Raw genomic sequence first — 72089 nt, 5'->3', positions numbered from 1 at the left:
CTCCTTCATTTCATATAATAGCAAAGTGAACGCTACCCAGAGGCTCACTCAGATTCATCTATCATCTCCTATGGAGAAATTTTAATATTACTTACAGAGTCATAGAACACTATGAACACATAACTTACTCAAAGCTTCATGTGAAACCAGTAACTACTTCTAGAGCCAAACGATAATGGTTACCTTACCTTCCCTGTGCTACAGAATGTCCTAGCATGAGTGCTATAATCCCCCTAGGGAGGCCCAGGGAAAGGTATGTGCCCGAAGATAAATTGGTCTTTTCCTGCAGAGAAGGAGCTGGGAAACCCACAGGCGTTTTCCTCATCCGTGAACCTGAAAATGAGGCTATCAACACTGTCAAACAGTTTCATGTCTGTCTGGGTACAGTTTGGGGTTTGTAGACACAGAGGTGAAAGTCTTATGATGATACAATTAGTGCTATTATATGAGAGCAAAAATGTAAAAAAAAAAAAAGATCAGAAACGTGAAGGTCACTGTTTAGTGAGTGTATCACTCAGCTGTTAATAACTATCTCAAAGTCAACCAGAATGGGTCTATTTTAAACTCACTGGTCAGGAAGGTATCAAAAAGGAAAAATGCGATCTGGGTCAGGGGAGGCAAACTGATTAAAATAACTGTGGGGTATCTAACTCAGAGCTAGAAATGTTTTACACATTATATTCTTAAATAATTTTCCCAGACATTTTCTACTGCTACATGGAAAATAAATAAACTGTTTGTTTACCAGAGGTAACTGGTACAGATAACTGAAACTGCCAGAAGGTCATCTATCTCCAACTCACTGCATTAACCCTAGAGTTTAGACGGACGATGCTGGTGGTGGCAAAGAAAGGTGGTATTTTTGCCATTTTTGTGCAAAGAGAATGTCTATCACCAAAGCAGTGGATTTTTAAAAATTAGTTAGAAGAAGGTTTTGTAAACTATATTTTAAAGAGATAAATATTTGCTATTAGTTTAATAAAAGCTGCTTATACCTTCTGTAAGTTTGTCATGGTTTTGTACATATAATTTCTAAACTCAGTATGATTATTTCAGCAAAAATTACACACAAGCATAATATAGTTTGATGTAGTTTCCTGTGGTCTTTGTCTTTTTCTATTTATTCGTAGAACTGGCCAATACCAAGCTTCTATTGGTACTGTCACTAAATCCTTTCTCAATTCAAAATGAATTCGTCCCCAGTAAGACTTCCTTTTTACACCTACAGAAATTACTTCCGTTAAAAGGTTTCAAGTTTTTTTTTAAGAGGCTTGGTACTTGAATGATTCTTAATATAAGTAGTTCTCAACCTTGGTTCTGCTAGAATTATCTGGGGAACTCTTAAGAAATATTTATTCTGGGCCCCATTTTAGCATAACTGAATAAAAACCTCTGAAGCTAGGGCCTGGGAATCAGTCATCAAACCTCCCCAAATGATTTCAACCCGCATCTGAAAACTTGGCCCCAGGCTCATTTGTGACGTGACATGGCACATCTCAGGAACAGAGTTCTTTAATGTTTCATCTTACATCCCAGACCGTATTACAGAGAAACAGACTACTAAATGCTGATGGGCAGACACTGACTTATTATGAATAGTTAGAAATCAAACCTTATATTTGTATATTGGGGACAAAGGGGGTCCAAGGGACCCCCGAACAGATAATGCTCTATTAAAAAAATAGAGATTACACAAGCATATTTTCTCATGTAAAAGTTATTCTCCCTTGCACATTAAATTAAAACTATCTTCAGAAACATTTTTACTGAACTATTTTGAACTTTTATTTAGAAATTCAATTTTGTTTGTAAATAGATTTTGTAGTTAAAAGAAACACAAATTAGTTTTACCTACTCTACCTTAATCTTTTCTTAACTGCAGACTATTCCATAGCTTTGTGAAATACATTTTCTTACTCTCTGCCATTAACAACCTCAAGAGAAAAAAAACCTTCCCCAAATAACCTCCCAAGAACATTAAATCATCAAATGAGTAATGTTTGTGTAGGCCACATGGAAAGTGACAGTATTAGTTTTAGTCAACCTAAGAATTCGTAAAACATCGAAAGCATGTATCAAGACTGAAAGTCTACTAAGATTAACATACTAATGTTTCCATATAGTAAGATTTGCCCAAAAAGAAGGGAATCCTTTATAAAGTGCTTCACTCTAAATTTCAAAAATAAAAGTCCATAATCAATATATTTAAACTTCCATTAGGATTATTTCAAGCAGTTGATTTTATGTTAGCTGATGAAAACTATTACTCCAGGATGAGACGCCACGGAGGAAATATGTTGTTGTTGTTTTTCTGACCCGTTAAGAGTAGCAAAATAAAGTTCAGTACAGAAATAACACATTTTAAAGAACATGGGGAGCATCTTTCCCTCAGAAATTACGATGCTGAGTCAAGTTTTGTGAACTTTCTCGCATATCAACTTCAGTAACATAGAGGTGTTTACACAAAATCATATACATGGGACAAAAATAGAGAAATCCTACCCTCTTCCCAACAACCCCTCCTCCTTGCTGAAGAAACCTCATATGTAACCAAATCGTCTGATAATCCATTTAATGAAAGTCATTAGAATTGGTATCAAGGAGGGTCATGGAGTTGTATAGTCAAGTTTGAGCTGTTGGCTCCGTAAGAGGCGGCTACTTACTACATTTACATAATTTGCAACTAAATTTTAGCAGTAAACAGGTATAAAGGAAAGAAAATTGGATTTCCCTGGTGGCACAGTGGTTAAGAATCCTCCTGTCAACGCAGGGGACACGGTTTCGATCCCTGGTCCCGGAAGATCCCACATGCCACGGAGCAACTAAGCCCGTGCACTACAACTACTGAGCCCGCGCTCTAGAGCCCGCGAGCCACAACTACTGAGCCCGCGTGCCACAGCTACTGAGCCCGCGCGCCTAGAGCCCGTGCTCCGCAACAAGAGAAGCCACCACAATGAGAAGCCCAAGCACCACAATGAAGAGTAGCCCCCGCTCACCTCGACTTGAGAAAGCACATACGCAGCAACCAAGACCCAACACAGCCAAAAATAAATAATTAATTTTTAAAAAAAGAAAAGAAAATTATGCACGAAGGTTATTCAAAAGGGCTGGTAACCAGCAAGCCCAGAGCACACTGTCCTGGGATTTGGGTGCTGCAGTAACACTGACAGCAGCAATATTCAGAGACTGGCCACCATTTCAAGAGATATTTTAAAAAGAGACCAACTATGCCTAGGTTTGTGTTTCCTACTTATTTTAAGAAAAGCAAAAGAAAATTGAGACCAAATTCCTGCCTCTGCAAATTGCTCTGAGCCTTTGGACATTTAGAACTGTTTTTTTTTAACAGTGGAATCCTGCTTAGATGAATATTAAGTAATAGAAAATAATGTAATATTTTAGTACCTAAAAGAATAACGGAGCACATGTGAGGGGACAGGTCATTAAATGCGGATATTCAAGAAGTGATATAAGAGCAATTCATAGAACAGAGAATATGAAAGTGAGAAGGATACCTAAATTTAAGATACTATCATGACACCATTCACCAAACGAAATGAAGCAAGTAGGCGAGAAATGGAAAAATAGTATCCACTGAGAAGCATCAAGGCACAGCAGGATTTATTTCCTGTGATAATTTAGATGCAGGTCACAGGGGGCAGTGGAATGGGGTTATCCTAGACCTCAGCTATAAGGCATGCCCATAGGGGAACACTCTAAAGAATCCTGTACATGACTCGGAAGAGTGTCTTCTAGCTAGATGGTATAGCAACGTGAGAGTTTCAAAAATAAGAGAACTTTGGCCAAGAAAAATATTCAAAGGAAAGAGTTGTAATTACTCACTTAGCACAAGAAACATTCACACACAGTGACAGAGGGATGGGTCTTTGATAAACGGCGCCCCTCCCGTACCCCAGAGGAGCTGTGGAGCTGGCCATGGAAGGATCTCTCCTCCCTTCAATCAGGGAACTGACAGCCACGAGAAAACGAGGAAATGCAGCAGTGTCAGGAAAGGGGTAAATTTTCATGAAGGCAAAGAGTCGGAAGAAGATTTGAAACAAGGGCTTCAGTATAGAGAGGAGTTCGCCCACAGGGAGAAGGATACACAGAAATATGATCACAGAACAGAGATCTGAGGCAAAGCAAAGAGCTGCTGAAGAACTGAGCGAGCTCTGGCTGGGGAAGCAGAGGCAGGAGGCTTTGTGCCTGGAGCGACAGGTAAAAAGAATCCAGCTGAGAGAGATAATGAGTGCGGAGAAAGACACACATATGCTGTAAATAAATATCATTTGGGAACTTTAATTGTCAGGCAACAGAGAAATGGAGAGGGAATTTAAGAAGGGAGAGACAGTATTCGGGTTGAACATTAGGAAGATTAACCTGGCAACCCAGGACAGAATGAATTGATGGGGGAAAGCACCAAGGAGAGACGTCCACTTAAATGCAGTCTTTTGGGCAAGAGAAAACTAGATGGCAATGGGAAAGAAAAGAAAGGGCAGTGCTAAATTAGAATATGCAGATTTCTAAAGATATAATTTGTATAAGAAGCACAGGCGTGTTTTCAAGTACTGCCTAGCCAGTAGGAACTCTGTTCTGGGTGACAGCGCGTAAAGAGAGTCACCAACTAGAGAGATGCATTCCTTGTTACTCTGCCCACACCCTCACATTAACAATCCCTCCACCCACACATGCGAACATGCAATTTCACAGGCTGATGCAGATGCAGGAAAAAAATATTATTAGGAAGGTCAACTCTGGATCTAACACATAACACGGGACATGCACTCTCACTGAACACTAAATGATTAAATATCAAGACTTCACTATAGTCTTTCCCAAAAGATCCTCTAGCACAGGTATTCTGCAGAGTAGATAAAGTACAGCTCAACCTCTATAAAGAAAAGGTAGCATTTCTTCATACACAGTACTTTCGGCCCTCTACACTTGCGGCTTCCGCAGCTGCATATTCAACCAACCGCGGATACAGAACCCCCAGCTACAAAGGGCCGCAGCACGATGCCATTTTATAGTATAAAGGACTTGGGCATCTGCAGATATTGGTCTCCATGGCGGTCCTGGAACCAATCCCCCGCGGACACTGAGGGAGGACTGTAGTATGTTTGAGTCTTTAACTGCTGTATTGAAAAGATAATGTTCCATTTCCATTATAACAGTACCCAGAATCCTGCATTTTTCTTGATTCTACAAGGCAGAGTGTATAGTCTGTCTTCTGTTTCTGTTTTGACTCCAATTTGCTGCAGCTAATGGGAAGCTGAGGATCTTTTGCCTATGGGAGAGCCCACTACACCTACCACCTGGGCTTGTCTCTATGGCAATGTCTTTCAGAAGCAAAGCATGGTCATTTCAGGAGTGTTTAATATCGGAGCATTTATATATATATGTGTGTGGAGGTAGCTGGAATAAAGGTGAGAAGGAAGAGTCACCACCATCCTTTGAGGTTTACTGTGGCAGGAGACCTGGTTATTTACTGGCCATGGAGGACTGATTCCTCCATATTTTACATTTGGGAACCATGTTCATTAATCACCAGTGTGACCTACAATGAAAATAAAATGCTGACAAATATTCTCTTCACTGCAAAGGGTCATTCGGCTTGGGAGCAATTTGCCACCCACATAAAATTTATATTATGTTTATGTTCTCTGAATAGTTTACAAGTTCATCATTAAATCTCACAAACAGCTGGCCCTCATTCCCAACACCATCTCTCCCCACGGTAAATACGAACACACCAAGTTGTCAGTGGAAGGACAATTGAGTGAAGTCCCAAATATTCCTCTTGAGTTTATTTACCTTCCTCTTGCAGAAATAATGCCGTAAGTCTGTAAGCGTGAGTTGCTATTTACAAAATGACTGAGCACACAGGCGTTGAATCCACACAGCATCATTAGAATTCAGGAGATACTCGTCTTCCGCATCATTAGAATTCAGGAGATACTCATCTTCCTCAGCGTATCTCGGCAGGGTGTGAGGGATTCTGCTAGGCTCTGCAGAGTCTCCCAGGCTCATAGCAGGGAGCCCAGGATAGAGCAGAAATTGGATTTCTTCAAGGCTGTAAATCCTGTATCTTTCTTAGGGCAGATAATCACTCACTACTGGTACTAATAACTGGACCCTATCATATTGCACAAAACTTAACATTTACTGAGTTCCCTGTGCTATACAGTAGGTCCGTGTTGGTTATTTATTTTATATATAGCAGTGTGCGTATGTTAATCCCAAGCTCCTAATTTATCCCTCTCCCTCCCCAGGTTTCCCCTTTGGTAACCATAAGTTTGTTATCGAAATCTGTGAGTCTGTTTCTGTTTTATAAATAAATTCATTTGTATCATATTACAATATTCTGTAACAACCTATATGAGTAAAGAATCTGAAAAATGAATATATGTATATGTATAACTGAACCACTTTGCTGTAATCACAACACTGTAAATCAACTGTACTCCAATAAAATAAAAATTAATAGTAACAAAAAAAACCTTAAAATTTAGTGGATTTTTTTCAAAGACATTTGATTCTCCAGGTAATATACAGCCTTGAACCCATGAAACTCCATCCCCTAATTCAGACACCCACTGAAATGACCATCAACTGGATTTTTTAAAAATAAAGAATAATCTGCTTATATTTTTCACACCAAAAACTTCAAGGACTTCATAGCCATAATGCAGATGGATCCAAATTAAGGAAAGCACGACCTGATGAAGACATCTTAAATGTGAAGGAAGGAATATACCTGGGAAGGTTGTAGAAATGATCCCGGAAAATTAATTTTGCTAATGCCCATTAGGTAACAGTGGCAGGGCGGATAATGAGTGTGGGTGTGGTATGAGGCACAAGTGACTTTCCCAGTGTACCTGGGGGACACAAGGAGCTGCAGGGCTCTCTGAGATCAGAAGTCACTGCTACACTAAACCTGGCTTTCACGGGGCATGAAGAATGGAGTACAGTCCTGGCTGGCCGCTAAGTGGAAGAACTAGACCAGGCCAAGGAAGAAGGCAGTAGTCCAACGAATTCCTGCAGACCACTCCAAATACAGAAACCGGCAAATAGGTCAAGCTGCCTGGGGTACTTCCTTTGGTTTGGGTCATCCCAGCCTCTGATGCTGAATATCTGAAAACTTCCCTTCTTCTTTCATTAGAGACTGAGAAATTGAAAAGTATTCAATACCATCTCTAAAAGAACACATTGCAATTGCCCAATCTTTGAAAAGAATAGATGTTTCCACTTGTACATAAGCAAAATTTTGAAGAAACAAAGTGTCTGTCTTCCTCAGAAACATTTACAAAAAGACATGGGAGAACTTCTTTTAAATGTATTCTCTTAGTAGAACTCAAAAGGACACCACATTGCTGAAATGAGAGGAGAGGGTCATGAAAAGAAGCAGTCAAGAACAGGGGAAAAATAGAAAGCCCAGCCTACATAATTAGAGACAACAATAAAGGCAGTGAGTAGCAGTCAGGATTGTGGAAAAAATCAAATCAGTTAAGTAAAAGCTCAAGGAAAGTCTCTCAAGACTCAAGGGGAAGGGTAAAGAGATGAAGATCAAAAAAGAAAAGCTAAATGACAAAGAAAACAGGTACAGGACGGCCAATATGCGTTACAGTAATACCAGACAGAGACCACAGCAGACACAGAAAAAGAATTAACAAAGCAGAAAGTAATTGAAAACTCTTCTTCACTGAGAAAAATCTCTGAAAATACACAGTCCGTTTACCAGTCTTTAAAATACTGTCCTAAGGATATATTCCTGCCGATGGACAAACCAATAGCTCCAGTGCTTATGTATTAATTAATAATGATAGATAACTGTCCCAAGCACTACCTCATGCAAAATTCACCTGGCATCTCCTTGCATACAGATCGACATGGGAAATTATATCAGAACTCAGAAAATTACTTAGTGAGTATGGGATCAAAACAAGTGGGAAAAGCTGGATAAATCAAAACTTTAATGGCATCTGCTTAAAGTGGCTGGATATGGCCATCTCAAAATATGCATAGCTACACTAATGGCTCAAAAATGTTTGAATCCACTGGCCAAAGCTCACCCTAGCTTGGAGAGTGATTGCACTGCCAGGGATCACGTGGGTCTTCTTGACCTCACTTGTCTATGCATTGGAGTCTGACTGACACTCTGATGTGTTATTTATTAGCTGTGCTAATTTAATCAATCAGCTTCCAGTCAAATCTTGCTGGCCCAGAAGCAATTCCGAACTACCGCCCCCCAACCTCGAAACAACCTTCCGCATACCTAACCTTTGATCTACTATATATCAATATTTAGAGATAGCCTCATCCACCAGAGGGTAGACAGCAGAAGCAAGAAGAACTACAATACTGCAGCCTATGGAACAAAAACCACATTCACAGAAAGACAGACAACATGAAAAGGCAGAGGGCTATGTACCAGATGAAGGAACAAGATAAAACCCCAGAAAAACAACTAAATGAAGTGGAGATAGGCAACCTTCCAGAAAAAGAATTCAGAATAATGATAGTGAAGATGATCCAGGAACTTGGAAAAAGAATGGAGACAAAGATTGAGAAGATGTAAGAAATGTTTAACAAAGACCTAGAAGAATTAAAGAACAAACAAAAAGAGATGAACAATACAATAACTGAAATGAAAACTACACTAGAAGGAATCAATGGCAGAATAACTGAGGCAGAAGAACGGATAAGTGACCTGGAAGACAGAATGGTGGAATTCACTGCTGCGGAACAGACTAAAGAAAAAAGAATGAAAAGAAATGAAGACAGACTAAGAGACCTCTGGGACAACATTAAACGAAACAACATTCACATTATAGGGATCCCAGAAGGAGAAGAGAGAGAGAAAGGACCAGAGAAAATATCTGAAGAGATTATAGTCGAAAACTTCCCTAACATGGGAAAGGAAATAGCCACCCAAGTCCAGGAAGCACAGTGAATCCCATACAGGATAAACCTAAGGAGAAACACGCCGAGACACATAGTAATCAAATTCACAAAAATTAAAGACAAAGAAAAATTATTGAAAGCAGCAAGGGAAAAACGACAAATAACATACAAGGGAACTCCCATAAGGTTAACAGCTGATTTCTCAGCAGAAACTCTACAAGCCAGAAGGGAGTGGCATGATATACTTAAAGTGATGAAAGGGAAGAACCTACAACCAAGATTACTCTACCCAGCAAGGATCTCATTCAGATTCGATGGAGAAATCAAAAGCTCTGAAGACAAGCAAAAGCTAAGAGAATTCAGCACCACCAAACCAGCTCTACAACAAATGCTAAAGGAACTTCTCTAAGTGGGAAACACAAGAGAAGAAAAGGACCTACAAAAACAAACCCAAAACAATTAAGAAAATGGTCAAAGGAACATACATATCACTAATTACCTTAAACGTGAATGGATTAAATGCTCCAACCAAAAGACACAGGCTTGCTGAATGGATACAAAAACAAGACCCATATATATGCTGTCTACAAGAGACCCACTTCAGACCTAGGGACACATACAGACTGAAAGTGAGGGGATGGAAAAAGATATTCCATGCAAATGGAAATAAAAAGAAAGCTGGAGTAGCTATACTCATATCAGATAAAATAGACTTTAAAATAAAGAATGTTACAAGAGACAAGGAAGGACACTACATAATGGTCAAGGGATCAATCCAAGAAGAAAATATAACAATTAGAAATATATATGCACCCAACATAGGAGCACCTCAATACATAAGGCAACTAGTAACAGCTATAAAAGAGGAAATTGACAGTAACACGATAATAGTGGGGGACTTTAACACCTCACTTACACCAATGGACAGATCATCCAAAATGAAAATAAATAAGGAAACAGAAGCTTTAAATAACACAATAGACCAGATAGATTTAATTGATATTTATAGGACATTCCATCCAAAAACAGCAGATTACACTTTCTTCTCAAGTGTGCACGGAACATTCTCCAGGATAGATCACATCTTGGGTCACAAATCAAGCCTCAGTAAATTTAAGAAAATTGAAATCATATCAAGCATCTTTTCTGACCACAACGCTATGAGATCAGAAATGAATTACAGGGAAAAAAACGTAAAAAAGACATGGAGGCTAAACAATACGTTACTAAATAACCAAGAGATCACTGAAGAAATCAAAGAGGAAATCAAAAAATACCTAGAGACAAATGACAATGAAAACACGCCGACCCAAAACCTATGGGATGCAGCAAAAGAGTTTTAAGAGGGAAGTTTATAGCAATACAAGCCTACCTCAAGAAACAAGAAAAATCTCAAATAAACAATCTAACCTTAACACTTAAAGGAACTAGAGAAGGAAGAACAAACAAAACCAAAAGTTAGCAGAAGGAAAGAAATCATAACGATCAGAGCAGAAATAAATGAAATAGAAACAAAGAAAACAATAGCAAAGATCAATAAAACTAAAAGCTGGTTCTTAGAAGATAAACAAAATTGGTAAGCCGTTAGCCAGACTCATCAAGAAAAAGAGGGAGAGGACTCAAATCAATAAAATCAGAAATGAAAAAGGAGAAGTTACAAAAGACACCGCAGAAATACAAAGCATCCTAAGAGACTACTACAAGCAACTCTATGCCAACAAAATGGACAACCTGGAAGAAATGGACAAATTCTTAGAAAGGTATAACCTTCCAAGACTGAACAAAGAAGAAATAGAAAATATGAACAGACCAATCACAAGTAATGAAATTGAAACTGTGATTAAAAATCTTCCAACAAACAAAAGTCCAGGACCACATGGCTTCACAGGTGAATTCTATCAAACATTTAGAGAAGAGCTAACACCCATGCTTCTCAAACTCTTCCAAAGAATTGCAGAGGAAGGAACACTCCCAAACTCATTCCATGAGGCCACCATCACCTTGATACCAAAACCAGACAAAGATACGACAAAAAAAGAAAATTACAGACCAATATCACTGATGAATATAGATGGAAAAATCCTCAACAAAATACTAGCAAACAGAATCCAACAACACATTAAAAGGATCATACACCATGATCAAGTGGGATTTATCCCAGGGATGCAAGGATTCTTCAATATACGCAAATCAATTAATGTGATACACCACATTAACAAATTGAAGAATAAAAACCAAATGATCATCTCCATAGATGCAGAAAAAGTTTTTGACAAAATTCAACACCCATTTATGATAAAAACTCTCCAGAAAGTGGGCATAGAGGGAACCTACCTCAACATAATAAAGGCCATATACGACAAATCCACAGCAAACGTCATTCTCAATGGTGAAAAACTGACAGCATTTCCTCTAAGATCAGGAACAAGACAAGGATGTCCACTCTCACCACTATTATTCAACATAGTTTTGGAAGTCCTAGTCATGGCAATCAGAGAAGAAAAAGAAATAAAAGGAATCCAAATTGGAAAAGAAGAAGTAAAACTGTCACTGTTTGCAGATGACATGATACTATATATAGAGAATCCTAAAAATGCCACCAGAAAACTACTAGAGCTAGTCAATGAATTTGGTAAAGTTGCAGGATACAAAATTAATGCACAGAAATCTCTTGCATTCCTATACACTAATGATGAAAAATCTGAAAGAGAAATTAAGGAAACACTCCCATTTACCACTGCAACAAAAAGAATAAAATACCTAGGAATAAAACTACCTAGGGAGACAAAAGACCTGTATGCAGAAAACTATAAGACACTGATGAAAGAAATTAAAGATGATACCAACAGATGGAGAGATATACCATGTTCTTGGCTTGGAAGAATCAATATTGTGAAAATGACTATACTACCCAAAGCACTATACAGATTCAATGCAATCCCTATCAAATTACCAATGGCATTTTTATGGAACTGGAACAAAAAAATCTTAAAATTTGTATGGAGACACAAAAGACCCCGAATAGCCAAAGCAGTCTTGAGGGAAAAAAACGGAGCTGGAGGAATCAGACTCCCTGACTTCAGACTATACTACAAAGCTACAGTAATCAAGACAATATGGTACTGGCACAAAAAGAGAAACATAGATCAGTGGAACAAGATAGAAAGCCCAGAGATAAACCCACGCACCTATGGTCAACTAATCTATGACAGAGGAGGCAAGGATATACAATGGAGAAAAGACAGTCTCTTCAGTAAGTGGTGCTGGGACAACTGGACAGCTACATGTAAAAGAATGAGATTAGAACACTCCCTAACACCATACACAAAAATAAACTCAAAATGGATTCAAGACCTAAATGTAAGACCGGACACTATAAAACTCTCAGAGGAAAACATAGGAAGAACACTCTTTGACATAAATCACAGCAAGATCTTTTTTGATCCACCTCCTAGAGTAATGGAAATAAAAACAAAAATAAACAAATGGGACCTAATGAAACTTCAAAGCTTTTGCACAGCAAAGGAAACCATAAACAAGACGAAAAGACAACCCTCAGAATGGGAGAAAATATTTGCCAACGAATCAATGGACAAAGGATTAATCTCCAAAATATATAAACAGCTCATGCAGCTCAATATTAAAGAAACAAACAACCCAATCCAAAAATGGGCAGAAGACCTAAATAGACATTTCTCCAAAGAAGACACAGATGGCCAAGAAGCTCATGAAAAGCTGCTCAACATCACTAATTATTAGAGAAATGCAAATCAAAACTACAATGAGGTATCACCTCACACCAGTTAGAATGGGCATCATCAGAAAATCTACAAACAACAAATGCTGGAGAGGATGTGGAGAAAAGGGAACCCTCTTGCACTGTTGGTGGGAATGTAAATTGATACAGCCACTATGGAGAACAGTATGGAGGTTCCTTAAAAAACTAAAAACAGAACTACCATATGATCCAGCAGTCCCACTACTGGGCATATACCCAGAGAAAACCATAATTCAAAAAGACGCATGCACCCCAATGTTCATTGCAGCACTATTTACAATAGCCAGGTCATGGAAGCAACCTAAATGCCCATCAACAGACGGATGGATAAAGAAGATGTGGCACATATATATACAATGGAATATTACTCAGCTGTAAAAAGGAACGAAATTGAGTCATTTGTTGAGACGTGGATGGATCTAGAGACTGTCATACAGAGCGAAGTAAGTCAGAAAGAGAAAAACAAATACTGTATATTAACGCATGTATGTGGAACCTAGATAAATGGTGCAGATGAACTGGTTTGCAGGGCAGAAGTTGAGACACAGATGTAGAGAACAAACATATGGACACCAAGGGGGAGAAGCCGTGGGGGGGTGGGGATGGTGGTGTGCTGAATTGGGCGATTGGGATTAACATGTATACACTGATGTGTATAAAATTGATGACTAATAAGGACCTGCTGTATAAAAAAATAAAATTAAATTCAAATACTCAAAAAAACAAACAAAAAAAAGTTACCCATCAGCCATAACTCTCATGCAAATTGCAGATTTCGTTTGCTTGAGTGATATTTGATTATTGTCTACCTCTCCCTCCAGATTTACAGTTTCATGAGGGCAGGGGCTGCATGTATCCCCGGAGGAAAAAAATAAAAAAAAATTTAATGTTCAGGGAGCAAGCTCACTGCCATTATAACCATGATGTCAGGGGGCAAATCAGTATAACCCCTTGTTCTGACAACTTATCCAGAGAACTTGAAAAATTTATTAAGAGGTGTGATTCGATGGATATACACGGAAACCTTCATAAATTGCCAATAACAAATACGCACAGTATTTTTTATTTCCATGAAACCATCAACAAAGAATTGATCATCTATTAAACCACAAAGGAAATCTTATTATATCTCTATCTATCCCATCTTCCAAAAATACAATCAGACCTTGAACACATCCCATTTCTCTGGCCATACTGCCCCTAATCCCTTAGAAATTCTGCACTGTTTGGCTTACAAAAGGGCTGGGTACTGTGACAAAAATCTTAAACTACAAATGAAAACTATTTGGAATATAGATTGATTGATAGATACAGATGTGTGAAAGGTAGGACATGCAAACAAAACTGCAGTTAGAGGCAAATCAATGGTACTTTATATACTACCTCAAGCCCTAGGAAATAAGTATCATGATACTCATTTTACAGATGAGAAAACCATGGCACAGTGATTTCCTCCAAGTCACACAGTGAGTAAATGTTGAAGATGAGATTAGATCTCAAAAGCTCACACTTCTTGTCACCTCTGACTCCAAACATAAAGAAAACAAGTGAACTAAGCATAATTTCATGGAGCTGAAGTACGAACAAAGAAAATTAAAATATACTAAGAGAAGGAATACCAATTTTCAATTATATTGCCCCAGAGATAAGATATGCAGATCACATTCTTCCGTATGAAAGACATGTTTTGCCACATTGATTTGTCACAATAATATTGATTTGTATTTATGAAACTATTTTTCCAAAACACTTTGCCTGAAATTAGGACACACTAATTTACTTTTAACAGATGAGGACATATGTTATGAACTTTCAATCCAAAATATTAGATTTCTTCTACCCTAGGTCTTTGGGAAGAGTCATGGCATGAAAAACAGAAACCAGAGGATGAGAATAAAGAGAAATTTGGTAAAAATTTGAAAGGCAAAATGAGAGAAAAGTGAAAGAGGAGGCATGCAGATTTATTTTCCTATTTCATTATAATCAAAAAGAGGTTTTTAGAATTGATAAATATAAATTACTTTTAACACGATATTAAGTTGTTTTTCCTACTAAAATGTCCTCTGGCGGTGGTTACCTATGGTTCATATACATATTCAATGTTTCAGACACAAACAAACTCTGAAGTGGCAAAGCTGATGCTCGGCCCACCTGTTTTAGGGGACATATAATGAATTTAAGTTGATATCAAACTCTGCCACCAAAGGACAAAATGGGGGTGTCTCACAAAGCAATGAGATTTGGAGGTTCTCTTCTAGGCTGATCAAAACACTTGTCATGCATCCACCTTTCACTGTCATCTAAGCTGGACATGTGCACCCCTGTACACACATGCACACACACACGCTGTACCACAGAGGTGCTGGACCTCTTCCAATATTTGCTGGGTAAACAGGTTACAAATTCAATTTGGCTAGAGAATCATTTTCTCTCCCTTGTGAGACAATTTAGTTTCTTAGGACATGATTGCTGCTATGCTCAACTTAGGCAATGGATTCTTAGGACAAATCCTGCTCTAGAGATCTGCTAAATCATCTGAAGAAACCATTTTGCTCTTAGCTTTTCACTCTGGTAGTCCTTTTGCATCATGGTGTCTTTATTTTCTTTTTATTTTTTACAGTGTCTTTAAAAAATTCACATTCACACCGTCATCGGAGGAAACCTATATATTATGATGACTAAGAAAAGATTTTATTCTTTAAATGCCACCTGGGAATGAGCAAGGTCTTTTGAACTTTAAGAGACAAAGATTTGGGGTTCTCAATGGTAAAAATGAGCTCCATTCAAACCATAATTACGCACAGTCAACTGAAGTAGACAAATGCATACTCCTTCATGAGTATGTTAAAAAAAACGACAGTAAGTTGATTAAAAGTCCATAATAGGCATAAAAATGGTACTAGGAAACCTATGAAAACATGAAATGCTGTGGGTTGTTAAGGCCTGTGTTTTTCCCAGAGTTATAAATAAAATTTATGTGGAAGATGTTAAATTTACATTTAACAAACTTTTTCAGGCTCTGTGGTCACTTGGTAAGAGTTTTCTGACCCGAGATTACAATGGAAAATCAACTGGATTTACATAAACCAATAAGTAGCCAACAGTCACGTGGAAAATTCTCAAATATTACCCACCTGGAGGGGTTATGATGTGGAAGTAAAACATCAAACTTAAGTTGGTGTATGTTTTTGCTGAGTCTTCACTGTTTTTTTTTTTTTTCCTCTAACTTCCCTGGGGAAAAATATTTCTGAAATCAACATTTTGGGGAACTTTCCAACATAGAGGAAACTCTTTTTAACACAGCAGAATTCAGATAGACCTCAATCAAGGGAAGTTGGATTCCTTAAGCCCAAAAGAAGCCTGGCTATAAGCTTTTTCATCCTAACAAGATCCAACGCACAAAGCTGCAGCCAGGAACTTCAGCACTTAATCACACCTCCTGATTCCATCTTGAAACGCCTACATGTTTCCTCATTGTTAAGTGTGTGTTAACATGATAGACAGCAACCAAAGGATCACAGAATACACGAATCTCCACACTTTCATGATTGTTTTAAATGGCTCCAGTAGATTAATTTAAGAAGTGGTGTTCTGTTTGATGTGGTGTCTACAGACTTTTAAGACTTGTATCTGGCAGGAAGGTTACTCAATATTTATTCCCTGTAATGAATGCTACGGGTTGCATCCAGATCCCAACTTAAGGACAAAACACTTTTTCTCCCAGCTGGCAGCCCTAGTGGCTGACGGCTTTCAGCTGAGCCCTTGTCGCCCAACAAGTGCTCTAGGCCCAAGTCCCGCAAGCACGATTACTTCTGAGAGCCCTTCATGGCAGTCAGATTAAAGAGAAACCCGACCTTCCGTTTATAACTAGGTCAAACAACTTACTAAGTATTCAAGTCCACTTAGCACCCATTGGGCACTACAATTTCAAGCCCTGGACGATTAGACACCACCACCCTCCTTTTCTATTTTGCACTTATTTTTACATGGTACTTGCTTTTTCTCCTACTGATTCCTGAAAACCTGGACTTGAAAGGAAAATAGCAATGCAGTGTGGACACTGTGAATTATCTTGAGCTTGTAGTTCAGGCAGAGTCCCTGTGAATCCACCGGGGAGCCAAGGGCACTTAGGTGTACGGTTTGGAAACCAGCCCTGAGCTGACTTCTCACTCAAGTCTTACTCATTCAAAGTAACCCCCCCCCATCCCCATAGGCAGGCCAGATCTGGTGACTGTCGGGGGCGGAAGAGGGACAGAAGGGTATATTTAAAGTGGCAGGCACTGGTCTCAATTTGGGACAATTCTGAGGGCCCATTCCAGTCTCAGAGCTCCGTGGAATCTGTGAGGTCTCTGTCACAGCTACATTGCCCTTCAATTTCTCCCTCCACCACTCCCGCTCCCCTCACCCACCCCACAGCTGGTCTCCAACAGCTTCATCCCAGGGCATCCAACCTATGATGGTCACTTAAAAGGAAAAATGTTTAAATGGAAGAAAAGATCACATTCCCCAGCTAGACAATTGAAATTACACTTTAAGTAACATTTATTTTTTTAAACATCATTTTCAGTTTTGTTTGGGGCTGCACAAATACTCAGCAATTCAACCTCACTTCTTTCCTAAAAATCCAACGATTCCAAAAACAGCAGAGCACTAACTCCTTTCCACAGCTGCTGTGTGTTCTGGACTTTTATTTCAGTGGTAGGTAGACTGACCATACGACACACCTAACCACGGCTACGTTGCACACGCAGCTAGAAAGAACTTCCATTCTTATTGTGTTCACTACAATATTCTTATCTACAGCAATGACACGAAAGCGTGTAAAAAGCAATCCGTACAGTTATAACTCGTTTTAAACATATCCATGCAAAGGGAAACCCCATGAGGGGAGAAACCTGTCCAGCTTACCCCAGTGCCTACAGCAGCACCTAGCAAATTACAGGCACTCAATACATATCTTTGTTGAATGAGAGAAGCCGAAATTCAGCTTCACACTCTCTTTAAGAACAGTGACTTTCCTACAATATAAGTACAGGACAGAAGTCATTCATCTCTCTTAAAAGCTCAGTGGTGTTTCTTCTATACATCAAATAGATAATCAACAAGGACCTACTGTATAGCACAGGGAACTCTACTCAATACTCTGTAATAACCTATACGGGAAAAGAATCTGAAGAAGAATATATATATGTATAACTGAATCACTTTGCTGTACACCTGAAACTAACACAACATTGTAAATCAACTATACTCCAATATAAAATAAAATAAAAATTTTAAAAAAAGATCAGTGGTGTTTATTGTGACATTTGTATATTTCAAAAACAAAGCTCGCCCAAACAGATGTGCTCTGATGAGAAATGGCGAGAGGCCATCCCCAGTAGTACAGTAGTAGCTCCATAATGTACCTTAGGAGTATGTTTTGATGTTAAAAGTTAAGGAAATAGTGATTTTTTTATTGCAGTCACAAGTACAGTACCAAAAGTTGGCAACTGCAAGAAATGACTGCCTATAAATTTACTGTATGTTACGAGCCACTGTTTTAAATGGCCATGAAGCAGGTGTCTGCTGGAGACTTGTACAAAGCTAAGAGGTTCATAAAAATATAAATGAACAGTGCAGCTCTTAGATCTTATCATTTAAGATCTGACAAGACACAAGGTTTTACTTTTAATTTGAAGAATATACTAAACCACACCAACCACTCCTCTAAAGGCAATTACATACAGTCTATCCACGTGTCATAATAACTAATTAAGTACGACAGCCTGTTATTATTATTGTTGTTATTATTAAGGCTATTTATAAAAAAAAAGGCAAAAAGGAACTCAATACAGCCAGAACCAAAATCAGCAAATTCATAAAGTTCGTCTCTTGAGAAAAGGAGGAAAGAATGAGTCCCTTTAAAGATGGATGGCCACTGGCTGAATTAAATCAGTGTTTTGGATGGAGCAGGTACGGTGGCATCCAGCACCAAATTCTACAAACCGCTACAACCACAGGCGATCTTGTATCTGAAGCCTGAGAAATGGACTGTCGATCACATAATGAGTTTACCTGGCCACACTCAAGCATCCAGTAGGCGACTGATTAAAATGAGAGATGAAAATCACAGGAGGAAAATAAGGAGAATTTCTTACCAAAGGACACTGAGCTAAATCCCAGGGCTGGTGGAAAGAAAAGTATCGTATCTTGGATTGCCTCTGTTTCATTTCTTGCTCCCCACCCTTAAGTTTCTTATTTTATCCAGAAGAGAAAACATTCAATGTCAAATGGGAGAATAGAGTATCTCTTTCCGTCCAACTCCCAAGTCTTAATAAGAGTCCTCTTCTGCACCTCTAAAGAGTTCTCAAACTTTGGTGGTTGGAAGGTGCTATGAAAGCTGACCTGCACAGGGAATTTTATCTAGCACAGGGGATGCGAACCTGCACGTCAGTCACTGACCCATGTTTGAATCTCCCCACCTACCTGTCTGGGTGACTCCGTCTCCCACGAGATCCGCCTCACTGGATTGTTGTTCAAATTAAATGAAATAATCTACTCAAGAGCTTAACACAGTGCCCGATGCATAAACTGGCAGCGGGCGTCAAGGCAGCAGCACAGCAGCGGTAAAAACAGTAATAGAACGTGCCTGGTATTGTGCCAACCAGTGAGGATTAGAAAGATGAATTAGACATGGTTCTTGGCCTTTATAAGCTCACACTCTTAAAAATTTAAAAACTGAATAATACAGGAATACACTGACACTACATAAAAGAAGTGGGAACAGTCAACAGTAAGAGCTGTGAATTTTGCAGAGGTAGTCAAGAAGGACATCCTGGAGAAGGGGCATTTGAGCTGGATCTCAAGGGATGAGTGAGCACAAGTAAGACTGGAAAGGCCAGTATAGGAAAGGAGAGAGTACCTCCCCGATAAGGAGGCATGAAAGAAGATGGGTATTCAGGGCCACTTAGGGCTTGACTAGACCAGAGGATAGTGTCACTGTAGACTGGAACCAGGCTGCAGAGGCCCAAGGTTGTACATCACCCTCTAGGTCAGTGGTAGCCAAACTTTATCTCTGCATAACTATTCTCAACAACAATTTTTAATGCAGCCCTAATCAATATACATTTATTTATTTATGAAATATTTACAGTGATACGTCATAGCTTAGCTGTGGGACCTTGCATAAGATACTTCTCTATGGGGGCTTCCCTGGTGGCGCAGTGGTTGAGAATCTGCCTGCTAATGCAGGGGACACGGGTTCGAGCCCTGGTCTGGGAAGATCCCACGTGCCGCGGAGCAAACTAGGCCCGTGAGCCACAACTGCTGAGCCTGCACGTCTGGAGCCTGTGCTCCGCAACAGGAGAGGCCACGATAGTGAGAGGCCCGCGCACCGTGATGAAGAGTGGCCCCCGCTTGCCGCAGCTAGAGAAAGCCCTAGCACAGAAATGAAGACCCAACATAGCAATCAATCAATCAATCTTTAAAAAAATAAAGATACTTCTCTATGCCTATTCTCCTCTTCCATAAAATAAGAGATAACAGCATCTTTTTCAAGCAGGTGTTATGAGGATTAAATGTGTTCATATAAGCAGTATATTTAAAACAGTGCCCAGACCCTAGGAAATTCTAAATAGAAGTTAGCTATTAGGATTATATTATAAAATACATCCCAAAACAGAAAATTTTAAATAATTAGAAAACAGGAAGTAAATATTTAAAGACATAGGTGATTTTATTAAGAGCACAAAAATGTTTGAGCTCACAAAATATTAATTACTAATAATTTTAGAGAAATGTGACTGAATATGCTTTTAATAATTTGGTTACCTCGGTTTACTTGGTGATGAAGGAATTCATGGCTCTGGGTTTAAATTCTGTTTATCCCTATGCTAGATGATGGCCACTGGAGTTCCAACAGATCTCCCAGGAAAACAGGAGACCAAAAAGAAGAGTTACATTTCTGCATACACTTACCAGGTTGTTTAATCACTGTTCAGTCCTATTCATATTTTTCAGTCATTTCTTTGTTAGTTTCATCCAGTAAATTTTCATTTTCACTGACGTCATTCAACTGTTCTTAAAATGAATTGAAAGACACTAAAATCTTATACTTTTAACAGAAGTTTGAAATCCACTGAACATGTTACCATTTGGAAAACTTTAAAGCAGGTTTATAAAATTCTGCTTTTAAGTTTTTTAAATGAATATATATAGGAATTTACAGGAAACACAAACTGTATTTGACAACAAAATCATAAATTAATACAGTCACTTCCAAAATCTTATTTTTCAATGTTCTGTGTGTTGTAGAAGTTTATTTTAAAAATCATCTCTGCCTGAAAAAGAATGTGTGTGCTTGTATAACTGAATCACTCTGCTATACACCTGAAGCTAACACAACATTGTAAATCAACTATATGTCAATATAAAAAAGTTTTAATAAAAAAATCACCTCTGTTTTCACTCATTTTTATAATGATGTAAAACAACAAATGTAATTTTTCAAAAACTTGGCTGGAAATCTGGTGACACTCATTTGTCACCACAGAAAAGGTCAGCAAACTTGGAACAATCTTCTTTTTGGAAAAAATATGTGGTATTTATCTTCAAGTTTGACAACTCTTTAGATTACTTTGCTTAAATAACCAGAGAATCTCTATATGGTTCAAAAAATACACCATCATTTCCCAACTCAGCACAAAATACTGTCAAGATTCTACAATTTAACAGTCTTGCTCTTTTGCCAATAAGCCGTATCAAGGCAAGATGCCACTCTTAGTGGCTGTCTAGTTTAAAGTTCTTCATTTGTAGAGAGCTCAGTCATGAATGATGGGGAAATACACTTCACGTTGAGGTGCTTTCTCATTAACCTTACCCTAAAGAAGTTTTTAGCCCCATCAAAGTGGTTACTCCACCACCAGTGATTATACTCACATAGGTTTATTTATTTTTTACAGTTGCTAATTTATCTTTCTCCTACAACTTTCCCTTAATGGGCCATCAAAAGAAAAATTCAGTCCTTGTGGCAGTTTTATACATGGCCCCTAATACCCTGACACTCTTCCCATCTAGAGGTGAGGTCTATGCCCCCTCCTTTTTAATCTAGGTGGGATTTCGATGGCTTCCATCCACACAGTCTGGCAGAAGTGACTTCTGAGGTTAGGTCATGACTTCTGTCTCTTCTCTTGGAACACTCACTCCCCAGAAGCCCCATTTGGGATGTTGTCTCTCCGAACCTAGCTGCCATGCTGCGAGAAGCTCAACTACTCAGAGGCTATGTGTAGGTGCTGCATGTGAATGAAGAAACCTCCGGATGATTCCAGCCCCACCCATTCTCCTCACTTCCAGGCATCCAAGCCTTCCCTGTTGAAGCCCCAGTCATCACGGAGCAGAGGACAAGCCACCCCCATTACTTCTACTGAATTCCCGACCCACAGAATCCAAGAGCATAATAAAACGGTGGTTGTCCTATGCCACTAAATTTGGGGAGGTTCATTATACAACAACAGTAATTGGCATAGATCTCTATATATTTCACTACTGGAATACAGTCTAACAAACGTTAGCTCTGAGATGTTGAAACTTCTGTACTTTTATCTAACACTGGCCAACTTCCCATGTGGTCTACTTTCTTCTAATACTTGTTCCTTCAAGTCTTCATCAGTATTTACGATCTGTTTTACAACAGTATTTGCCAACAAAGGAATGCATTTTAATTGAATGCCATAATGTTTCGGGCACATAATTTTGGCCATTTTTACCAAGGAAAAGAGAAATAAACTTTCCTTCCAATGGTATACAGCAAACTATCTTTTGTCTCAAAAACCCTCAAATAAGCTTCTAAGCATTTATCATCAAAAACAGTGAAATTTTATAAGCTACTACACTGAAGCCTGATTTTAAACATTCCGAGAAAAAAAAAGAGAGGTCTATCATAATGTTCTGGGGGTTTATTTTATTATGGAAAATTTAAACACATACAGTCAGAAATATACAGTTAACCCTCATACATCCATCACCCAACTCCCACAATTATCAACACGTGGCCCATCTTTCCTCATCCATACCTCTATACATTTTCCCCACACTTCCGGGGTGCTTAAATGCTAATCCCAGACATCATATCATTTCCAGAAGCATTTCTATATGTATCTTTAACACAAGGGTCAGCAAACTACACTCTGCAGCTCAAATCCAGCCTGCTGTGGCCTAAAGCTTATGGCAAAGCCTAAAATTTTTTTACTATCTGGCCCTTTTCAGAAAATGTATGCCACTCCTGCTCTAAAAGATAACACCATCTTTAAAAAAAAAAAGAAAAGAAAAAGAAAGAAAAAGACGTAACATAACATGTCTTGCTAGTCGTTATGGCTCCATACATAGATTGGGTGATATGATTAGGTAACAGCTTCATACTATGATGAGGTAGTAGTCTTACTACAAACTAGGGGTGGAATTTATTATGAATTGGAGTCAAAATAAGGTCACTGTAAAATGATTTGGCTGACTTTTTGTCAAACCTGACACGACTGTTATTGTTTTTCCTCCCAATACGGATGACGGGGAGGTATGCACTCAGACCTGGAGAAGCACATCTCTGCCATTTTCTTCGAGTTTCCTCTGTGGTTGCCTTATTAGGACTGTTTCCAATGTACTATTTGTGCACGGGAACATTTACAAACCATCTTCCCATTTTGTGCAGATCAGTTAAGACCGGAACATCACTTAGCCATCCAGGGCAAGCCCTTTGGACCTTGTCACCCCACTTCTCCCAGGCTATCTCCTGACCCCAGGATGGTCCTGCCTATAGGCTGAGTGGGCAAAAGGGTCAATTTATGCTTTATAAATTTTTAAAAAACTTAATTTTTAAAATTAATTTCTAGATGTAAAGGTAGATATTTGATGAAGCTTGGAACAGACATATATGGATTAGTATTCTCTATGTCATTCTGTATACTTGCAACAGTTCACAGAAAAAGATATTTTGCTCCTGCAGCCCAAGAGATCACATTGCAAAACCCACTTCAAAGGCTTGTGGAGGAATTTTATCACTCTATTTATTTGCACTTACAACATCTGCAGTGCTGAGCAAATACGTCAATGAATTGATAAGCTACAGCGTGTGCTGTAAATCTGGTCTGTATATTCTGTGGCTGGATATGAACGAGCCCATGCTTTCACTCTCCAAAATGCCACCAGATCTTAGAGATCACATAACCTAGTTTGATTATGTTTGTTCCTGGACCAAATTAAAGGATGACCCAGGTAAGCTTAGTCTCAAAAAATAAAACGTGGCTTTCTTCTGGGAAATGTATTAAAATGAATACTGGTATTAATTATAGCCAAAAAAACCCACATGTGAACATCATTCAGTTAAATTTCTGTCAATTTTCTATCATTGGAATTTGCATCCGGTACAGTAGGAAAGGATAATATTATTTACTCTCATTTGTCAAATGAGAGTTACAGGCTAGGAAATTTGCTGACAGCCACAAGGCGAGTGGGCAAAGGACGATCATCCAGAAGAATGTGAAGAACTGAAAAAATAAACCACCTAATTCTCACTCCTAACGTCACTTCACTTGCTCGGTTTGTATTCTTAAATTTACTCTCCCGTGATCAAGGCTTAATACTCAAATGCTCTTTTAAAGCCTAAAGGCGTAATGTTCAGATACAAAGCTACGGACATGAAGTTTCATCACCACTAGGTTGAATGAAAAAGTCCATTATTCAACACAAAGAAAAATAACAATTTATTAAATATCTATGATGTGCCACCCACAGATGAATAAAACTCAATCCCTTGAAGTTTAGAAAAAACTTACAGAAACAGGCAATCTATTCAGTGCCACTGAATACCATCAATGCCCTAGTTTAAGGACTGGCTTCAGAGAGGAATGATGCATTCCACGCAGTGGAATTATTAGAATCGCCAGGGGTGCTCACCTTTGAAATGGGTTTAAAGACTAAGTAGGAGTTCATCAACCTGATAGAGAGGTCAGGCAAACGTGTCCTGGAAAAAATCATATGCAAAGGTGCAGAGCTGTGGCAAGTTCATGATGTGTTTTTGAGGCTGGAATGCCAAGTACCCTGTGCACAGCGGTGGGCAATGAAGCTGGAAGAGGAGATTGAGGCCAAACTACCACATCAAGGAGCTTGTACTTCATCATAAAGGCAACAGAACTGCTGTCGATTTAGGGGGGATAATAAAAATGAGGGTTTTAGAAACAGATTTCTGGTACTGAAGATTAATTAGACTATGGGACATGGGAGGGTAGCCAAATCTTGCTCCAGTACCTAATATTCAGGATTCCATCTTCAATTTATGAAATGATGGTTCTGCTATGTCTACAAATCACTTTGGCGAACAAGCGTTATTTTAAACATTGTGCTGAGAAATGAAATTTCCAGAAGAAGAAACCTCAGTGTGAGGGGGACATTTGGGTGCGGGGCTGGGACGCAAAGCAACCGTCATTCCCAATCCCAGAAACTAGCTCACACTGGCTTTCCAATGAAGTCCTTCTTAAATTCTTTCAACACAGTCTTAGCTGCTCTGATTTGGGTGAAAATCTGTTTCCTGCTGAATACAATGCTTTGCATTTAACTGTGCTTGGAAAGGCTTTTTGTTTTGTTTTAAGCTGGTATGGCTCTATTCAATAGTTGAGTAAGCTTTTAAATCATTTCAAATTGAACCTAATATGAAAGGCCAAATATTTAAGAAGGTAGCGCTGTCTGTTGGGCAAATACTTACACAATCTTTAAAACATTCAATATTTATTCAGCCGACTATAATCGTCATTTCTGAGACATGAGTCAACGTAAATACATGCTACCTGGAAACAGGAAGGAGAAATGACTCCAGAAGAGAAGAAGCTCTTCTTGTGGCTACTGGTCTGGTTTTTGGTTCCCTGAAGTTTAATAGACTACAACTGAAGAATTTATTAATTTAAAAAAGTTTAATTATAATCTCGTTTGTTGCATCAAAACCAAAGAACCCTTCTGATGCCTCTTAAAATTCGGTGTCCAGCAATGCAACTTTAATACCGTCCACTGGCTATAAACATCCCCTTACATCATGAAAGAATTCTGGAGTTTTCAATGCTGTACCTTGGAGGGATTATTCGTACAGGTCAATAAAAAGAGATCAAGAAACCCAGGCAGCTACAATAAACCCACCTTTATGTTTGCTAGCACTGGCTTTATTTAGTCACATCAGATATACTCTTGCTAGGGATATATTGGGCTTCAAACAGTGAAATAAAAGCAGCTGAATAGCTTCATTAAAAACAACCTCCTTTCCAAACCTACCAGCACATGAACTTCTAAATGAAACTTCTACACATTCCCTATTATCAGCCTCTAGAAAACAACAGAACACTTAAGATTTTCCTCATCAGTTAAGAAAATATGTCTGAAAACCATTTTTCCCTCCACGGTGAGAGCAACGGTCCAGATTCTGAACCAGTAATGAGCCTCCGTTACACACACACACACACACACACACGCGCGCGCGCGCGCGCGCACGCATCACTGTTAAGCCAGGTTGTATCTCCCTTAAAAGGAAGAGCGTGAAGACGAGTGGCGGGTCCTCCACTGAGGAACAGCTCTGGCTGGCTCTAGCATAATAAACTGCTGTTTACCTTTTGGATTCTATTTATGCCACACGCACATTGTTCATCATTATTAAATGATCCTTTTTTATCTTTCTGTGACAGTTACATATTTTAACAGGTGACAGTTTGCCTTTGTAAGCAGCAAAACACTGGTCTGTTAGTATTCTTGTGTGGCATAAAATAGAGTTCATTTTTTATTGAAATAACTGGAGGAAAGAAACATCAATTGTGCAGAGTTCTGAAGAGCTCAATGGGTAGAGAAGGTCCTGGCCGTAAATTTAGGTAGGGTTGCTTTATTTATGAGTCTTAGGTATTCCTTCACAGTTGTTACTGTGCATGAATTTTAAGTGGCACTTTGATGGGCAAGTCTATCTGAGGCAGTATCATGAACTCTCACATAGTTTCACAATTAATCGCTTCTCTGCAGTAAAGCCAAGGAAGGGTGGGACTCTACCACTCAGAAGAGTCTCCCTGTCTCCGGACCGCAGCAGTGCAGGCTGACTTAGAAAAAGAAAAAGAAGGCTTCCCTGGTGGCGCAGTGGTTGAGAATCTGCCTGCCGATGCAGGGGACACGGGTTCGAGCCCTGGTCTGGGAAGATCCCACATGCCGTGGAGCGGCTGGGCCCATGGGCCACAACTACTGAGCCCGCGCGTCTGGAGCCCGTACTCCGCAACAAGAGAGGCCGCGACAGTGAGAGGCCCGCGCACCGCGATGAAGAGTGGCCCCCGCTCGCCGCAACTAGAGAAAGCCCTCGCACAGAAACGAAGACCCAACACAGCCATAAATAAATACATAAATAAAAACATCTGATTGTCTAAAAAAAAAGAAAAAAAAGAAAAAGAGCAGCATCACGATGCCCCTGAGTCACTGAAACGGCAAAGCATATTCTTTATTGGCTTTAAACTCCAGAAAACCCCCAACCCAACTCATCCTGGAAACAGCCAGCAGTGTCCTGAGTGTCTTCTTAGAACAAGAGTCCAGGGCAATTCCTCAGCCTGCTGGTTAATGCTGTAACCCCCGGGGTCCCCAGCAGAAGACACCATCTCTGGCAAATGGCACTTGAGAACCACAACCGCCACGAACGCCATAGGCCATTGTTCGTGTTTATATTTAATAATAAAACATAAATAAGTAAAATCCTGCCTGCAGATTAACACTTTGTTTATCTGTGCTTTGGGGAGGCAAAGAGGCCCATCTAGCACAGAATGCCATCATCCAGGACTGCCAATGAAGCCTGAGTTAGTAGATCATTTCTATGGCTGCTCATAGTAAGCACCTCATTGGATAAAATGTGGCCCTTTTGAACGCTGGACCTCTCCAGAGGTGTCTGCTGTGCGCAGGTGTGGTGCAGGGCTAAGACAATGGGCCTGGCTGGTAGCGTGGTTGGTTGTTTCTTACCTGACAGGTGAACTGTTCTCTCTGCATCTTCGAGGTGACATAACTATACCTGTCACTCCGAAGGCAAAACTCACTCAGGAATAACACAGCCAAGTTCCTGTTGGTTATGAGTTCATCCTCAGGGGTCAGAGATTTGGCAGATCAATGTCAAAGAAGGAAGCCATCGTTTTCTCAATTAAAATATTGAGGCGTATCTTAGCACGCACTTGGGGGAAAAATGATAAGGATTGTTCCTTCTCCAGTAAGTTAAAAAGGAAAAGAATAAAATCCCAGCAACAGAGAAAGCCGTATCACTTTCCAAATATGCATCCTTCTCTGCCTTCTCCCCCTCCTTACCTTAGCCACCTTTTAAACCAGTGTCCATACGTACAGGCCCGGAGGATATGTCTTATACGTGTTTTCATTATAGCACTTAAAAAAAAAAAAAAGATCAGTCAGCTTTCTGCACTCTTCTCTCTCGCTGAAGTTGCTTCTGCCCTTTGGAAATATGAAAGCCCTTGAGTGATTTTATATTTTCAAAGGGTAAAAGTACTAAAGAGCACTTCTCTATTTCAGAGAGGACAAAGAAAAGTAAATCAGTCTGCCTGAAGTGTTCACTTGGAAAAGGTAAAAATGAACTACCCATGTGACGGGGAGTAGTTACAGCATCTGGAGCTACATATATAGCACCCTGGAGTCCGTGGCTGGAAAACAAAACACGAGGCATCGGCTGCCGCTCAAATCTTCATATGTCTGTTTCCAAAGGAACCAACTCTTTCCCAAACTATGATGAGGATGATGAACATCTAGCCTGCGTTAATTTCCACCCTGGACAATAAACCAAGGTCCACTCCCGACCCCTCCCATCCTGACCGCCAGCCGGCCGCCACCAAACACCAGCTCCCCCTTCCCTGATGGCTCATCCTTGGTGTGAGCCTTCTCCTTCCTTTCAGAAGTCTTGCCTTCAATGCACGGCTGCTTCTTCTCTCTGCCCTCCCCACCCTACTATTAGAAACTACTTTATAGTAAGGATTGGATTTCAAAACTTAACACCTCAGAACAAGCCAACAGAACCCTCTTCCAAGGACATTTGTATGTTTCCTTTCTCCATGGAATACACAAGGTTTTATCTTCTGTTAGATGCCTAGCCAGCCACGGGGAAGGGCATTTCTTAGTGGAAGGGGTCTTGCCCTGATTTGTGCTGCCTTGATTGAATGCCCTCTGTCTCCCAACCCTTCCTACTCAAAATTCATCACTCAGCTAGCCTGGTTATCGCTTCCTCTGGGTAAACTCCCCCTTCCAAGATCTGGGGGCTCTTGGCTGTGCTGCCAGAGCCGCCCGTGATGTTTCACTCCCTGCATTTCCCACAATGCCTTGTAGAGTTTATTCCGGCATCTCCCTCACTTGACTGTAAGGTCCCTGCTGGCAATCCCAAGAGCTTTTATTTCTAGATCCCAGTTTCTTGCACAGTGACTCAAGACGGAAGTAGTAGTAATAAATATAGATAAAATATTACATATCAGAATTATTATAAGTACTTTGCATATATGGATTTACCCCTATTTACTCACAATACCCCTAGATAATAGGTACTATTACTGATCCCCATTTTACAGACGAGGAGACGGCACACAGAAAGGTTAAGCAATTTTCTTATGGTCACACAGTGCTGATTAGTGCTAAAAACTGAATTCTAACTCAGACAGTCTGATTCTAGAGACTGTGCTTTACCACTATATTCTTCATTGCCTCTTTCAAAAATAGTATGTGTACACCTTAAGTATACTCAATAAATGTTTTTTTGGAAGAAGTTTTTTTTAAATATTCAGATGCATCACTTAGAATCTGTAATGACCCAAGAAAAGCTAGTTAATGCCTTCCAACTTTATTTTCTTCTCTATAACCTCACCTTGTTCCCTTTGAGGACTAAATTTAAAAGGTCCTATAATCTGGCTAGCACGACACATGGCTATGCTAAACACATGTTAGTTCCCTTGCCCAAGTACCCACCAATGGGGTCAATTCTATTAGTGCATCTCAGCAATGAAAGCCCCGTTAGAAACGCAGGTTACTAATTTTACCTGAGGTGATCATTTGGCCTATAATTAATATTGCCAACTATTATTAGTTTGTACATCAACGCATGCATACTCTTTGCCCAAAGCAAGGTCAGTCATACATAATACCGTATCCACGGTAGGGGGCTTACTGCTGCACTGCTGCAATTTTCCTTTCGATGTACAGGAAGCAACAGATAGGCCCTGAGGACAGCAAGGATCGTATGAGCTAGGGTCCAGTCCCCACCAGTATAAGACCAGCAGAGTGGGTCTGTCATCCAGCCAGGCCCCAGAGAGCCAGATGCTGCCATTTCCAGGCTCACCGTTTTAAACTATCAAAGGTGAAAGCAAGACTGATATTCAAGGACATTTACATATTAGGAAAAAGCGTAATCTATAAACTGCTGATACCAGAGACAGCAGCCAAAGACAGAACCAAGAAGATGGATTTCAACACACATTTGCTTAGGAAACCCCTATCATATATGGTGATGAAGAAGTGGCTGGGAAAGCTACTTTGTTGTTGTTGTTTATGGAAGTATAGTTGATTTACAATATCATGTTAGTTTCAGGTGTACAGCACAGTGATTCGGGAAAATTACTTTGGAAAACCAACCATAGCTGGCTCTGAAAGAAGTATTATATCCAAAGAATCCTGGATATTCATATACATCTTCTTTGTTATCAAGTTGGAGGGCATCATTTTTTTAATTTAAAATTTATTTTAATACATTATAATGACAAAAATCTACTTTGGGGGATACAAATAGTATTTCTTGTACTACTCATGTAATACTTTATTGAAGTATAGTTGATTTACAATATTGTGTTAAGTTTCAGGTGTACAGCAAAGTGATTCAGATACATAGATCTTTTCAGATTATTTTCCATTATAGGTTATTACAAAATACTGAATATAGTTCCCTGTGCTCTATATTAAGTCCCTGTTGCTTATCTATTTTATGTATAGTAGTTTGTATCTGTTAATCCCATACTCCTAATTTATCCCTCCCTCCCTCTCTCCATTGGTAATCATAAATTTGTTTTGCATGTCTGTGACTGTTTCTGTTTTGTATACAGATTCATTTGTATTACTTTTTAGATTCCACATAAGTGATATCATATGATATTTGTCTTTCTCTGTCTGACGTACTTCACTTAGTATAATCATCTCTAGGTCCATTCATGTTGCTGCAAATGGCATATTTCATTCTTTTTTATGGCTGAGTAATATTCCAGTGTGTGTGTGTGTGTGTGTGTGTGTGTGTGTACACACTATATACACACACACACACCACATCTTAAAAGTTAGAAGGTACACTGATATGATAGTAGGAAAGAATCCACACGCTACAATGAAAACTGACCTGGGCCCAAATTGCTACTACTCTCCCACTTATTGGAAGTATGGACTTGGATACGTATATTTGACTTTTAATTTCCTTATTTCTAAAGCACGTAATAACGCCTACTTTAGAGGATTGTTGTAGAAATTAAAGCACATGTTATGTTAAGCCTCTAGCATGATGGATGGCACATAGCAAACATTATCATTATCATACATAATTATCAAGCCAGAGCTCAGCCAACACACAAATACCCATTGTAGTTGGTAACGATTCATCCATTCATCTATTCATGTATTCCCTGAATTACTAAAACAGGCCAAACAACAAGTATTCAAAGATTCAGAAAACTAGCAGCCCCTGTCATCAGAGTATTTTATGAGGAAACACAAACAGACATTCAACTCACTACAAAAACAACTACCAGCTACAGAACTCTGATACCATTACATATATACACACCTAGGGGGAAACACTTTTGAAAGTTAGGAACTGTAGACGTTTTCACTTTGGAGGTAAGTACTTTGACTAGGAGATAGGGTAGGGATGGAGGGATGGATGAACTGAGAACATGTTAAGTCATGGTGTGCCATATAACACGGTCTTCTGATTTTCATTTTCTACATCTTAATTATATCAGATGCATTTTATTAACAAATTAGAGTAAGAAGAAGGTGGAAGGGGACCTGGTAGTGACTAATTGCTCTAATCTTAATTAATTTTGCCTAGGAAAATTCCATACAATTGTTTGTTTCTATCCAACTCCAAGAAAAAAAAAAAAAGAAAACAATGCAGAATATAATTTGAGTATATGTAATGCTATTGTTGCCCTTGGCTCCCTAGAGACAAGGCTTTAGCACAACTGAGACAGCCTCCATACACATAAGAACAATAAATATTCTAAATAAATGTATCCTTATTTATTCAAGTCTACAATAGTCAGAAGAACACATATTGGCCAAGGTTTGATTCATTCTGATGTGGCGATAAAACCAGTATGTGGTAACATACAGGGAAAAGGAAAACCATCCTTCAAAGCTATCTTGGGAGAGTTAAAAACAAGAAATTTTAAAACTCTGTTCTGAATGTCAAAGTAGTACTTCAATCACTGCCCTTCTCATACTGAGAGATAAAAAATAATTGTGCATCTTATTTAGTTGGCTCAGTTAACACAAAGCTCTACTATGTAACCCACGATCTTGGGCACTACAAAGGGTGTGTCCACTATCTTTGGTCAGTAGTTGAAAAATAACAAATATGTGATAATTTCACATTTTCCAAAGCACTGAAGATATGTCACAGAGGTACTCAGAGTCTGCTACCAAGAAGTGAACATTCCGAAAAGACAGGAAGAGCAGAATTAAAGTATTTGGTTTAGTACTTGGGTAACTGGTTGTCCCTCTTTCCAAAAGATAAAGGATAGGAGGGACAGCAGAGATCTGCTGACAACCAGAGGCACCATGAGAACTCCCCTGAGGTGGAGGCACCTTTCTGGATGACCTGTTGGGGATTTCTGTTCTCTTTAAAACTTTCCCAGAAGACGGTTTTTTGGGACACTAGTCCGCCATCTTCTCGGTCTGCCGGCTTCCTGAATAAAGTCGCTATTCCTTGCCTCAGCAACAAAAAAGACCTTCCTGTATTTTCAAACTTCTTACAATGAGCATATAATATTTTTATGTCAGAAAGAAACCTTCCATCCAAAAAAGCTATTTGGAGTAGATGCAAATAAAGCTCCCCTGGGCTTGTTAGTTGTGTGCATCTAACCATGCGGCCCACATGTGAGTAAAAGAGTGGAGAAGAAAGCATCCGCTCCAAGAAGTTCTGTTGTCAGCCCTGCTGGCCCCCTGACTTAGCTTCTGGACGTTCTCCTGCCCGGAAGCTCCCAGCAGTAAACAGTCAGGTGAAATAAACATTGAGAGTCCCCCATACTCTTCCTCCTTTGGAACGCTCACTCCAAAACTGAGATCATCCCAGGATGTGTTTTCCAGGACCAGCCACTGGGCCAAAGGGCTATCTGTAGGTGGTGCCCTCTTCTCTTCATTTTTTTTTTTCCTATAATTATCCCTGTTTTGGACCCTCAGTCCAAATACCTAGGGCCTGAAGTTCTCTTCTGATTATACAAATTCCCAACTGTACAGCCTCATTCAATCACAAACGTATCATGCTTTTTTTCCCCAGCAAAATCTCCCTGACAAGGAATCTTTGAAGATGTGTACCAAGTTCTTTAGCTAATTTGGACTACTGTGATAACAGCTAATATTGTGGAAGTGGGTTATCCTTCCTATAGTTTTTACATGTTATTAGGCGGGGGAAACACAATGATTTCATCCAGATTACACATCTAAATAGTGGAATGACAGGACTTATTTATAAGCTCACTTGAAGGTTTTGGTTTTTTGCTTGTCTGATTTTTACATATAGAACATCTTAAAAACCTAACTTAGAGCAGACATAGCCCTGTGCTAGGTGCTGAGGAGACACAGTAGAATAGAAAATTGTCTCTGACCTCAGGTGATAAAAATCAAGAGTGAAAGACATTAAAAAAAGAATTAAAATATGGTCTGACTGGTGCAGGAACAGAAGTGATGTCAAAGTATGGAAACAGAGCATTCAACAAGAAGAGATTAATCTCTAGGAGTACAGAGACTCATGGACAGTGGTCCATAAGAACAGTTCTGTTGAACAAGGAGCATGAACAAAGGCCCAGGGATGTGAGTCAGCAGAGCATGCTTAGGTGATGCTCAATATTTCAATGTGATGTGAACAACATTGTCTGTGCATGTCCAAACATCACTGTCTGACTCAACCAGCCAAGGGGTCATGGACCTGCCACATGTGTGTCTTCACCTGTTTTCCAGTATCTTCATGTTAGTTCCTACTTCTGGACAGCATCTGATATTATCAGTTCTATGGGCAAAGAACTGAAGTGAAAGGTGTTCTGGAATAAGCTCAAGAAAAAAACTCAGGGACCCACCAGGGTATATGACCTTGGGCATTGCATTTAAACTCTGCAAATCCCAATGATCACAGGTGGGCAAATACAGTGAGACTGGCTGGATAATTTCTAAGATCCTTTCAATTCCAAACCCCAATTTAGGTCAATGATTTATCAAATAGCTATTCAGTAAAAGACACCAGTTTCTGCTCAAAAGTATCAAAGATGAACAAAACATAAAACCTGCTTTCAAAAACTGATATACAATGTGAAGCAAAAGAGAAATAAATATACCTGAAACAATAGCATAAGGCAGGATATGAGAGGTATAAGAAATGTACAAAATGCACAAGACAAAGGAAATCATGGGACAATTTTGAGGCACAGCATGGAGTCCAGATGAGTAGAGGGTATATGAAAAAGCAGTAAAAAATAAAACCAGAAAGGTTTGCTGGAACTATTGGAAGAACACTTGACACCAGACTAAAAAATCCCCGTGCATCTATGAAACCTTCGCACGTTACAAAGGTGGCACTGCAGATCATTAGAAAAAGGAGGGGGACCCCTCAATGGTTCTGTGACAATTGGTTATTCACGTGAAAGAATGAAATTAAATCCCTAACTCAAACTCTACACAGAAAAAAAAAATCTATTCTAGGTAGATTAAAGGCATAAATACGAAAGACCAAAACTATAAAATTTTAGAAGAAATGTAGGAGAATTATAGTTCATGAGATTTAGGCAGGATTTCCTAAGCACGACACAAAAGAGCATAAAATCATTGATAACATTGATTACATCAAAATTAAAACTTGAGTTCATGAGAACTTAACATTAAAAATTCAAGTCATCAGAAAATACCATTAAGTTAAAAAAAAACTGGGGGAAGAAATTCCAATCACACATTAACACATTAAAGCTTACTAAAATATATATATATACACACACACACACACACACACACACACACACACACATATATACACATACACATATGTGTATTTAAAGCTCCCTATAATTCAATAAATTATTAATTTAATAATTAAATTATTATTTTCTATTAACAAATAGAAAAAATGAGCAAAAGACTTGAGTAGGTGTTTTACAGAAGAAATATAAATGGCAATGAAATAAATGAAACAATGTTTAACTTCATTAGTAATCAGGGATATGGAAATTAAGTCCATGCGGAGATAATCATATTATACCCACTAAATAAGCAGAAATCTCTAGGCCTGGAAATATCAAATGTTGGCTGATGTGAAGTGATGGGAACTCATACTGTTGAAAAATGCTTTGGCATTATCTGGAAAATTTAACATGTTCATGCTCTGGGTCTTAGTAATCTACTCTCAGATGTATGAGAAACACTTGAAAAGTGGGTGCCATTGACATGTACGTGAATGTTCCTAGTAGCACTTTTCATAAGAGAAAAAAACAACCTGAAAACAAGCCTAATGTTACTGAGAGTAAAATAAATAAGTCAATTATGGTTTAGTCACAGCATCAAATATTTTACAGGAGGGAAGTGATTCAACAATAGTACATCCAATAACATAGCTGAAACATAATACTGGGTGAAAAAAACAATCGCTGAAGACTATAATATAATTTAAGTATATGTCAAAAAGAAGCAAAAGTAAACGCTGTTTAGGAATACATATTTGTTTAAAATAGTTTTAAAGACCAGGAAATGATAAGCACAAAAGTCAAGCAATATTACTTTTGAAGGAGAACCAGAGGGATGGGAGTTAAAGAGAGACATACAGATGAGTCGTGTTGATAATGGTTTATTAATATGGTGGTAAGTGCACAGATATCCATTTTAAATTGATTTTTTTAAACTAAACTCATGTGCAACAACTGGTCACAAAATGTCTTGCATTTGATTTCACAAATAGGGAACCGTTGGCAGTTGTGAACAGACATATTAGAAACATTTGCTTTATTTGGAATTCCTACGCCACATTTCCTAAAACAGCAAAGAGGCACCAGCTGTCCCCGCCCAACTCCTTAGTCAAGAACAACGGTGCTGACTGGGGCCCTGCCCTACTCTGTAAGGAACTATACTGCCTTCATCCTTCCGACACCAAGACCAGTACAAAGTTATTAACCCACTCATAAATGTGATCACTTATCATTTACATCCTGGACCTAAGACATATTAGATGAGAGTTAATAGGAATGTCCATTAGTGGGCCCCTGTGCTTTTTGTTCAGAAGGGAAACATATGGTGCAACCTCCAACCCTGGGTTCTTAAAACTCTTCTCCATGATTATATAATGTTTCTTATTTAATCACATCTCTTTCATGAATATCTAAGTTCTTCCATCCTAGCAGGAAAACTCTAGCTCCTAAAGACTGAAATGTTGAGTGCCATTATCCAGTTTCACTCATCCAAGTCATTTGAGATCCAACGTGGAAATATAACGCCTCATGTGGAGGGGTGTGCGGGGGAGAAACATGGGTGGTCACCTTTATCCCTTACACTTTGCTGTCTCTAAATCTCAAAAAAAAGATCAGTTTCTACATTTGCTCACAATCAATCCACCCATTACACCAGCGGCTCTCAGGCTTTGATTCCCAAACTAAGAATAACCTGAGGAACTTAAAAATATATATATCAGTGGATCCTCTCCCCTGAGATTTGGGCTCAACTATTCTGAGATGGCTTAACTGTTCTGCTCTTGGCATCAGCTTCTCTTCAAAATTTAAATTACAAACACACGTATTTCTCTAAACGGGGGTTACATTAAACTTTTGGTGCTCATATTTCAATCTACTATGCTTCAATAAAACTGTTTAAATATTAATCATCAATTTTAAACTTAAAAAGTTGATGGCCACACATATTCAAAAGCACCTGTCTGTGTGATCTTCTCACCTAACCCCGGGTGACAATACTAAAGATGTCAGCCTTTCTGTGAGTTTGAAAAAAAAAATAATGGCTTTGGGTGATGACCGGGAATTTGTAGCTTTAAAACCTAATCACCATTTCCAGCAGCAAGATCTTTCGCTGATAACTGCTAAAAATAACCAAACCCTGAATATTTTGACAACTAATCTCCAAGAATCTGAAGTTTTCGACACCCTCCACATCTAACACTTTCCCAGTAAGGTGACTTCAACGTGAATAATCATCATTACAGAGTCACCGGGGTTTATAAGCTTCAGCTCAACTACAGGGATTGCATTTTACAAGTTATCATGACCATCAGAAATGCAGAACTCAGCTTTAAAATAAAGAACAATAGAGAATGCATGAGAAGAAGCAACTGAGGCTTTTAAAATTATTATCCTCACTCTCTTTGGATGCAGATGCATGGCCTTTTGAGGGTATCATTGGCAAGCTGCTGCCAACATCAAAAGTTTTCTGCGAAGAAGCCTAAGTCAATTGCTTGTGCACCTTTAAAATCTACTCCACCTAGTGGTCCTCTAAGTGGCCAACTACTGAATCCATTTGAATAAAACCACCGCAGCACAACAGACCTAGCATTCCAGCTGGAAAGTGTTACCTTCTCATCACACATGAAAACTCAGATTTAAACAGGGAAAAATGGAAATTGGAAGTAATTTACTTATCCAGATAAGAATCAGGAGTTGTGTGGCAAATACCATTCTAAAGTTATTTCCTTGGGTGAAGCATAAGGTTTCCTATTCTAATTCATGGCACTAACATCCCATAGTATGAGAAGAGAAGTGACTATCTTCATCCTATGTATAGATTTTTTTAAATAATTATATTTAGAAAGTATTTAGGGTCTGCTAGTAGATTCATACTGAACAAAATTGTTACCAAGGATGCAGAGGATAAGCAATTGGAACAAAAGCTTGACTCACCATAAATTCCATAAAAACACAAAATAAACCTATAATGTAGATATAGATAATGTAATGTAGATAATAATGTAATACAATATCCATTAGCTCTGCTACAATGAACCAACCTGAGCCCCTCAAATCATAGCCCCAACACTGTACGATTCAGAACAGTGCCAAAGATGAAAAATCTATCCTATTTCAAAGGTATCTAGAAAAATATAAACATTTTAAATAAAAGGAAAGCATCCTCTAACAGAAGTGTAAAATGATCAATAGGCTTTAGTCTTCTGGTACCATTCTTTTGATTACCTTGGTGCCTCTATCAATTGCTTTCGTTATTGTGGGCCTGAAAAGGAGAAGGGGCAAGAACAACATTGAGAAATGAAGATCTGGGTTCATGGGCAAACACTGACAGAAATGACCTCCTACAAGTCCAGCAAGCTACGCTGCTTCTCAAGACTTTGGTTGCCCATGTAGAGATTTGAGCTTCCGCTTAGAAATTTTAGGGCCCTTTCCAGCAATATAATTGTATGATTCTTCTTTACGAATGGCATAGAGAGGCACATAGAAACTCAGTGATCAAATTAGTGTTTTTCATAGGTTAAATAAAAGGCCACTCAAATGCTTTTGATCTTCCGCTTTTAGACAATGCTCCTCAAATGCTAAAGGAACTTCTCTAGGCGGGAAAGAGACCAGCAACTTAAAACAACCTTGTGCATATATAGACTACTATATCAAAACCTCATGGGAACAGCAAACCCAAAAACTACGATACACACACAAAAAGAAAAAGCAATCCAAACACAACACTATAGAGATGGTCATCAAATCACAAGAGAACAAAAGAGGAAGGGAAGACAATAGACAGTGCCCCTCCACAAAGCTAGAAAAAGCTTTATAGGCAGAGCTCAAAGGCAATTATTGAAAATGAGGGCCAACTGCCTCCCTGATCCTTTCAATCTCTTAACAAAAGGTGGAAAAAGTCACTGACTTGAGACAAACTGGAAGGTTGAGTGCTGTATCTTGTGACTCTTGCTTAAACTAAAGGTGTTTTATTAAAATGATGTGAGAAGAGTTCAAATCTGGAAATTTACCATGAAATAGCATATAGATGGTTTCTGCTAAAAAAGAAAACGTCAGTCTAGCAACCATGGGCCCACGCACCCAACTGGGCAACACTGGGCTGCCGTGGAGGATTCCGGCCCCCGCGGCCCTTTCCCACTCATCGCGCTTCTGCTGCTGGAGCAGCATATGTATGCATTAGTGTACAACCACTGATTTAAGAGAAACCGATACATAAAATTACACTTCTTTTATTGATGATGCATTCTTGAAAACGCTTAAGCCAAGGCTCACCAGCCTCATTCCTGAAGTCCTACAAACTTGTCCTGAAAATTCTACTTTCAGCGTATTTGTTATCGAAGGTTTTGATGCCTATTTAAAATGCCAAGAAATGCTTTCTGAAATGATAAAAAAAAATACCATGAATAAAAGGGTACTGAAAACAATACACAGCGTCATAAAATGTTAGAGCAGGAAGGAGCTTTCACGATCATTTCGTTACTACTTCTCATTTTAGAAATAAAAAGAACCAGAAAAAAAGTGACACATTGGAGGACACGTAGCCTTGAACTTTGCAGCCCACCACACTGCTGGAACGGGAAGGCAGTTTTGACTTGAGGAGGAGACAGGGAGCAAGAGGAGACTGAGAGTTGGGGGTTAGATGGGAGAGACCAGGGAGAAAGAAACGGGAGCACTCAAATTAAGAAGCTAACTTTCAAGTCAAAACTGTGCCTCCATCTCAAGTTTAAGTGTTATTAATGGCATTTAAATTAACAGCATAGAAGTTTAATGATGTAAGTTTGCAATAATGATGATATATGACATTCTACTAATACATAATACATACACACAGATATCCATGCATTAAGCACTATCCCCTTGACAATTATTAATAATTGGCTGCACAAGTAATGGTGTTGTCTGATGCAGGATATGATACGGGAGAGCTGTCTTTTCACATTGCTATCCGAGACGGATGTACATTTCAAGCTGTCTGCTAAACTTGAGAAAATAGCCAATGGGTTTTAGTTTTCATTTTTGTATTTGGGGTGGGTGGGTTTGTTTTTTTTGCTTTTTTGTTTTTGTTTGCTCCAAGGTGAAAAAAAAATGACATTTTAAAAACCTTTCTTTCTTTAAAGCAAACCCCCAAACACTTACATCCCACCCACACACCTCACACTGACAAAACCTGTGAACCTCTTGACTGCTTTTTTTTTTTTTTTTTTTAAAGGAGACAACTTTGGAAATTTCCTGATGCAAGCTGCTGGCAATCACTGTAGCCTCTGGTCCCTAGGCTGGGAGGGATACAAGGGTCACCTATTCGAATGAAGGACAGTTACAATTTCCTCAGCTCCTTTCAAAAGGCCTACAACACACATATTTCTCTGGCAAAGAACTTTATTTTGAGGTCTGTATTTTTTTCTATTTCTTTCTAAAAATAGATTAGATAATTCTTAAAGACACGTTGATGAAAATTATTATTGCAAGTCCAAATGCACTGTGCCACCACACACCTTCCAAATACCAATTAAAATACTTTAACCTTGTTCCGCAACTATATACAGAAAAAAAAAATAAAGCACAAAGTTAATAATAAAGACAAGGTATTTAGAAAGCGATGCAGATTATGAAGCCAGTACTATATTTCTAAAGAGTGTTTGGTGTCTGTAATGACAACTTTAAAATAAAACTGCAGAACTAATTGTGATTTTTATTTAATGAACTAAATTTTAAATCCTTTGTTGTTTTTAAGAAAACATGGGACTCCCCTGGTGGCACAGTGGTTAAGAATCCGCCTGCCAATTCAGGGGACACAGGTTCGAGCCCTGGTCCGGGAAGATCCGACATGCCGCGGAGCAACTAAGCTTGTGCGCCACAACTACCAAGCCTGCACTCTAGAGCCCGCGAGCCACAACTACTGACCCCACATGCTGCAACTACTGAAGCCCGCGCGCCTAGAGCCCGTGCTCTGCAACGAGAAGCCACCGCAATGAGAAGCCCGCACACCGCAACGAAGAGTTGCCCCCGCTCGCCGCAACTAGAGGAAGCCCGTGCAGTAACAAAGACCCAACGCAGCCAAAAATAAAATAAATTTAATGAATTAAAAAAAAAGAAAAGAAAATATTATTGCTCAGCAAGTTCCTCAGAACTTTTTCCATACCCCTTAGGCCATACCGCAGTATACCACTTTTCATATATTCACAATTTTACTTGCCTCAAACCACTGCTGCCACATTTCCTACCATCCCCTCTTCCAGATGAGACCACTTCTGTTCATAACCATGAGAAACCTAACACCACATAAACCCAGAAGCCAACACGGTATCACTGAAATTTTTTACTCATTTCTTTCTCTGTCACACGTGTTCATGTACCCATGCCCTGTCTCAAATATAATGTGAGCAGAATGGAATGTTGTATGGTCCAACTTAAGTGCAACCCATCTATTTGGTAATAAAATAGAATGACCTCATAGTCAAAAAGGCCCAGAAACCATTTGGGCACTCAGCTTCTGGCCCTAGTGCTAGATATGGCTCTCTGTCTAGCCTTGGTTGAAAAAACCTCTAAACCTTAATTTCATCATCTGTTCAACATCAGGGTGAATGTAAAAATCCAAAACAATCCAAACTGTGAATGCACCTGAAAAATGTCGAATTCCATGCAAATGAATTATTATGCAAGAGAGCCATCCGTGACAGCGTCACATCTTGCACTTAATCATCTTTGTAGAATAATCTATCTAGGGACGTAGGCTTTTCAATCTGTTGGGGGGCGGGAATGTAAAACCCTCTTACAGTTATTTAATTTTTTCTGGCAACTAATTTTCCTGAATGTTTCAGCACCATATTGAGTAAATTTTAGAAATGTTATCCTCAATATTATTTATACCTTAACGCAATAAGCTTAGAGTAAAAATGATTGTTGAGCATGTGCTATGGGACCAGCACTGCCAAGTGCTGGGTAAGTAACAGTAAGCATGACGGGCATTGCCAAGGAGACCTAAGTGTCCAGCAGCAAAGAAGGACCCAAAACCTAGTCCCACACCATGTTGTGACAAGAATCCAGCTCCTTGGCGAGCGAGCACCCCTATCCCATATGAACATTCCTCTGTTTTTGTTTCTAACCAACTGTTTTTGTTCTACCTCTTCCTTAGGTGTAGCCTCACTCTCTCAATATCCTGAACTCGGGATCGTTTTTAAGTGCAGTGCCAGTCAAGAGATACAGTAAGATAAAAGGGGGTAGAATCTTAGCGAAAATCTGACTTTGGGCAAACTGTTCAACTTCTGGGGGACTCAGTTTCCTCTTTCTTACGGAAATGAAGTAGATGCAGACAGAAGTCCTCAATTACTTCAAAATAAAATCCAAGCCTTTGAAAATACTGCATCCATCTTTACAAATACTGGAAGCAAGACGCTATATTACATCAGAATGGTACTCCCAGGATGTCTGTTTGTTTTGTGAGCAGCTCTAGGTTTTTGTGTGTTAAAACTGACATTTGTCTTTGCCTATTCTTCTACTGGCATGTTTACAATATTCTTACATAGAATTCCACTTCGTACTGGTTTCCAAGTGAAAATCAATATTAAAAATCAATAACAAACCCCCAAAACTTGAATTATTGTCATCCATAACCCTGCTACTCAAAGTGTGGTCAGATGGTGTCATCTAGAAGTTTGTTAGAAATGCAGGCTCTCAGGCCCCTCTCCAGATTTGCCAAATCAGAATGTGCATTTTAACAAGATCTACAGTGATTCAAAGGCACATTAACATTTGAAAAGCCCTGATTTGTGTGTTTCAAATATTACCAGCTTAGCTTTCATAACCCAAGATCATTGGGTTTCCCTTCCTCTTCCAGTAGGTTTTATTAAATTAAATTCAAATAAAGACGCTAACTACTAAAGTACTGTGATGAGGCAGAAACCACCAATCACCTGCAAACAACTCTAAAAGGCATGCCACAAACTTCTTTAGAGGCAAATCTTCTAGTCCAATATTTTGTAAATACATTTGCTTTTATAGTAAGTGAGTAAAATCTATGAATGATACTAAACATAGTTATTCCAGTGTTGGTTGGACCCTTGAAATAGTCAGGATGACTTCTTCGCTTTAGCCTCTAGTACCTCTTGCTTCCTTTGCGTGTCTGCCAATCACTTACCTTCTGGGATGTCTGCAATGTCATTTTCCCTTGGACTTACCTGACGGAGAAATTACACCATTCAATCAGCAAAACAATGCATCTTGTAAAGTCCATTCTGAGTCAAGTTCCACAATGTTGTGGTGAAATTACCCCATATTATTCCTCCCATCCTTACAAGGCCAGGTTCAAGTGGAAACATACACTTAAGTGCCAAGGTCTCTCTTTCTGGGGAGGAAGGCTCTTCTGCATTTTATGAACAGAAAGCCAGTATCTGCATTAAGTGAGGCTGTTACTGACTTCACCTGGAAGACAGCTTTTGGCTTCCAGCTTCCTTAATTAGGAAGGAAACTGTCAGAAGAAACTGATCATATAGGAAAAATACAGGCCTCTCTGTACTCTTGTCTTCTTGGAAACAATATTAGGAAATAGTTTACATCCTGTTGTGGTCCGACGTAAGCCAAGAAGAGTACTATGTGTTTGGGTTTCTACTTTAGCCCCATCAACACAACCCGAATACTTCTGCCCCTAATTTCTTAGTCCAGTGAAGTCCAGAGGGGGCAGGGGTGTTGAGAAAAACATATGCAGTCCACACTGTCCTACACACAAACCCACTTTCCAAAGAAATCCTCCAAAATCACAAGAGAGCGTGCAGTGGATTTCTCACGCGGTCCAAAGTGAATTCATTAACATCCGCCTAATTCTGAAAACTATCTACGCACAGCATGTGTACGCTCACAGTAAGAGCATACAACGCAATGTGGTACAAACAATTAAAAGTTCTTTTCAAAGTGGAAATGCAAAATAGAATGAATATCTATTTTCTGGAAATGAATCTAGCCATCTGCCTTGCAAGAGCCGCAGGAGGAGTACCCAAAACAGCAGAAACAGCAGCCTCTGGTGTTAACAATCTATTCTCAAATCTCACGCTTCACATTTCCCCGGCAAACAAGGCTAAAAATACAAGACAGGCAACAAATAGTCTCTTGGGATCTGCCATTCCATGGATGGCATATTCAGAGTAATATTTTGTGTTGAAATTCAAAACTGGGGGGGAAAAGAAAGCAAGCGATCATATTAGAAGCTGGCACTCGGAATTTTAAGTGTGAATCTGATCCCAAAGTATATTAAGCTGAATGGTGAGAGGGTGGCTCTTTGCGTACAACATAAATCTCTGCGATGTATCTGAATACATTTATAGATTTATTTAAGCTCCTCTAAATTCTTCTCCGAGTCTCATAGTTATAGAGAGATAATTTTAGTACTTATGTCACCAAAATATCAGAGTCATTTTGTTTTCGGCGCAGTTTAGAAAAGCGTCTTTATCGTGGGCTCTGGAGTCGGACTGCATAGGTTCAAATCCAGGCGCCACCACATACTAACTCCGCAGCCTTGAGCGAGGTACTTACCTTCTCTGTGCAGCTCTTCTGCTATCTTCAAAAGGAGGATAGTAAGAGTACTCACCTCAAAGAGTTATTTTAAGTTACGTTAAGTTACTTTAAGGATTATGTAAGTTAATGTGTGTAAAACTCTTTAGAGTAATGAATGGCACCTGCTAAAGACAGTCATTACTATTATTATCTAATATTCAAGCAAGACTGCAAAAAGGCCGTCTCTTGGGGCTTCCCTGGTGGCGCAGTGGTTGAGAGTCTGCCTGCCAGTGCAGGGGACACGGGTTCGAGCCCTGGTCTGGGAAGATCCCACATGCCGCGGAGCAACTAGGCCCGTGAGCCACAATTACTGAGCCTGCGCGTCTGGAGCCTGTGCTCCGCAACAAGAGAGGCCGCGATAGTAAGAGGCCCCCGCTTGCCGCAAATAGAGAAAGCCCTAGCACAGAAACGAAGACCCGACATAGCAATCAATCAATCAATCAATTAAAAAAAAAATGCGGTCTCTTAAGGAACAGGCATAATACAAAGAGTGGCAGCAACACGATGATAGGTCTCATGCCAGCGGTGGCCGTGAAGCAAATGACTGGGTGAGCAAGTAAGTGTCTTTACCTAGAGTATGTGGCCAAGAATGACAGAGGTAAGTCCCCCTTGGTTATTCGGTCATGCTGTTAGTTCATGAAGGCGGCAGAATAAGGAGGACAGAAGACAATGACACAGCTGGTCAGGTGGCACTGCCCAGTGTACGGGACAATCAGAATTAATGGCAAAGGTATAATCAAGGAGGGGAACACATCCGGGCTCTCTGTGAACATCTGTGCCTGCCGGTTAATCTTCCTTAAAGATTTATGGAATAAATCTTTCTTCATACATTTGGTCTTTGGGATTAGACTGTAACACCTACGGTCTGGGTCCCCAGCCTCCGTATTTTAAAAAGAAAGAAAGACCCGAGGGAGTGATATCAAATATTCATTATCTCCTGAACAACCAATTTCTTGTTAAACCTTGAAAGTTGGCAATATTTCAAGTTGGGTCCTTATTTGGTGGAAAGAAGGAGGATGATAAAAAGTTTACAAGTCATTGAGACAACAGACAGAAAAGTGCTTCTTCCCTAACTATTAAGACAGCAGGGTCTAGAACTACGAGACCCACTCAGTCATAGTTTGGATGGAACTCACGGAGGATTCCTGGGGTTCCATAGGTTTTCCCAACCTATGGGGTACCACTTAAAGAACCAGAGACCCACAGATGGGTCATTCAAAGAGTGAGGAAGAATGGAAGGCTGACATTACTATTTTTCCTAGTAAGATTATGAAAAAGGTTGACAGACGCTGCCACTATAGGGTCAGGTGAGAACAATGAATCTCTTCTCATCAGCTGAGATACTTAAGAGATTTCTTGAGCGGAACCCTTTGTCGGGCAGGAAAAAAAGATACCACTGGACTGCTCAAATTGAGAGCACAACCCAAGAGTCACAAAAAAAAAAACCCACCAAGAAATTGCAAGAAAAGGCTCTTTTCTCATAGCCCTTTGGAGGGGAAGATTTTGGAGGAAAAAGAAACAGAATGTGGGGTGGCGGAGGCAGTAATTATGTTCGTTAAGGAGAAAGTGAACATAGATACAAAACTGCAGGAACGAGGTAGGTAAATGGATTTAAGTACGCGTAAACCATGAGACCCTATTGTGCCTGTTAAAACAAATGTGTATTTCTCTTGCCCTTAATGCATCACTATGGCTACCATAAGGAAGATTTCATTGTCCACGAAAATTTTTAAAAGAAGGAATTGTGTGAAAGCTCAGCCCAGCTAAGATCATCTTCCTCCCTGCCTTCAGACTGGGATATCTATGTACAGTATCTAACAGAGGAATCACAACCAGATCAACAGCAGTGCTCCTTTTTTTCAAAGAACAAAAACAAATCAGTGTGACAACATGATGTGGATTCAATTAGCACTTGGCAGGTCATGAATAACTTTTAAACCCCCTTCTTTTAACTTGGAAGGTGTTAAAATATACGGTAATCATGGTACCCAAGTGCTTTCCTTACAGTAAGTACGCTATCCATCAAGAACATAAATCTCAAGAATTAAGTCTAGCTTACAAAGGAGGGAACCAGAACATGGCTCCTTGGGCCACTACTAGTTCCTGCAGGCAGGCCCTTGCCCCATGTATTTTCCTCGTTGAGGACATTCAAAGCCAATCATCTGAAATCTCGTTGCAATTTTCAGGAGGTTTTACATTAGGCATGGAGGGAAAGAAAATGGGGAAAAAAGGAGTTGGTACAATCATCTTGGAAACAAATAAATGATAACTAATTGTAAAGAAATGGCTACTGAATTGTTCAATATTCTTATACAATCAAAGCAAATGGCATAATTCTGTCTATCCTGTTGTTTCGGGAAGGCGGAGCACCTTGGTTCAAACCAACATGAAAAGGCTTGTAGAACAAAAAAACTATTTACTTGGATAAGTAAGAACACTGTAGGGCCAGCCGCAGAGAATGCGGTGAAACTACTCAGCAAACATGTCCCCTGGGTGCGTCTCATCGTGCTTTTAATGAGGGGGCATCTTCCTGGTCTGGGAGAACTTAAATAACTTTGAAACACACCCTTTGTTCTGAAAACCCTAATTGTGCCCACCTGTCCCAAGCCAGGCTTCACAGATTTTATAGCCTGTTTACTGCTCATTTCTTGCGGAATCTCTGACAGGCGCTAAAGATAATAGGCTTCCTGCCCCAGAAAGTAAAATACTACAAGGGAAATATTAATCAGATGTACTACTCCAGTCCATGTGTCTTGAACATTACTATGATCTGTGCAAGACATTTGTTGTAAATAAGCCTGCGGAGTGTACAGTGTGTTTTCCAGGAGTCCTTTGAAGAACAGCTTGCAGACAAGAGGTGCTAGCCTTAGTTTCACAGCCAGCAAAACTCCATCCAAGAGGCTTTTGGCAGGTCCGCACCTCTTGTTTCAAGCTGGCTTCAAGACAGCCCCACCAACCAAATTCCAAAGGTCAGTACGTGGAGTCAGTCACTCTTAGGTATTCAGCATAGAAGAGCAAGTGGAAACTGAGACATTTAAATCAACACTCAGAAAAGGCCCGCTTTTCCCCCTAATAGTGTATTAAAAACAACTCAGAGCTGACTTTGTAAGGAGGCATTCTCTGTAGTAAATTAAATGGCTGAAGCTTGTGCTTCTCCCAGCGAGGAAAAGAACTAGGCTTCACCATCACCCAGTGTGTGCAATCACTTGAGGCTCATTTTTAAACCCTTCCTGCTTTTTAAAAAGCCTGCTCCATTAAAAAAAAAAAAAAAAACTTTTCAGGAAATGAAATGCAAATAGTCACTGAACAGGATCATAAAAGGGAAAAACCTCTATCCACTTTTCTTTTTTTAATTCTTCATTCAAGGCAGCACGACTGCTTTTAACACACCGTTAGCTTTTATAAAAATGAGATTACACTGGTTTTTCTGTGATAGTCCTCAACCCTTTCCACCCTTTCCTGTCTCCCGGCTACTCACAATACGTTCAAGGTAGAGGTGAGGTGGGCAGATCAGTTTCACCCCTCGCCAGTCAAGCGTTAGGTAAATCATTTAAGGCAATTGCAAATTCTAAGCCTAATGGATGGCACCTAGGAATAAAGAAAGGCAAACAAGAGCGGCAAGGAACAGCTTCCAGATATTTCCAGGGTAAAGCCACACTCCTCAAGCTACGTGTAAAACTGCCTCTGATCATCTTCAAAGCAAGTCCGCGGTTTTAACTTGACGCTCCCAGTCCTCGCTCAAGGTGGAGCTGAAACCAGGTGCAGAATGTCACTCTGCCGGAGTCCAGAGGATCCAGGAAAAATGGGGTCTACGTTTCTAAGTCGGAAAGAAGCAGCGGTTTCCCAGCCGCTCAGGGGGCCCCGCGCTCACGAGCTCCCGGGCTGGAGCCGGCACCGGGCAGGGAGAGGAGGCGCCGGTGAGCGGCCTCGGGCCAACCGCTAACGTGGCTGGGCACTGCCGGCGCAGTTAAACGCGGACGGCGCACGCAGCTCTCCCGAGCTCCCGCACACCGCGGCCTCCTCGAAAGAAAGCCCACTGCCGCCCAGGACCTCGGGCTGCTGTCGCCCGAGAGGTGTCGAGCTTCGCGGACTTGAGCCTGGGTGCTGCTCCCCCAGAGAAAAGGCGCCCTCTCCATTCAAGCGCACCCTACAGAGACTCTCATCAGCCGGCGCCCCTCCCCAGGAACTCTCGGACACCCCTACGGGCGCCCACCCGTGAACGATCTCGCCACGGAAGGAAGTGAAGAGGACTGGGGGGAGCGAGACTGGAGTAGAGAGGTGGGGACTCCGGTCTGCAGGAACTGGGGAGGGCTCGGAAAATGCAGCAAAAGCGACGAGAGGAAAAGAAGGGTAGGGGCCTCGGTCCCAGCAACCTGTAGGACTGCGGCTGATCGCGAACTTGGGGTGGGAGACAGTGGTCCCCTCAGAGGTCCTCCGCCCGAGTCCCACCCCGCTGCGCTCAGCGCGCGGAGAGGTGCAGGGCGCAACTTGGGAAGCCAACGCCATAGGTGCGGGCCCCGCTCGGTCGCCTCGCCCCCGGCTCCGCCGCCCGCTCGACCCCGCGCTTACCTCGGGCAGTCGCAGCCCCCGCCGCCCAGAAGCAGAGCCCCAGCCAAGGGAGCCACCGGCGCGCCCCTCCAGCGCCTCCTCTTGCGGCAGCCGCTCTCCCCATGCTGCTTGCCCCGCTCGGGAGTACGGATTCTTTTCCGCGCCCCGGGAGCCCGGGAGAGGCACGGCGAGCCAGGGGCCGAAGCAAGTGGGTCCCGGGGGTCTTCGGCGAGTGACTGCTCCACGGCCGCTCCCTACAGCAGCAGGGCAGGGCGCTCCGAGCCGCCGCGCGCTGGGCACCCAGAGGATGCGCGCGTCCCCATAGCCTCCCACGGCGGGGCGACCGCTGCCGCCACGGTCACTGCCCGAGTCACCCGCCGTCCCTGCTGCACCGCTCGCTCGCGGCGCTGCAGCCGCCGCCGGGTTTCGGACTAGGGAGCGGAGGAAAGAGCCCGCAACGCTAATGAGACCCCCCCAGAGGCCGCCCCTTCTCCTCCCCTCCGAGCGGCAACCAATGAGCCGGGCCGGGGCGGGGCGGCGGCGGTGGCGGCGGCGGGCGGCGGCGGGCGGCGGGCGGCGGGCGGCGGGCGGGCGGCGCGGGGCGGGGCGGGGCGGGGCGGGGCGCGGCGGGGCGGGGCTGGCGGCGGGGCGGGGCTGGCGGCAGGGAGGCGCAGGTGAGCCCCGCGGCGGCTGCGCGCGCCCCCAGGTGCCTCCACGAGCTCGGGAGCAGGACCGCCGCTGGGCTTGCGGAGGTCACGCTCGCTCCAAGATGTGAGCAAAGCCTGCGGGCCTCTTGGAGGCGAACCCAGCGCAGAAAGATGTGGGCATCTCGGCAGCCTGAGTCTGCTGCTTCCTGGAAACCACTGTTTCGTTCAACTTTGAGCCCTTTCACAGCCCTGCCCCTCTTGCTTCCATTTTTTAAAATCAGATCAGACACCACTCCAGAAAAATTCAAAAGAAAAAAAAAAAAAGACAAATGCCAAGTGGGAAAGAAATAGCACTGGAATAAACCCATTATTGCAACTAAGCTAAATGTGCATGTATGTACATAAAGAGGTGGGGAACTCATGGGTGCATGAGGGGTATGTGATCGATTTATATTTTTTCTTTTTTTCCCCAATTCCCTTGTCTGTGGTCCTAATCATCCCGGAAGCCCCCAAATTTTCAGAAAGCTCTTTCGTTTCTGATGGCTCCTGTTTCGTTTAAATCTGGGCCCTGGCAATTGCCTTCCTCCTAAGTATCAGGGAAAGGAAGTCGTGCTGGGCCTTTGTAAGGAGAAGGAAAGACTTTTCTTAAAAGTGTGGTTTGTTTTGAATAGGTTGTCAAATCTTCATTTCCCTGCTTTTGAAAGTACCTCCCGGTTGCCTCTTATTCTCCCATTTGCATTTAAGAGAGATTGCCTTGGGCCACACAGTTTCAGAGCAAAGAACACACTTGGGGGGTTGGCCCTGAGTTCAAGGCTCCATAGTCAGAGCACCGTATTCGAGCCCCCAGAATGATGCCAGAACTCAGCTGGTCAGAATATGTGTCCCCTTTTGCCTGGTGGACCCCAATAGAAAATGAAATCTTGGTTTGAAAGAAAGACAACGTTCCCAACACCTCCCCACTGCCCACAGTCAATATCAATACAGTACTTGCAAAAAATCCATCTCTCTGGTCAAAGTGCCACCTGACCCGAAACACCTTTCTCTGGAGAATAAACAGTTTAAAGTGCGGTAATAGTTCTGGATGAGGTAATTGCGCTAAGTCGCTTTCTTCCTAGGAAAAAGAGGATGATCGGCAGAAAGATTGATTCCCTGATAAGCACATATGCCATCCCTCTCCTGAGTGCCACCAGACACGTGACTGTCAGCAATTGCTTCCTCCAGGCTTCTTACCCTCAATAAAAGGTTTGGGACCTGGTCAAGAAAACCAAGCTCTGGGGAATGAAGGCTTCAAAGCAAAGACTGATGTGGGGCGGGCTAGGGACTCGCCTGAAAATCTCTTTAGAATCTTGGTAAATGAGGGTTTTGTCCTTTTCCTCTGAGAAGGTGAATTGGGAATTAATCTACCAAATATGCTTTACCTGTCTTCTGGAAAATAGTCATTCATCCTCTGACTTTCTTTATTCTTCAAGACTATGTGGCAGTTATATCACAAATGAGTATTTTCTTAAAGAAAAAAAAAGAAAAAAGAAAGAAAAGGGAATGACTGTGTTTCTCCAAAATAGTATTTAAGTATTACGACTGTCTCCAAAGGGGAGCAAAAGTAAAAACAGTTTTATTTTGAAAAAATATCTAGGAAATAGATGAGCTAATAAGGTTAATAGGTGAGATTAATAAGTCAAGTAAAATTGCGATGACAGTTGAGAGAGAAGGAAGGAAACTAAGAACCTTTGAATGCGTACCCTGCTCAAGGAATGGGATATATATACATATATATATATATATATATATACACACACACACATATACATATACAAATATATATTTTGTTATGCATATAAATATTTATTATATGTAATTGTTGTTTTTTAGAGCAGAAGTGAACCCTGGAAGTCAGGTACTATTATCCCTGTTGGGCAGATAAGGAGAGTCAGGCTGAGTAGAGAAGTGATTCGCCCAAGGTCACATAACCAAGGGGCTGAACGTTAAGAATGAGGCACCAGGGACTTCTGTGGTGGTCCAGCAGTTAAGACTCCGTGCCTCCAGTGCAGGGGGCCCGGTTCGATCCCTGGTCAGGGAACTAGAGCCCGCACGACACAACTAAGAGCCTGCATGCCGAAACTAAAGATCTCGCACGCCGCAAGGAAGATCCCCTGTGCTGCAACTAAGACCCAGCACAGCCAAATAAATAAATAAATATTAAAAAAAAAAAAAAGAATGAGGCACCAGTTTGCACAATTCTAAACCCAAGATGAAGTTTGAAGTCCTGTCCGTTCCATTGGGTTTTCCAGAGATAGACATTCTGCCTCATCCTCCTCAGTACTGTTTAGCAATTGGGTTGGGAGAGGTTGGGTCTTCAGTATTACCACACCTATTATTACAGACCACATATTCATTGTACATCTTGTACTAACTATGTTTCACATATCAATACACCCTGTATTAATCTAATTCTGGCTATTTTAAAAGATGCATGAATTGTACTCCATTGCATTTGGAAAAATATCCATATCCATTTGGAGAAATACATTGAGTAGTCACTACCTGGGATCATTGTCTCCGGCCAAGGAGCAGCCTGGAAGAACTGACCTAAGAATCAGGAAACCAGGTGCTGGGCCCTGACACTGCCAGGGACTGTGTGGCTTGGGGCAAGTCAACAGCTCCTATTCTCAGTTTCTTCATCTGTAAAATGGGAGTGTTTCACTAGATGAGCTTAAGATCAACCCTATATAAGATCCATCATTTTCAACTCTAGCACATTAAAATTTTGAATGCTCAATACAACCAAGTTGGAAATTAAGCCACTTCTTCTGAAATTGGGACAATTATGTGACAAATGCATTGTGTTCTAGAGAAATAATTTTGGATTATAGCCAACCTATAAGTATTAGCTATAACCAAGTAATATTAATTTAATGAATACGCTTAGTAAAATGTTTTTCTCCATTCTTTGCTGCTTGAGTTGACTATGACTGTTTTCTAACAATTGATACTTAAAGATCAAGAGGTAGAACATTTCTACTTCCATTGCCTTTTTTTACTGCATAAATAATAACATATAACATTATATGTTTCAGGTGTACAACATAATGATTTGATATTTGTGTGTGTTGTGAAATGATCACCACAATAAGTCTAGTTTACATCTGTCACCTTACATAGTTACGATTTTTTTCTTGTGATGAGAACTTTTAAGATCTACTCTTTCAGCAACTTCACATATACAATATAGTATATTAACTATAGTCACCATGCCATACCTACAACCCTAAGACTCATGTATTTCATAACTGGAAGTTTGTACCTTTTGACCCCCTCCACCTATTTCACCCACCCCTCCCTCTGGCAACCACCAATCTGTTCTCTGTATATATGACTTTGGTTAGTTTTGTTATTTTTTGTTTTCTGTTTCTGTTTTAGATTGCACATGTAAGTGAGAACATACGGTACTTTTTCTTGTCTGACTTACCTCATTTAGCATAATGCCCTTAAGGTCCATTCATATTGTTGCAAATGGTAGGATTTCCTTCTTTTTTCATAGCCTTTTGATCATCTCTAACCAGTCTCAAAAGATAGAAAATGTTTGAGTCTAATTTGGAGGAGGAGAGATACAGACTTTGCATGGTGAGATACGCCCTTCCAAATACAATGAATTATTTTTAAGTGGTTTACTATAACTCCTTACGAAAACCTGTGTATTTGCCTGGAAAACATATTTTAAATGATTTGGCCCACCTGTTTGGTGTAAGTGGTAAAACTCCAAGGGACATTAAAGGAGGTACAAATATTCTACAAGAGTAAGAGGAAAGAATTTGTCGTTCAAGGAGATGGGGAAGGACAGGAGCCAAGGAGTGGGTGGAAAGCCACACCTGCCAACACGTGGCCTTTCTCCCGGGAGATCCAAATCATCATTAAGGTTATGGAGGCAAGTGAATTCTTTATGAAAAAAGAGCAAAGGAATTATAGTTTGAATCCAGATAACTAAAGACAAACAGACACTCAGAACAGAGAGAAAGGACCTTAGACATGGAAGCTTTCAGAAAGTATGGAGACACTGCAGGGCTTCCCTAACAACAGAACTGAGTTCTTTTTAGGAGCAGGGGGTGCCTATTTAAAAATCTGAAGCCAGGTGTCAGAAGTCAGTGAGATCAAGACCCCTGGGAATAGAACACAGCTGTAGCTGCAAAGGAGAGGCAGTAGGCTTAGAAACATTGGGTGAAGACTTAGGGGGAAAGAGCGGGAAAGAACTCCACCATACAATTTTACATCTTACTTTTACCTAACCTTCTGGACTGAATAGGTAGTTTTAGTTAAAACCACTGTCAGAATCTTTCTTTTAATGTTTCTAGGGCCTTTGTAGGCTGCACACAGATCCTTTCCTAAGCATGCACCATAGAGGAGCAATCTTCCCACGTTTGTAGCTTTCCTCCTCCGGGAACCTGACTGCTATTCTGAAGACACAACTATTTCTAGCTCTGCCACTACCGGATGTTTCTGATAAAAGCCCCTGTCTCTATTAATCATACAATTATGATAATTAATAGGTGAAGACCAAAAATCAACCGACGAAAGAGCAACAGCTGGCAACTTCAATTGGTGAACTTGGCAATACAATTAAATGAGATCGTCTACAAGCGATATTGCCATTGGGAATACTCTGTGTCAATCATTACCCCAGAAAGGTCTCGTTCAATCAGAGCAGCACATTTCAGAAATACATGCAACTTACAGAGAGCAGGCAGAATTTAATTCACCACTATGTGCTCACGGCCTCACTCATAATTCAGCAAACTGCTGGAACAGGGGGAGAAAATGATGTTGAGAGCCGGGAAGCCTTGAGTGCTTCCCGTGCAATGTTCTATCCAGGTACAATAATCCAGGTTAACAACCGTCCCTGTTAAAGGCAATATGGGATCATTTGTTAAGGAAACTCACACACACAAAATTAGAGAAGTGTATTTTGGATATTGGGCTATGAAGCAGCAATAAAGTACAGAAATCCAATACATTTGTTTAAAAAGGATAGCAGGCACCAAAATAAGACTCTAACTAAACACATTTTTCCTGACACCGCAAGCGTGCCTTCCTCATTTTCTACCCTGGTAATTACTTCCCAGAATCAGGTGTCTAGGAGTTTCGGCTGTAGCTGCTGACACAGACAAAGGAAAGAACTTAAAAATAATAACAAGGACTTCCCTGTGGTGCAGTGGTTGAGAATCTGCCTGCCGGTGCGGGGGACAAGGGTTCGATCCCTGGTCCAGGAAGATCCCCCATGCCGCGGAGCGACTCGGCCCGTGCGCCACAACTACTGAGCCTGCACTCTGGAGCCCGTGAGCCACAACTGCTGAAGCCCGGGCAACTGGAGCCGGTGCTCCGCAACAGGAGAGGCCACAGCAATAAGGGGTCCACGCGCTGCAACGAAGAGTGGCCCCCGCCTTGACGCAACTAGAGAAAGCCCACATGCAGCAACGAAGACCCAACACAACCAAAAATAAATTAATTAATTACAAATTTTTTTTAAAAAGTTAGGTTTTAAATAAATAAATAAAAATAAAAATAATGACAAGAAACACAATTCTTTGGCAGTAAAATTAATGTGTTAGCGCTTTAAAAAATAATAAACTGGGATGAGAAAAGACAAGATGTGTAAACTCATAAAAGATGTAGCCTCTGATGACAGTGTAACATGCAACCCCTGAGTTACCTGACCTTGGCACTGAGCATCAGAAACGTGACAATTTACTCATCCCAGCACTTTATGGTAGCTCAGGGACAGCCTGGTATCTTTCCATATTGGGAGAAAATGCTGTGATTCTTAACCGTCAAGTGGAAGATACTGCCAAACCTTCTGTGGGGTATGTGTTTTCATTTGTTCCTCTTGATCTACTCTGGTGGGTACTATGCCTGCTGGTGAATAGAGAAAACAAGGCAAGAGATTTCCCGAGATAATTAAATTTATAGTTCAGAGTCACATGACTGCCATGCCACCTTCACTACACCACACAGATAAACCACACAGCTATCTCCTGTCAACGGAAAAGAATGCACAGTCTAGAAGCTGAGAATGATGTTTTATTCAACGGTCTTCTTGAGGACTTAAGCCCGGGAGGCAGCCTCTCGGATAGCTCTGAGGGGCTGCTCCAAAGAGGTAAGGGAAGAACCAGGATATACAGGAGTTTTTGCAACAAAAACCAGGTAGCTGGAACATCGAAAGATTACTGTTAATTAAAGAAAAACCAGAGGTCTCAAGTCAATGAATTTAGCGCTTTTCTATGTATGGGAAGATGCAAGAGTCTGGGCTCATTGAAATCATTCCTTTGATATGCACCTAACTATCTAGGGCCAGTATCCTGCTTTTCTCCATCCTGAATCCCCTCAGGGTGCACAGTCAGTGGCTGATGGCTTGATGGCTGCAACGTCCTTCATTTATTGACCTGGCAGGTGACATTCTTCCTTCACACTCCAAATAGAAGAAGGCTGAAGGCGTGAGGAGATAACTGCCCTGTAGGTTCTGGTCAAGAATAGACTCAAGGATCAAAAATACAACAAGTGGAACAAACTTGTATTCCAACCTCTCCATCTCCTCGTTAGTATTACAAGATTCAGAGCTGTTTCATTTTCCTGGAACTGGAACATCTACCCAGAGCCAATTGCTGGGGAAACGTAGGGTTAGATGCACAGTTTCCAGTATATAGACATAAATAGAGCCAGTGGCTTTCTTTTTACTGAAGCTGCCTGTTTTCCTGCAGAACAAGGGCTAAGGAATAGATGGATGCAGTCGGTATGTCAAAGTTGGAGATTAGAAGGGCCTGTATTGCCTGTTTGGAGTAGCAGTACCAAGAGAAGAAACAGGCGTCTGGCCTCTGGAAAAAAGTATGACAAACAGAATGGTAGTGTACACATTTAGGGGGTGGATTATGCTATCGAAGGAGTTTATCAAAGAGCTTTTAACCGTAAGAAGCCACTCGTGCAAATGCCAATCACTAAGAAAAGAATGGCTTCTGTGAGAAGTAAAATAAAAGAAATAAGCAGCGTAAGTTTTCTTTCTTTTTATTTTTTAATTTTCTTCTCTCATTTCCATTTTTCCTTCAGCTCCCTTGATCTCCCTTCTGGAATAAGATATCATAAATGACTCCCTGTCACTAAGAGGAGGACGACAACTCCCGTGGATTCTTCAAAGCAGGACTTAAGTAACTGTTGCATGATTCCAATCAAAGTTGTACAAAGAGAAAATGCTAGCTTAATAAACAGGGTCGTTTCCAATTTTCAAATAAAGCTTTGACTTTCCCGACCCAAATCCTACCATATACCTGCTTCCTTTTATCCATCTTTACAGGGAAAAAAAAACTATGAATTTATAATTTGTTATATCTTAAGGCTCAGGCAGTAGATTTAAAAGCATTCATTAGTAAATGGCTGTCACACATTTTGAAGAAGAAAGATCTGCTTTACATGTTAAGTAGTATTTTACCAAAAATAAAATTTAAGAGAGTACCATTTGCAGTTTAATTCAACCACATATTCCACTCAACTTGTCAGGTATAAGGATGACTTCAACCCCGTTCAAGTACCAGCTTCCCTAGAGACAGACAATCTAGTTCAAGAGTAGATTTGGGGGATCACTAGAAGGCCATGATCATTATTAGTGCTTATGTAAGAAACTAATCCAAACAAAATAAATGTAGAATTCCTTTGACTCCTTTACACTCAGCCACTGACAATATACTCCTCTGCTGAGAAGAGAAAGCAAATTACACGTGTACGCGCACATACACACACATGCACGCGCACACATTCACACACATACACACACAATGGGCATCTGGCTGGTTGTGCCAGTTCATTTATTTATATAGATTGTCCCCAATTTACAACGGTTTGACTTAGGATTTTCTGACTTTATGAGAGTGTGAAAGTGAAATGCATTCAGTAGAAACTGTACTTCAAATTTTGAATTCTGATCTTTTCCGGGGCCACTGGAATGCCATATAATGCTCTCTGGTGAAGCTGGGCAGTGGCAGCAGCCGCAGGTTCTGTCAGCCACGTGGTCACGAGGGTGAACAACCAACACACTTACAACTATTCTGGACCCATGACCCAAGACCCCACAGGGGAGGGGCCGGGGTCTACTGCGTGCAGATAGAGAGGGGTGCTTGCAGACCAACACCCTGTGTCAGATTGGACGGGGGCCTAACGCCCACTGTTGAAGCTGGTTTTGCTCCGTCTGTTCTCCGTGGGAGTAAGCCTTGTTTCACTGTAACATCTGTGTGACTCACGTCTTTCTTGCAGCCCCAAACCACAGATGAGTTGGCATCCTGGGGCCGCTGCTCCTGGTAGATGAAGATTCCTGCCCTGGAGGTGGTGCCAGCTGTCACGTGCTAGACAAAAACGTTACAGTATTAGAACACTTGAAACCTTGCAGTCACTTCAGGAGGCGCTAACAAGACATTTGAGACATTTTGCATATATATTCAGGCTACAAATGATCAAACTATAAAGAGTAAGACACTCTTCTGATTGACTATTCCAAACCCAGAGCCAAAGTTATAAAGCAAAGTGCACATCATTCTCATTAAAACTGTGAATGCTAGAATGCTATCACTCTAATTATTTAACAATGTTCAGGATGATTTAGCCATTGCAATACATTATTTTAAAATTATACTTATCTGAAAGGAGAGTAGTGAACAAACATTATTTATATGTGTATGATATCCTACTTCGAAAATCCCAGAACTAAACTCTAAATATTACCAAAACCCCTACAGAGATTTCTGCTTATGGCATCTGAAAAACAAATAAACAAAAAACCTAGAAATGCTGTATCAAATAACATATACTTCTCTATAGTACATAGTTCCCTTCAAATTACGGAGAAAATGCACAGGCCAGAAATAGACCTGGAAAAGACAAGCTTACTGTGAGGCTGGGGTTGTCCTGGGGAATTTAACAAAGTTTACAGCCTATAGGATTGTATTTTAATGCTAACTCTAGGGACATGAGGCTAATTCTTGGGTCCTCAGAAGGGGAGGAAGTAGACTTGGGATCTGGACATAAACCAGGGACCCATAAAGTACTTCAAAAAAACTGAAAATGTGAACCAGAAATACATCCACTTAACAAAGAGAGGCCACATGAAGACTCATTTGTCTTGGCCTAAGATCTAGGTTAGAAAAGTTTTTAAGAATTTTAAATGAGGCTTTTCCAAATACAGGTTTCAGGGTCGAAAATATATTACCTATGTGGTCACAGAAAATCGAAACTATGAAATTAACTTGTGCAAGATGGGTAGTGTCCTGGGCTATATAGCAAAGGAAAAGAATGTCCTCTTTGGAGAACAAACCCTTGAACACAGGGATTTTCCTCCATAAAACCCAGACAAATATGAGCTTACAATCTTTATGACAAATACCTGGAAATGAGCCTCAATAAGAGTGCATTACCAGAATCAACAAGCTAAAGAATCATATTACTAAGGAATTCAGATATTGCAATTTTTAAAATAAAATTTAAACAAGGCTTTCTGTAGTACTAGTGAAGCAAAATAACTGAAAACATGGGCAATAAGCAAGATGTACACAAAAAAAACTAAATAGATATAAAAAAAGGACTAAATATATCATTTCCTTCAGGAGGGTCACAAGATAGTCTCTTTCAAGGAGTGTGTCATATTTTTCTCCATATGACTATAATCCAGAATAAAATTAGTAGACAGGAATTGTTCCATAAGTGTTTGTGGTTGATATAGCTGCCCCAAAAGAAGCTGAAGACAGAAGTTTGCAGGGGAGAATTTATGAAAAAATAAATAAATAATATCAAGAAGCAAAACAGAAGAAAATACACAGAGATACTGTTTTATCTAACTTACTTTGGTGGGCTGTAGAATACAATAACTATTTCAGACTATTCCAAAGTTGATAAAGAAGACAAACTTCAGCCTGTGGAGGCATTGAGGGTCAGTGAATCCTACCTAAAAAAAAACAAAACAAAAAAACAAGTTTAAAACTGGATAAAAAGAGCCATTTCAGGGCTCTGAAATGGTGGAAAGTGAGACAAATCAAGGAGACAAAAATGAGAAGAGTCTGAGGGCAAGATCACTAGGAGTCTGGAGCCTCTGGCCTCAGGATGCTCCTATCTTTTCTCCCCAGCTTGATTGGTGAGAACTGTAGCTTTACCAGCATAAAACTGGCCAAAAATCCTAGCAAGTTTGCTGCGAGTGGGAGACTCAATTTGGGCAGAGGTGACATCTTGTAGCTTTGTCAGCTTTAATTAGCAAACTCAATAGGAAATGAATGGGAAACACCGGCAACCATGCTACCCCAAGATTGAGGTCTCAGTGTGGCAGGCAGACAATCAGGAAGAAATTAATGCGAGATTCTGGAAAGGTGAGAACCACAGAAGTGCTGAGGTAAGTTCTCTGTATTTACCTGGCTGAATGGGAAACTACATACAGGAGCAAAGTAGACCTGAGAGAATCCAGCAAGAAGTAAAAGTCAAAGGAGATGTGGGAACTGGCTCTAAATATGAATGTGTTCCCCAAACCACAAAGACATCTAACTGCCTAGGATGGCAGCATTATGGGCTTCAGGTGTTTGAATATAAGCTCTTCTCAAATTATTGGCTAACCACTAAGCTATGTAAACACCAGAGCAAACCCTAGAGAGCCAGACTAAAAAATAAAATGGAAAACTCAAAGAACTAAGCAGAAACATCGCTTGCACTGAGTAGGAGACAGATTCCACAGCTTAAGTCTAGGCAAGATATTAAAAACAAAACAAAATAAAGAAAAAACAGAACAGAACCCAGGATGTTGCTATATTATGTTAAATGTCCCATTTTTATTAAAAAAAAATTATGAGCCATGCCAAAAAAAACAGGAAAGTTTGACTTGTACTCAAGGAAAAAGACAGTCAATGGAAACTGAGTGAGTGGGCCAAGAGGTTGTATTTAGCAGAAAAAGCTTTTAAAGCAGTTTATAAAATTATTCAAAGGACACAAGGTAACTGTGTTTTAAATATTAAATCAAAATAGAATAAATTGACTCAGTAAAGAGGCAACTGAATGCCAAAGGAGAAATAGAAACTATATTGAAAACAAACATGGGAAATACAGTTGGGATAATAAAGCTACAAGACATACAAAGAATAAATAACAAAATGTCAAAAATAATTCCTCATTAGTAATTGCTTTAAATGTAAATAAATTAAATTATTCAGTCAAAACACATAGAATGGATATAAGACAGAATCCAACTATGCATTGTCTACAAGAGACTCATTTTATATCTAAACAACACACATAAGTTGAAAGTGCAAGGATGCAAAAAGAAACTTCATGCAAATAGTAACCAAAAGAGAGTAGAGGTGGCTAACTAATATCAGAAAAGATAGGCTTTAAGTCAAAATCTGTTACAAGAGACAAAGAAGGACATTATATATTGATAAAAGTATCAGTTAAGTAAGAAGATATAACAATTACTAACATATACGTACCAAACAGCAGAGCTCCAAAATATGCAAAGCAAACATCAATAGAATTTAATGGAGAAATATGCATCTCTACAATAATAGTAGGAGACTTCAACACCCCATTTACAATAACAGATAGAACAACCAGACAGAAAATAAATAAGGAAATAGAGGAGATGAACACAATAAACCAAATGGACCTGACAAACATATAGAGAATACTCCAACCAACAACAGCAGAATGTACATTTTTCTCTGTGCATATAGAACACTCTTCAGGATAGACCACATGTTAGGCCACAAAACAATTTTATAATTTAAAAAGATTAAAATAATACAAAGTATAATTTCTAATTATAATAGAACTAGAAATCAATAGCAGAGGAAAAGCTCAAAAATTACAAATATGTGTAAATTAAACAACTCAAACAAACAATGGATCAAAGAAATCATAAGTGAAATTAGAAAATATCTTGAAACAAAGGAAAATGAAAACACAATATACAAAAACTTATGGGAGATGAGCATAAATGAAATGGACAAATTCCTAGAAAAACACAATCTACCAAGACTGAATCATGAAGAAATAGAAAACGTGGATAGATTTATATTTAGTAAAGAGATTGAATCAATAATTTAAAGGAGTAATTTGGGAAAATAAATTTTGCAGATGGATATGGTGATGGTTGAATAACAATATGAATGTACTTAATGCCACTGAAATGTACATCTAAAAATGGCTAAAGGGTAAATTTTATGTTTTGTATATTTTACTACAATTAAAAAAAAAGAAACAAAAAAAAATCCAACATTCATTCATGATCAAACATCTCAAAACTCTAGGAATGAAAGGGTACTGAAACTGTTACAGAACAGCTAGAAAAAAACCCTACAGCTACCATCATACTTAACAGTAAAGGACTGAACTCTTTCCCTTTAAGATAAAGAACAATGTAAGGATATTTACTTCTACCATTTCTATTCATCATTGTAATTAAGGTTACAATTAGTGAAATAAAAAGAAAAAAAAGAAAGCATACTGATTGGGAAGGATGAATCATTCAGATGGCATGATCTTGCATGCAAAAATCTAAGGATTTTACAAAAAAAAAATCTGCTAGAACTAATGAGTGAGTGTAGAAAGTTTGCAGGATACAAGACCAATATACAAAAAGGGAATTGTATTTTTATATATAGTTCACCCTGAAAAACATGGGTTTGAACTGTGCAGGTCCACTTATATGCTGATTTTTTAATAAATATATTGGAAAATTTTTCTGAGATTTGCAATAATTTAAAAAATCTTGCAGATGAACCACATGGCCTAGAAATATCAGAAAAATTAAGAGAAAGGTATGTCATGAATGCATAAAATTTATGTAGATCCTACTATCCTGTCTATCCTAACTTAGTCATAAGGTGAGTGATATTTAATATAAAATTAATAACGTGTTAGTGTCTTTAATAACTTTGCTTTCAAAGAATTACATTATTGTACAGTGTGCCTTTCTTTCATTAACATGTAACTATCATTACAGGTAAGTATTTCTTTACAAATATAACAGTGTTTCCAATACTGTAAAACAATTATGACTGTAATACTGTATGCCATAAAAATTTTATAACGATTCATTCATTAGTGTAAATATTAGGCTACTGTGAAGCAGTTTTATCGATTACTCTAGACTACCATAAAGTAATCATAGTGCTGATTCTTCAGTATCAATGCATAAGTTGTTATACTTATAAATAAAGATGAATTTTTCACATTATCTTTTCATTTTTGATGTCTTTGTATTAGTATTACATGTAACCTCTACAGTGTTTTGTATCATATAAGACAATATTCATGTAGGCACTGACAGACAGATGATTCATCTTATAAACAGAGGAAGTAAACTTACAGTATCAATAAGTACAGTACAGAGATTAATCAAGATGGTGAAGTAGAAGGACGTGCTCTCACTCCCTCTTGCGAGAGCACCACAGTCACGGCTGACTGCTGGACAATCATCGACAGGAAGACACTGGACTTCACCAAGGAGGATACCCCACGTCCAAGGACAGAGGAGAAGCCACAGTGGGACGGTGGGAGGGGCGCAATCAGAGTAAAATCGAATCCCATGACTGCTGGGTGGGTGACTCGCGAACACTTATACCACAGAAGTCCACCAACTGGAGTGAAGGTTCTGAGCCTCACGTCAGGCTTCCCAACCTGGGGGTCCGGCAACGGGAGGAGGAATTCATAGATAATCAGACTTTGAGGCCTAGTGGGAATTGATTGCAAGACTTTGACAGGACTGGGGGAAACAGACCCCACTCTTGGAGGGCGCACACAGAATAGTGTGTGCATCGGGACCCAGGGGAAGGAGCAGTGACCTTGGGGGAGACTGAACCAGACCTACCTGCTAGTGTTGGAGGGTCTCCTGCAGAGGCGGGGGCTGGCTCTGTTTCACCATGGGGACAGGGACACTGGCAGCGGAGGTTCTGGGAAGTATTCCTTGGCGTGAGCCCTCCCAGAGTCTGCCATTAGCCCCACCAAAGAGCCCAGGTAGGCTCCAGTGTTGGGTTGCCTCAGGAAAAACAACCAACAGGGAGGGAACCCAGCCCCACCCATCAACAGTCGAGTGGATTAAAGTTTTACGGAGCTCTGACCACCTCAGCAAAAGTCAGCTCTACCCACCACCAGAGCCTCCCATCAAGCCTCTTAGATAGCCTCAACCACCAGAGGGCAGACAGCAGAAGCAAGAAAAACTACAATCCTGCAGCCTGTGGAACAAAACCCACATTTACAGAAAGATAGACAAGATGAAAAGGCAGAGAGCTATATACCAGATGAAGGAAAAGAAAAAACCCCAGAAAAACAACTAAATGAAGTGGAGATAGGCAACCTTCCAGAAAAAGAATTCAGAATAATGATAGTGAAGATGATCCAGGACCTCGGAATAAGAATGGAGGCAAAGATCAAGAAGATGCAAGAAATGATTAACAAAGACCTAGAAGAATTAAAGAACAAACAAACAGAGATGACCAATACAATAACTGAAATGAAAACTACACTAGAAGGAATCAATAGCAGAATAACTGAGGCAGAAGAACGGATAAGTGACCTGAAAGACAGAATGGTGGAATTCACTGCTGCGGAACACATTAAAGAAAAAAGAATGAAAAGAAATGAAGACAGCCTAAGAGACCTCTGGGACAACATTAAACGCAACAACATTCGCATTATAGGGGTCCCAGAAGGAGAATAGAGAGAGAAAAGACCCGAGAAAATATTTGAAGAGATTATAGTCGAAAACTTCCCTAACATGGGAAAGGAAATAGCCACCCAAGTCCAGGAAGCGCAGTGAATCCCATACAGGATAAACCCAAGGAGAAACACGCCGAGACACATAGTAATCAAATTGACAAAAATTAAAGACAAAGAAAAATTATTGAAAGCAACAAGGGAAAAACACCAAATAACATACAAGGGAACTCCCATAAGGTTAACAGCTGATTTCTCAGCACAAACTCTACAAGCCAGAAGGGAGGGGCATGATATACTTAAAGTGATGAAAGGGAAGAACCTACAACCAAGATTACTCTACCTGGCAAGGATCTCATTAATATTCGATGGAGAAATCAAAAGCTTTACAGACAAGCAAAAGCTAAGAGAATTCAGCACCACCAAACGAGCTCTACAACAAATGTTAAAGGAACTTCTCTAAGTGGGAAACACAAGAGAAGAAAAGGACCTACCAAAACAAACCCAAAACAATTAAGAAAATGGTCAGAGGAACATACATATCACTAATTACCTTAAACGTGAATGGATTAAATGCTCCAACCAAAAGACACAGGCTTGCTGAATGGATACAAAAACAAGACCCATATATATGCTGTCTACAAGAGACCCACTTTAGACCTAGGGACACATACAGACTGAAAGTGAGGGGATGGAAAAAGATATTCCATGCAAATGGAAATAAAAAGAAAGCTGGAGTAGCTATACTCATATCAGATAAAATAGACTTTAAAATAAAGAATGTTACAAGAGACAAGGAAGGACACTACATAATGATCAAGGGATCAATCCAAGAAGAAGATATAACAATTATAAATATATATGCACCCAACATAGGAGCACCTCAATACATAAGGCAACTAGTAACAGCTCTAAAAGAGGAAATCGACAGTAACACAATAATAGTGGGGGACTTTAACACCTCACTTATACCAATGGACAGATCATCCAAAATGAAAATAAATAAGGAGACAGAAGCTTTAAATGACACAATAGACCAGATAGATTTAATTGATATTTATAGGACATTCCATCCAAAAAGAGCAGATTACACGTTCTTCTCAAGTGTGCACGGAACATTCTCCAGGATAGATCACATCTTGGGTCACAAATCAAGCCTCAGTACATTTAAGAAAATTGAAATCATATCAAGCATCTCTTCTGACCACAACGCTATGAGATTAGAAATGAATTACACGGAAAAAAACGTAAAAAACACAAACACATGGAGGCTAAACAATACGTTACTAAATAACCAAGAGATCACTGAAGAAATCAAAGAGGAAATCAAAAAATACCTAGAGACAAATGACAATGAAAACACGCCGACCCAAAACCTATGGGATGCAGCAAAGGCAGTTCTAAGAGGGAAGTTTATAGCTATACAAGCCTACCTAAAAAACAAGAAAAATCTCAAGTAAACAATCTAACCTTACACCTAAAGAAACTAGAGAAAGAAGAACAAACAAAACCCAAAGTTAGCAGAAGGAAAGAAATCATAAAGATCAGAGCGGAAATAAATGAAATAGAAACAAAGAAAACAATAGCAAAGATCAATAAAACTAAAAGCTGGTTCTTAAAAGATAAACAAAATTGGTAAGCCGTTAGCCAGACTCATCAAGAAAAAGAGGGAGAGGACTCAAATCAATAAAATCAGAAATGAAAAAGGAGAAGTTACAACACACACCGCAGAAATACAAAGCATCCTAAGAGACTACTACAAGCAACTTTATGCCAATAAAATGGACAACCTGGAAGAAATGGAGAAATTATTAGAAAGGTATAACCTTCCAAGACTGAACCAGGAAGAAACAGAAAATATGAACAGACCAATCACAAGTAATGAAATTGAAACTGTGATTAAAAATCTTCCAACAAACAAAAGTCCAGGACCAGATGGCTTCACAGGTGAATTCTATCAAACATTTAGAGAAGAGCTAACACCTATCCTTCTCAAACTCTTCCAAAAAATTGCAGAGGAAGGAACACTCCCAAACTCATTCTATGAGGCCACCATCACCCTGATACCAAAGCCAGACAAAGACACTACAAAAAAAGAAAACTACAGACCAATATCACTGATGAATATAGATGCAAAAATCCTCAACAAAATACTAGCAAACAGAATCCAACAACACATTAAAAGGATCATACACCACGATCAAGTGGGATTTATCCCAGGGATGCAAGGATTCTTCAATATACGCAAATCAATCAATGTGATACACTACATTAACAAATTAAGGAATAAAAGCCATATGATCATCTCAATAGATGCAGAAAAAGCTTTTGACAGAATTCAACACCCATTTATGATAAAAACTCTCCAGAAAGTGGGCATAGAGGGAACCTACCTCAACATGATAAAGGCCATGTATGACAAACCCACAGCAAACATCATTCTCAATGGTGAAAAACTGAAAGCATTTCCTCTAAGATCAGGAACGAGACAAGGATGTCCACTCTCACCACTATTATTCAAAATAGTTCTGGAAGTCCTAGCCACGGCAATCAGAGAAGAAAAAGAAATAAAAGGAATACAAATTGGAAAAGAAGAAGTAAAACTGTCACTGTTTGCAGATGACATGATAACTATTCATAGAGAATCCTAAAACTGCCACCAGAAAACTGCTTGAGCTAATTAATGAATATGGTAACGTAGCAGGATACAAAATTAATGCACAGAAATCTCTTGCATTCCTATACACTAATGATGAAAAATCTGAAAGAGAAATTAAGGAAACACTCCCATTTACCATTGCAACAAAAAGAATAAAATACCTAGGAATAAACCTACCTAGGGAGACAAAAGACCTGTATGCAGAAAACTATAAGACACTGATGAAAGAAATTAAAGATGATACCAACAGATGGAGAGATATACCATGTTCTTGGATTGGAAAAATCAACATTGTGAAAATGACTATACTACCCAAAGCAATCTACAGATTCAATGCGATCCCTATCAAATTACCAATGGCATTTTTTACAGAACTAGAACAAATCATCTTAAAATTTGTATGGAGACACAAAAGACCCCGAATAGCTAAAGCCGTCTTGAGGGAAAAAAACGGAGCTGGAGGAATCAGACTCCCTGACTTCAGACAATACTACAAAGCTACAGTAATCAAGACAATATGGTACTGGCACAAAAACAGAAACATAGATCAATGGAACAAGATAGAAAGCCCAGAGATAAACCCACACACCTATGGTCAACTAATCTATGACAAAGGAGGCAAAGATATACAATGGAGAAAAGACAGTCTCTTCAATAAGTGGTGCTGGGAAAACTGGACAGCTACATGTAAAAGAATGAAATTAGAATACTCCCTAACACCATACACAAAAATAAACTCAAAATGGATTCGAGACCTAAATGTAAGACTGGATACTATAAAACTCTTAGAGGAAAACATAGGAAGAACACTCTTTGACATAAATCACAGCAAGATCTTTTTTGATCCACCTCCTAGAGTAATAGAAATAAAAACAAAAGTAAACAAATGGGACCTAATGAAACTTCAAAGCTTTTGCACAGCAAAGGAAACCATAAACAAGACGAAAAGACAACCTTCAGAATGGGAGAAAATATTTGCAAATGAATCAACGGACAAAGGATTAATCTCCAAAATATATAAACAGCTCATGCAGCTCAATATTAAAGAAACAAACACCCCAATCCAAAAATGGGCAGAAGACCTAAATAGACATTTCTCCAAAGAAGACATACAGACGGCCACAAAGCACATGAAAAGCTGCTCAACATCACTAATTATTAGAGAAATGCAAATCAAAACTACAATGAGGTATCACCTCACACCAGTTAGAATGGGCATCATCAGAAAATCTACAAACAACAAATGCTGGAGAGGGTGTGGAGAAAAGGGAACCCTCTTGCACTGTTGGTGGGAATGTAAATTGATACAGCCACTATGGAGAACAGTATGGAGGTTCCTTAAAAAACTAAAAATAGAATTACCATATGACCCAGCAATCCCACTACTGGGCATATACCCAGAGAAAACCATAATTCAAAAAGACACATGCACCCGAATGTTCATTGCAGCACTATTTACAATAGCCAGGTCATGGAAGCAACCTAAATGCCCATCAACAGACGAATGGATAAAGAAGATGTGGTACATATATACGATGGAATATTACTCAGCTATAAAAAGGAATGAAACTGAGTCATTTGTTGAGACGTGGATGGATCTAGAGACTGTCATACAGAGTGAAGTAAGTCAGAAAGAGAAAAACAAATATCGTATATTAATGCATGTATGTGGAACCTAGAAAAATGGTACAGATGAGCCGGTTTGCAGGGCAGAAGTTGAGACACAGTTGTAGAGAACAGACATATGGACACCAAGGGGGGAAAACTGCTGGGGGGTGGGGATGGTGGTGTGCTGAATTGGGCGATTGGGATTGACATGTATACACTGATGTGTATAAAATTGATGACTAATAAGAACCTGCCATATAAAAAAACAAACAAAACAACTAATACTAAACTTTCTTTGGGTTATTTGTATGGAAATATGTTAAGATGAATGTTTCAGACATTACATGAAATTTCTAAAAATCTTATATGTTCTGGTATAATGTTATAAGTCATAATCCTAGTTATTACTTTAAAATGTATATCTCAGAAATAACTAATTTTCTTGTCAACTGCATTATTATGAACTTTCATCAAATCTTTAACCGTGGTCATTTTTAAGTCTTTTGTCATTTACAGACAGTTCTGGGTGTACTCTGATGCTTTTGCAAATATGTTCCTATAAAACGGTTTCATCTTCAAGAAATTCATGGAAAAGACTCTGACAAGTACAGGTTTCTGGTAACTGACTGTACTGCTGAACTGAATGAATAAGCATTTTCAGAACTCTAATGAAAAACTGATGAACTCATAAAAGTGCTAACAAAAGATCAAGATGAAAAAAAAAATTAATTACATGGGATTGAGTGAACTGATGAGGATGAGTATAATTTTTGTGACTTTCTGTTTGAATTAAAGAAAAAAAAATCCCACGAGGACTCAGAGGCAAAAAATATACAAATCAATTTTCACTGCAAAGTAAAGGAGCTGTTACAGTGGAGGATTACTGGACTGAATGTCAATATTATGACATAGTATGAGTGTGTTTCATGTTTGGTAATTGCAATCATTGTTGCTTTTGTTGTGGTCATCCATGTACAATGCTTGGTGTCAGTCTATTTATCTCTTGTAAAAATAAAATACAGTGTGTGTGTGTGTGTGTGTGTGTGTGTGTGTGTGTGAAAAAATAAATAAATAAATAAATAAATACAGTACAGTACTGTAAATGTATTTTCTCTTCTTTATGATTTTCTTAATAACACTTTCTTTTTTCTACTTTATTGTAAAAATACACTATATTATATATATAATATACAAAGTATGTTATAATCTACTGTTTATGTTATAAATAAGGCTTCCAGTAAGCAGTAGGCTATTAATAGAGTTAAGTTTTGTGGGAGTCAAAGCTTTATTCATCAATTTTTGACTGCACAGGGGCTGGTGGCCCTAAGCCCTGTGTTATTCAAGGGTCAGCTGTACAATCAGTGAACAACGTAAAAATAGAATCCTACCCAAGTTAATCTACATATTGAACACAATCCCTACAAAAATTCCAGCAGGTTTATTTGTAGAAATTAGCAAGCTAATCTTAAAATGCATATGGGAAGGAAAAGAACTCATAAAAATGAAACAATTTTTTTAAAGAAGAACAAATTGAGAGAACTTAAACTTCTAGATTTCAAAAGTTAATATAACACTACTTTTCAAGACAATGATACGGGCATAAATGTAGACATACATACAGAACAGAATAGAGAGTCCAGAAGTATATACCACATATTTTGATCAATTGATATTTGACAAAGTTGCCAAGAATATCACATAGGAAAAGATAATAATTTCAATGAATGGTGCTTTAATGATAGGATATACACATGTAACAAACAAACAAAACTTAGTCTATCACCTCACACCATACATAAAAGTGGACTCAAAATGGATTATAGAAATAACTGTAAGTGTTGAAACTCTAAAATTTCTAAAAGAAAATAGAGAAAAACTTTGTGACCTTGAGTTAGGTAAAGATATCTATGCTATAACACCAAAAGCATCATCCACAAATAAAAATTGCCAAAGTTGGATTTCATCAAAATTTAAAACTTATGTTTTTCAAAAGACACCATTAGAAAATGAAATAAGTTACAGACTGGGAGTAAGTTATTTGCACATTATGTATTTGATTATAGACATATCCAGAATAATTAAAGAACACTTATAACTTAATAATAAGAGGACAAAAAGTCTCCAAGAATGCACAAAAATTTAGTCACTTCACCAATTCAAAAGTTAATGAAGGGACTTCCCTGGTGGTGCAGTGGTTAAGAATCTGCCTGCCAATGCAGGGGACATGGGTTCGAGCCCTGGTCCGGGAAGATCCCACATGCTGGGGAGCAACTAAGCCCGTGCGCCACAACTACTGAAGCCCGCACGCCTAGAGCCTGTGTTCCGCAGCAAGAGAAGCCACTGCAATAAGATGCCCGTGCACCGCAACGAAGAGTAGCCCCCGCTCTCCTCAGCTAGAGAAAGCCCGCACACAGCAACGGAGACCCAATGCAGCCAAAAATAAATAAAATAAAATAAATTAATTTTAAAAAAAGTTAATGAAGACAGCCCAAAATAGAACAGAGTCTATCTTCAGAGCTTGCCATAGCAAGAGTGTCAGCCACCATCCCCTGAATCTGGAAGAGACTCAAATGCAGGCAAAGCAGTGGGAAATCTTTAGAGTAAAAAAAGGAAAAAGTTTCAGGTATACTTTAGTGAGTGAGTATTGGCACAGAAAAGCTGGAGGTGGGCTAACTGAAATGGGGCAGCCAATGTGATTGATTTGGGAGAATATCTGGCTTTCTCTGATCCTGATTTGAAAGCAGAGGCAAAAATAAGGAAAGCTGACCATTATTGGTCAATTCCTGACTTTTCTGAGTCAATTGCTACAGAGGTTTTTCTTTGCCTTTCCTGGACTTGTTGCTGAAGAAGTTGTGGGTCAGGGTGTCATATGTGGTCAGGCCATGGTCCATTTTCATGTTCAGTCTTTCACCAAAGAAAATATCTGAATGAACAATAAGCATATGGAAATGTATTGAACATTATTAGTCATTAGGGAAATGCAAGTTAAAGTTACAATGAGATACCTCTACCTAATGACTAGAATGGCTAAAATAAAAAAGATGGCCGATACCAAATTTTGGTGAGAATATGGAGCAACTGGAACCCTCACACACCGCTGGTGGATACAGTGACTTTGGAAAACCGTTTGGCAGTTTTCTCAAGAGTTTAGAATACACTTACCATCTAATCTAGCAATTTCACTCAAAGGTAGCAGGTAGCTTTCTCAGTGTTTTCTTGGATCTGGAGGTGGGGAGGGCAGGGTGGGAGCAAGAATTGCTTGTAAACCTGTGTGTGGTAACACTTTGAGGTGATAAGAATTGTCCTACAACTGAACTGTGATGATAATTACACCACCTCATGCATTTTCTCAAAAGCACTGTTTATTTAAAATAAGTGGATATTGTCTTACGTAAATTATAAATTTAAAAGGACTAAGTTGGGACTTCCCTGGTGGCGCAGTGGTTAAGAATCCTCCTGCCAATGCAGGGTAC

The sequence above is a fragment of the Eschrichtius robustus genome, chromosome 21 (genome assembly GCF_028021215.1).
Source record: "Eschrichtius robustus isolate mEscRob2 chromosome 21, mEscRob2.pri, whole genome shotgun sequence".
Classification (NCBI taxonomy): domain Eukaryota; kingdom Metazoa; phylum Chordata; class Mammalia; order Artiodactyla; family Eschrichtiidae; genus Eschrichtius; species Eschrichtius robustus.
The sequence above is the reverse complement of the archived record's forward strand: the minus strand, read 5'-3'. Positions refer to the sequence as shown.